Source organism: Vigna angularis, chromosome 6 (assembly GCF_016808095.1).
Source record: "Vigna angularis cultivar LongXiaoDou No.4 chromosome 6, ASM1680809v1, whole genome shotgun sequence".
In the NCBI taxonomy this organism is placed as follows: domain Eukaryota; kingdom Viridiplantae; phylum Streptophyta; class Magnoliopsida; order Fabales; family Fabaceae; genus Vigna; species Vigna angularis.
The window spans coordinates 28,234,406-28,303,892 of NC_068975.1; the positions used below are offsets into that span (position 1 = coordinate 28,234,406).

Below are 69,487 nucleotides of genomic sequence, written 5' to 3' on the forward strand. Positions count from 1 at the left end.
GTATAGGTCATGGGGATAGGAGTGAAATTGGCGACCCTCTCATCACGATTGTAATTTCTTCGTTCAGTGGCTCGACTAGACCCATAGGAATGTGACATTTGAGGATAGGCAGTAAAATGGGAATTAGCTCTTCGCTTCTTACCTTTCTCATGTCTAAGACCATACCCGTTTAGACTGGCTACTAGCTCTGGGCCGAGTGCAATTTTTCCACTTCTTATGCCACTCTCAACCCTCTCTCCAATTACTACTATGTCAGTAAAACTTAAGGAAACGCTGCCTATCATGTGTTCATAAAATGGGGTTTGCAAAGTATTCAAAAATATGATAGTCATCTCCTTGTCGCTCAGAGGCGGTTCTACTTGAGCAGCACTTTCTCTCCACCTTTGGGCATATTCTCTGAATGATTCAGACTCTTTCTTCACTACGTTTTGCAGTTGTAATCTGTCAAGTGTTAGATATTTATTATATTCATACTGCTTTAGAAATGCGTTAACCAGATCTTTCCATGAGTAGATGTGAGTCGATTCCAAACGCATGTACCAAGTTAGAGCCATGCCAGTTAAACTTTCTTGAAAGAAATGAATCAAAAGTTTTTCATCGTGGACATAAGCTGCCATTTTCCTGCAGTACATAGTTATATGGCCCCTCGGGCAAGTATTTCCCCGATATTTCTCAAATTCTGGCATCCTGAACCTTGGAGGTATCACCACATCATGAACTAAACACAGTTTTTTAGCATCTTCAAATTCAAAACTTCCTTCACCCTCTATGGCTCTCAACCTCTTCTCAAGGACTTCTAATCTGCTCCTATCATCTTTAAAATCTCCTGGTGTAATGACACAAGATGGAGACTTCGTCTTAGGTTGTTTTTTCATCATCATGCTTTCAATACCTGGTTGGATAATCTGCCTAGGAATTGTGAAAGTGGTTGCCCCAGGCTCGTCTTCTACCTCAACTGTATTATCTTCGACCTTTTGAGTGTCAAGATGGCCCGAGTCCATTCCTGAGGGTGGAGTATAATTCGGGGGAAGACCATAGGAAGGGAAAGTTTGTGCTTCTGGAACTTCTTGTTGTAGTCTTTGTGCGGATGGATCTCCGGGGATTTGTAAGGCATTCAGGGCTTCTAAGATTCGACTGATTTGTCCTTTCAGCTGTTGGATATCGGCTTCTATTCCTTCTTGAACTTCTACTTGGTTCTCCATGATTTTGCCACCGGTTCGTGTCCTTTAGGGTGTCTTAGACGTTTTAGCTGTATATTTTTTTTTGTGAAACAAATTAAGAAAAAAGAAAAATAAAATAAAAAAAAAATAAAAATAAAAAAGAAAGGAAAAGAAAAGAAAACAAAGTTCAAATTCTCTAGTCAGAAACTATAAAGCTGTGAAAATATTTGCCCCGGTATAATTTTGGAAATTAACACGAAACAGAGTCAATAAGGTGGTTCATCATTCTGAAATCCCCAAAATGCTAGACATAAGAATTCTTGGTCAACCATCGCAGGCTTTAGTCATCACTTTCTTCATTTGTCTGATCAGTTTCTCGCAGCAATCGAGGAATGTTTCAATCCCCTCAAGCGGGTTGATAATTGACATTACAAACTCAATATCAGCTAAGAACTTAGGGACGTCTTTAATGGCCTCATTGGCAAGGGAAGCTAGCTGTGAGAGACTTCTCTTCCAATTCTTTTAGCTTGTCCTTATTCAACGACATATTCTTTCTTTATCTGACTCACCAATCTTTTATGTCCCCTTTTAGCTGAACGGCAACGTTCCTTCTCTAGTTTTGTCATTGCTGCTTCTATCCACTGCTCATCATTTTGAAATTTCTTCTCACAGATTGGGTAGGGGAAATTAATGTGAATTACAACCTGATTGTCTTAACCCTTTCTGCGATCACATTGGCTAAGGGAAACTTCCATTAATAGTCCCTAATCTTGGGTCTCCCTTGAAGCGAACAACATTGCCCCCAAGTGTCTTTAACTTGATGAAACATTTCACCCAAAAGTTCATTCCTCACAAGATAAAATGGCCATGGAAGAAGATGAAGAATCCAATAGGAAGAAGGGAGTGTTCCCACGAGCCCTAGCAGCCCTCCAAACTTTCCTCTAAGTGAGATGCACCTCCAACGAACCGAAGACAGTAACCCCTTCGAATTTCTGGACTAAAGCGCCCATAGAAAAATCAAGAGTGGACGAGCGTCCACTGAAATCTGGACGAGCGTCCTATTCTCTGGCCTGGACGAGCGTCCTAAATCTTGGACGAGCGCCCTCTTATCCACTGGACGAGCGTCCTCTTAACTCTCTGGACGAGCGTTCTCTACTGCCTGGACGATCGTCTTCTCTAAACGTCCTGGCCGAGCGTCCCAAATATTGGACGAACGCCCTATTATCCCACTGGACGAACGCCCTCTTCTATCCTGGCCGAGCGTCCATTTCTGCCTGGGCGATCGTCCTGAGCGTCATGGACAAACGTCCTCTTCCCACATCATTTGGACGAGCGTCCCTTTTAAAACAAGCGTCCTCTTAATTCTCTGGACGAGCGTCGTCTTCAGAGAGCTGGACGAACGTCCACTTGGCGCTGCATGTGTGACGAGCGTTTCTGCGGGCCTTGTGGTTGGTTCATCTCTATAATTTGTTGGAGACTCTTCCAAGCTCATTTTTAGCTCCTGCAAATGATATACAATGTGCGATCTATGCTGCCAAGGGACACACCATTTATGTTGTTCTTCGTTTAAAATTTGCACAAAGTTGCGCTCATTCATTTGCTCTTTTCACATGTGGTTCACAAGGAACAGCCTAAGACAAGTGCGAAAGTTCCTAAAAATCACTTCTTTTTCCAATGGTGACCCATGTTCACCTGACTGAGTACCTGTGATGAACTTTTTGTACAAAATCCAACTTTCTCTTGGGTAATCGTTTACAATGTCCTTGTAATCGATTACATACTACGATAATTCGTCCATGGGGTACAGGGAATTTAAGGCGTCTCCAGTCTCACGGGAAATGAACCACAAATACACCACTGATAGACAACATAACATCTTTCCCTCTTTAAGTTCGTAACAACGATTAAGGGTCCCATAAACTTCAGCCAGGATGGCACTGACTAGATTCTCACAGCGCTCTTTGTCTCCCACAAATGCATTCATAGCGGCATAATCGACGAGGTTTTTTTGACATTTAAGAGAAATCATGACACCATAGAGGAGAAGAGCTAATACATCCGTAAACATTTCCCAATTTTCCTCTTAAGCCAAACGACGTAGGTATTCCTATAAGTATCTTTGAGGAAGGCCCCTCACTTTGCCCTTGATTGTGAACTCGCTTTCCAACTTCATTGGGTGTACTTTCCTGATCCTCGCCAACTACAAGACAAGGATATACTGCTCAAGGTAGCTGTATGGAGTCTTTTCCATATTTAAGACTTGCTCGAATTCTTCCACTGGTGGTACTAGTTGGAAATCTTGGAAAGTGAAGCACTTTAGTGGTGGATCATAGTACTGGGCTAAAGTAGTAATTGCTGATGTTTGGACCTCCACCTCTAACAGACTCAACAAATTCTTATACCCCACCAATATTATCCTCCTTTACTCGACGTGCATCTTTTCGTCAAAATGTATGAACTCGAATACCTCTTGACTCAAAATTCCATGTTAATTTCGATCTTTAGGTTAAGGGCCCTAATCACAACTTTATAATTTTTGACTAGAATCAACAAAATGTGACAAGAGTATGAAGAAAAACAAATGAGCGAAAAAAAAAGGAAAAAGCAAAAGAAAGAAAAGAAGAAAAGCAAAAGAGATATGATGATATGTACGCGGTGCATGATTTTTATTAAGCGAACATGAGGGTTATAAGAAAACACATTTCTCCCTTTTGTGCCTTATCAAAGGTTGGATGACTGAAGTTCTAAGGCCAAATATATGCACTCACAAGGATAGCTTCCTAATGCTTAAATCAGGCCACCAGAGCTATGGCTCTTTTCACTGCTTCTCCACAACAGTTAGAGTAATCAACTAGGTGTGGAGACACAAATGAAAAGAACAGACTCTGGCTGGGGTTCTCACGATAGCCAAACAGGAAGTACATCCCAGAGTGACACCGCTACACAACCCCTTTATTTCTAAGTTGCGCTCAGACCCGGGTATAGGGCCTCACTCATGATATGCATATGATGTGTGTGTGTGAAGGGAGAATGCAATTATACACCCCAAACCCTCACCTGCAAAACAACCAGAAAATTCCCAGGCAGATATAACATGTTTTCTACCCTAGGGTTCAATATAATCAAAACAAACACACATACAATTATGAAAAATATCAAACAAAGATAAAGAAAAAGAAAGGGAAGAAAAACACAAAGAAAAACCACATTGAAATCGCACATCTAATTAAATGGCCTGACTCTCTATAATCCCCAGCGGAGTCGCCATCTGTCGCAACCGGAATCGCGACGGGACGACGATCCAATAAAAAGAATAAATATATTTGAAAAGAGATTTTGGAGTCGCCACCATAGTTTATTCTGGAAAACTACGGAAAAACCATAAAATGATAAGGCATGGTCAAATTGAACCAGATTCTTGGTTCGGGAGTCGGTTACGTGTAGGGAAGGTATTAGCACCCTACAACGCCTGCCTTAAGGCAGTACCTTTAACTAAATGTGCGAATGTGGATGTGGTTTTCAAAGTATTTAACTTCCCCTTAAAATAAAACGCTAAAGAAAACAAACAATATTTTAGCTTTTTGGGCCCGACAAGGATTGACCTTGCTCCTACGTATTCTCATGCAGAATGAGAAATCAGGGTTACGTAGTTCTTTTGAAAACTGTTTGAGAAATTTGTTTGGAAAATTGTTTGAGAATTTGTTTGGAAAATGATTTGGATTTTTGGGAGAATGAGCCTGACAAGGATTGGCCTTGCTCCTACGTATCTCCACTTTTGACGGAGAATCAAGGATCACGTAGTTCTGGCGGCGATATTGATCGTTGTTTTGAAAAGTAGACGTTTTTGGTTTTTGAGGATTTTTATATTTTTTGGTATTTTTGTTGTAATATTTATATTTTTTGCGTAATGAGTACTAGGCTGATGCGTACGATCGCACGAGCACTCACACGGCTTTCTCTTTTTATTGTTTTGCGTAATGAGCACTAGGCTGATGCGTACGATCGCACGAGCACTCACACGGCTTTCTCCTTTATTGTTTTGCGTAATGAGTACTAGGCTGATGCGTACGATCGCACGAGCACTCACACGGCTTTTTATTTATTTTATATTTGGGCAATAAGTACTAGGCTGATGCATACGATCGCACGAGTACTCATACCGATTTATTACATTAAATGTTTTTTAAAGTTTTATATATATTTTTAATATTTTTTTTTATTTACAAATTTTTTATAATTTTTATACTTGTTATGCAAAACAGCACAAATAAGTTTACTATATACATAAAAAAAAAACAAAGAGATGAAGGTTACTATACAAGAGGTTACAAAGAGAAAATTTTTGTTTTTTATCATTTTTTTTTTTGACAGGGGGGCGTGAGTGAAATATGGGGTGCGTGTGAAATATGGGGGTGCGTGTGAAATATGGGGGTGCGGCCCGAAACCTTCTGGATCTGGGTATAAGAATGAAAATGGAGGTGTAATCTGAAATGCGTGTGGGATCCAGTTCTTTTCTTTTTACTGGTATTTTGTTGGCAGAAGAACCACACCACAGTCTCTCTGATTCCAACGTTGACAGCCACCTCCCACTTCGTATTCTTGCCGCCGGCGGTGCGGGTTGGCGGACGGACGTCGCGGTAGCAGGCGAGGCAGAGCGAGGCGGCGTCAGCCTTGCAGGTGACATTCGCGGGCGCTCGCTCGCAGACCTCACAGAGTGTAATGCGTGGATGGCGCGAGGCGAAGGTAATGAGGTGGATGATGGTAGCTCGGCGATTGCGGAAAATAGTAACAGAGGGCGTCAGCGTCCCCAGGCGGTGGGCATGAGGTGCTGGCCGCGTGTAAGAATGATGATGTTGGGTGAGGTAAAAAGGAAGAAGATGATGAAGTTGGTCGTGAGGTTCCAGATGAAGGTGATAGTGGGTGCTCGAGGGTGGCTAGGACAGTGTTTCAACTACCGAGAAGCTCCCGGACAGCTTGCATGCATGAGAGTTGCTGCACCGGTTTCTGGAAGTTGCAAGAGTGGTGGGTTTCTTCCAGGTCGTGAGTCTTCTTTCAAGCTTGGAGGGGAGCTACTTGCTGGGACCCTTTCTCGGTGGTTGATGGATTATGGTTGAAGCTGGATGAAGGGATAATGATGTTGGAGATAGTATATGGATGAAGATGAGCGTGATGAATATGGTGGGCTGAAAATGGGTCTCCGTCAGTGTGCGTTGGTGATGGTGAGTGGAAATTGTGGATGCTGAATCTTGAAAGTGGGATTGTCGTGAGTTGTTAATGAATGAAGAGTTTTAGGTTCAGAGATGAATGATGGATGATGGGTTGGAGGCAATGGGCGTTAGAGATGAAAATAGGGAAGATGAAGGGGTTGGCCGAATGGTAACAACGAAGATGGTGTGCTGGAGTGGTGAATATGGGAGTTTGGCCGTGCGCGTTAGTAGTGGAAGGCATGTACAAGTATTCCAGGTGATTGGGTTGCCTCCTGTATTTCTTGTAGGTTTGGTGTGATTCACGGTGGTTCCCTGGTAACGGGTGAATGTTGAGGTATGGATGAAGATGGGGATGATGGAGGATAAAGTTCGGGATTAGGCCGTGGTCATCGGTTGTTGGAGATGAGTGAAAAAAGGGTCAGAGGTGTAGGCCATGATCTCTGGTTGTGGTCATGAAGTGTCGGCTGTGAGGTGTAAGGATGGCCGTGAGGTATTGGATATGAAAGTGATGAAGTTGGCTGTGCATGAGTATAGGAGATAATGGAGAAAGAGAATGCGATGAAAATGATAGGTGCAGGCCGCGGGTGTCAATATGGCTTGTGGCATTGGGTGAATATGGATGATTGATATTGGACGTTCAGTGTCATGGAGGGATGAAGGTTGATTTTCGGTAACAACAGACGTGCACAAATATTTACAACACTAGCCATTCATTAAACAACAACATATGCAAACTTAACATACGTAAGCTGAACACATGCAAACTTAGCAACAACATAACAGAGGCATGCTCAAAGGCAACTTAACAGAGGCATATTCAAGATCAATCAATCAAATTCAGAAAAACATGGAGTGGAAGGCATTACTTACCTCTTGAAGCTTGGTTCACTCTTTGCTAGCCTCCTGCGTCCGATCTCCTCCTCCTCTCGGTTGGCTTTCCTTTGCAATCAGGTGCTCCTTCCCCAGTTCCTTTTTTTTATGGCTGGAGTGGATGAAGGTTGTTGCTGGAAGTGAGGGCGAAAATGGAGGGCTGGGTATGGGCGTTTGGCTGTGTGTGTCGGTGGTTGGAAATGGAAGAAGATGATGGTGTTGGATATGAAAATGGATGAAGATTAAAGTACAGCCATGAAATGGTATAAGGATGAAGAAAAATGGTCGTGAGGGGTATCGGAGATGAAAGCGATGAGGTTGGCTATGACAGTGGGTGAATATGGATGGGGACGATACTGTATAAGAGTTATAGGTCCAGTGGTGGAACAATGTTGGAGATGAAAGTGATGGCCGAAGGGTAGGGATGTATATGACGGGCTGAATATGGACCTTTGGCAGTGTGTTGGTAAAAAAAAAAAAATGAAGATGAGGTGAGGTGGTTACGGGCGAGAGGAGTCAAAGTTTGGGATTGGTGAGGCTACAGTGGAAGGGAGTTTTCGGGTGTTGGAGATGAAGGTGATGGAGACGGTTTTGTTAGGGGATTCGTTTTCTGAGTGATGGTCGTGAGGGGAAATAGGCCAGGGTTGAAAATCCAAGCATGGTGGCTTACAAGTAGGACCAGAGTTGGAGTGGACAGAGGCTCGAAAAAATGTGTGAATGATGATAAAGGTTGGGGAAATGGCGGGTTCTTATGATGTACATGATGGAGGGAATGTGAATCAAATCTGTCTCAGGCAAGCCATTCAGAGTGATGCTCAAGCGATGTTGGAGTTGAAGATCCTGGTGCTCAGTACCGTGGTAAATGAATATGGATGAAGGTGGTGATAATCTCGGCTGTGTGCAAAAAAATGGAGGATCAAAGAATCAGGATCATGGTGTTGGCCCTCTCTATTGGTTATTGGGAATAGGTGAAGATGAGGTGATTAACCGTGAGCCCCAAAACCAAGGTTGGTGTCCCCTCCCTGTCTCAATGATGATGAAAGAATCCCAGATCATGGTGTTGGCCGTGTGTGAATGTCATAGTGGCGTAGCAGGCTTTACAGATGCCATACAGAATCTGTACAGAGATTCCAGATGGGCGCTCGTGGAAGACCAACTCAGGTGGAAGTGTCAGCTAGGAATATTCTCTTCTTTTTTTTTAATTTGTGAAAACCCTACTGCGAGTGGCTTTCACTTTGGCCGCGTGCTTGCTTTCACCACGTGCCTCCAACAATTTCTCTGCCGTCTGGGTGTTGAGTGGAAGCCAGGGTGCTGAAGGTAAGCGGGAGCAAGATGAATGGGAGGCAGACTCAGGTGCCAGCAAAATGATTCTCTAGTTTCCCCTTTTTTTAATTTAAAACGCTGCCAGAAAACCCCTACCGTGAGTGGCTCTTCAGACGGCTAATGGCGGACAGTGGCAGCAGCTGAAGGTGGGAATCTTTGCTGTGACGCTCAGACAAATTTAAAACGCAGCCACCAACTATTTGGACGCTCGGTCAAACAGAAAACGAACGTCCGTTCATATTAAATGAACGAACGCTCAAACCAAACGCGTAAAATCTGATACAGGCCGAACGCAAACAGTAACAAAGAACGAACGTTCAAATAGCCAATGAACGAAAACCGAACGTTCACTAACACAAAACAAGACCGAACGTTCATTAACACAAAACACGACCGAACGGGTACGCAGTGAAAAGGACGAACAGTCACTGTTTGGACGAGCGGCCACAGTAACAGTAGGTAAATGACGAACGGCAGAGGACGAACGCTATGATCAAAGAGGACGAACGCTCACAAGCTGAAATACCGGACGAACGGTTGAATAGTGAAAAGGACGAACGGTTGCAGCGACAAAGGGGAGGACGAACGCGCTTTCAGCAACAAGGAAGAAGGACGAACGCTCACTATTCGGATGAGCGCCCACAGCAACTGTTTGGACGAACGGCCTCATAGAGGACGAACGTTTGATCCCCTTTTTTTTTTTTTTTTTTATTATTTATTATTATTATTTTTTTATTTTTTATTTTTTAATTTTTATTATTATTATTTTTTTATTTTATTTTTTTTTGTTATTATATACCCCTTTTTTTTTGTATTTTATATATTTATTCCCTTTGTTGGTGAAAATAAATTTTATTTAAACAACCCGGACGAAATTGAGTGTTGACATATATATATATATAATCTTTTATAAGAACCTCTAAACATTGTTTAGAATGAACTCCGAAACCACTATACATTTTAGAAACAAAAAGAAGAAAATCCCAAAGTGCATCGATTGGTGAGAAATGAAAGCAGAGGAATTTACTATAAAGAAACCTACTTTTATTTAATCTAAGGGAAATCCAAATGCTGAAACTTGCAGAGATGAACATCGGCAAAGACCAACCCTTTTGTTTAGACTTACATAACCTTCTTTGCATTCTTCTCTTTACACTTGATAATTTTTATTTTTTTTTAAGTTTTCACAGTCTTCTTCCACCTGCATCTTCATGCACCAAAGTCAGAGAGACGATGAAGGATGCAGAGCGAAGGAAGGGAGGAAGGAGAAGTTGGGGATGACAATGGAGGTGTTCGAGTGCGTAGCGGTGGTGGAGTTTTTCAAACCCAATTTTTAAAATGTTTCTTTTATCAAATGCCACTTAAAATGGTCTCTCAATGTCACGTTCAATAAATTGTCCTCGTCAATTTGACATGTCATCAGAAACTGTTAAGTCAATTTAACGATAGAGACTCAATTAAATCAATTTTTTAATATAAAAAATTAAATTGATCAAACTTATAAGACGAGGATCTAAGTGAGAAAATCCAACATAAATAGGGACAACAGGATAATAATAAAAAATTTTACTTTAGTCTCAGCTTTAAAGCCTTAAAAGTCTTTCTTCTACCAAATTAGAGTTGACGAAGATGTCAAACGTTTAATTAACATTACAATTAAATATAGCATAAACTTTTATAACGTAATACAGCCAAATTTTCACGACAAAAAGGTGGGTTGTCTTATGATGAAAAAAACTAAAAAACATTAGAATTTTATACATATATTTCCATTATTTCATTTTATTTTATTTTATACATTAAGATGACAAACTGTTTAAAATTATTTAAATAATGGGGGGTTATCTTAATTTTATGCACTTGACTACATTCACTGTAAGCCTTTATTAAGAGAAATTCTTAAAACACTTTTTTATTGCATTAAAGAAACTCTTGTTATCGGGATAAATGAACAATAATAGCTCATAATGTTAATGCCAGCTGTCGGTAACAGGTCATCTAACCGGTGGGTATGGAAGCACTGTGCTGTGCCTGTGATGATGGTACTGTCTTAATTACTGCCCATTAATTTCTGAATTAAATCCAATTTCACAATTTTGGTCCCTAAATTTATTACTTCAAATTTAGTTTCTTAATTTTTATTTATTTTTTATTTTAGTTTTTATTCTTTTATACAATTTTAATTTCTTGATTTTAAATATCTCTAATTCTATTCAATTTTCAATTTTAAACAATATTTACCATTTTTGTTTGGTTTTATACAAAAATAAGGCAGGCACACAGTGCAGCTTCATCACTGCTTCCAGCTGGCCTGATGTTGAAAATTGCTTCCATTGAAATAAATAGTGTGACCTCATCACTGCAGAGAGGGCAAAATTGTTGTGCATGCCATTGCCATGATAAAAATTAAAGAACTGAAAGCTTCTTCCATTTGTTAATGTCACTTTGCATTATTAGACTGCAGCTCAGCTTTCATTAATTCATTTTGAAGGAAAATATTGATTACCATTTACCCAACCCTACATTCCAGAGGCAATACAGAATGTAAGATCACAAGTGAAATTTTATTACAACTTTCTTTTTCTTTCCCTTTCATTTAAGTGAGTTATTGTCCTATCACCACTTAATACTCTGCTATAAGATCAGAATCTAACTCAATAACATTCAGTAAGTCACTTTATTAAATTAAATGGGAGAAAATTAAACTTTTTACTTCACTCAAGTATATTAAGAATGAGCACAAGAACAAAATTCCACGCCAAAAAAAAAGATTTTTATACTCTTTTTAACAAATTTAGTTATTTTTTAAGAGATAGCATAGACTAGTAACAATCGCTTGACTTATTATCTCTATATTAATTTAAAACAAGTCAATGGGCAAGGTTTTTTTATGGGATATTTTTATATTCAAGTAAAATCTTTATAATAGAAAAAGAAAAACATACGTGTAAAAAATAATTTGAAATTTAAATTTAGGAAAAATTAAAGTTAGCGCATCACTCCTTATGACAAAGTAAAATGAAAAGATTAAACACGACCAAAATAAGTAGTCCAAATTATTATATGAAAAAAATTAGTAATAGTAAAGTATCGAATTGATAAAAAAATAGTGAGGTTATGCGCGGGGACGCACACAATATCTCTTATTCCGTCATAAAACTACAATAATTGAGTTTGGCGGGGAATAAAGAAAGGAATACGCAACCAAATGACATAAATAATAAAGATTCAAAATTATATACTATATACTTGGCTAGTAATTAATTTGCTTTATTCATCAAAGATGCTTGCTAGTTGGATCCATGGTTAGAGGGTTGGAATATAAAATGGGAATATGGAACGAAGAACCATACACATGTGACTCTTCATAATAAGGACTACATGTCATTAAACAGTGTAAACACTGTTTAACACTATATAACTTTTGGTCACTGATAGGCTCCGGAAAATAACCACAACTGAGATTTTCTGATGGTTTTTGTCAGCTATTTAACACTGTCTACTCGTGTATGCATGAGTTTGTGTTTACTTCGTGATAGTGAACCCAGTCCTTGTTATATGCGTTGAAATAGATATGCATTAAATTGACTACTATATTCGCCGATGACTTTGTTTTTTTCCTTTCAATTGTATACCAACTTCACTCACAACAACAGCAAACATTACAAAAGCTCTTCTGATATAGTTCACACTTCACACAAAAGACAAAAAACAGAAATTGTGGTGAGGCGTTATTATTGAAACTGTAATCGATCGCTTTAAGTTCTGTTCATCGATCTGCTATATGTAAATGAAAACAGAGACCAGTGCTTCAAAATAAGTGCTAGTTTAGACATGAATTAATTCAAGAAAATTCATTTTCTTTTTCAACGTTTTCACGTAAATATACTGTAAAGGAAAATAACCATTTCGTAATTTGTAACCAATCAAAGCACTTTTACAGACTTTATATTCTAACCCAAACTAGAACGAAATGAATTAACATATCATTCTTATGACGAAACTTTCGGGTCGTGGGGAGAGGAAGAAATATTCGAAGTGTGCATGAAGGATTTTGTTTTCCTAAAAAAATAAATCTATACATTAGATTGGTTTCACAGTTCACCAAAATGAGGAAACAAACTCTAAGGATAACCTTTCTTCTGCCTATGTAAATTATTTTCCTATATGCAATGTATCAATCTAATTATAAAGATTTACAGTTCGACGCTGATGGCTGAAAAATGGACAATAACAATCACCTTGTAAGAGTTGCAATGTTTGCATCCCATGAACAACTGTTGTGTTCAATTTGGCTATGGACAAAAAAGCTTGCCACCAAATTGTTCTTCTTTGAAAGGGTATCTGTAATTATCTGTTTCCGCCGAATGAAGTGCAATTGGGAACATTGCACATATATTTCCAATCAAGTGATGATTAGTGACTATTTATCGCAATGGAGTAGCGGTCAAGGAAGAATTGGAGGATGAAGATTTTCTCGTAACCCTGAATCTGAAAAAACTGTACAGTCTCCGCAAATCCTTAACCGTATGAACACCCTCACTGCAGACAATCCCATCCGGTTCATCCATTTCATCATCCTCCTTTTGCCGTCCGATCAAGCCGCACCCCCTGCCATCACCGTCGGTTTGCAATGCGGTTATGACTGATCTAATGGCCCGACTCGGCGAGTTCCGGTTCGCGATCATCAACTCACCGATTTCAGCGGGACTCAAACTCGCACCGTTTTGGAAAATCTCTTGCACCTGAGGGAACAGCTTATGGTCCTTCACCCCAAGGTAACTATTCGCCAGCGTCTTAAACGCCGAAAAATCACAAAGCGGAAAATGGATATGCACATCGACCCGACCCGGACGAAGCAGGTTCGGGTCAACATGCTCCTTCGTGTTCATCGTGAACACCATCACTCTCTCTTCCGCGCAACACGAGGTTATAAGCCCGTCCATGAAGTTTAGTATCCCCGAAACGCTTATTCTCTCCGTTTTCTCCGCCACAAACCGGTCCAGGTCCTCGATCACCACCACCGATTTCGGCGTCGTATGCAGGAGGAGCAATTTCAGATCCGAATCGCTAGGGATTTTATTCAGGTCGATGTCGAACACGTCGTAGGAGAGGAAATTGGCCATGGCGGCGACGAAGCTCGATTTTCCGGTGCCGGAGGGACCATAGAGGAGGAAGCTCCGTTTCCAGACGCGGCCGAGGCGGTGGTAGTACTGTTTCGCTCTGAGGAAGGATTCGAGATCGGATTTGACCTTGCTTTTGAGATCCGGTTCCATGGCGATGGTGTCGAACGTGGAAGGATGAGTAAACGGAACGGATCTCCACTGCCCAAACTCATCGGCGCTGTTGGTGAAGAGGCGCAAGTCGCGCTTCCCTTGCAGCTCGATTTCGTCGGCTACGGCGTGAATGTGCTGAAGATAAGGACGGAGGATTCGGCGCTTGTCCACCTTCCTGATCTTGAGCACGTAGGTTCCGGTTCCTTCTGGGTTGGGATGAGCGGGTTGGTTGAACCAGTAGACTGTGGCTCCGAGAAAATGGTCCTGGATGGTTTGGTTGGGGGCAAGGCAGAGGACGACATCGTTTTGGTTCTTCCCAGTGACGAGGTTGGCTAAGTGGGAGTCTTGAATGGAAGGCAGGGAATGTAAGTATAGGGAGAGCTTGGTGTAGAGGTGGTTGTGGTGTTTGGTTTGGTTGAGTTCAGGTACTGTGAGGAATTGATACACGTGGAACCAATCTTCCATTCTTCTCCATACCCTCTTGCCACACCCAGTTTGGAACAGCACGGCCCCAACCACCGCGAAAAGGAAGGTGGCGGTGGCCGCGGCGGCGAGGGTTAACAGAAATATGGGAGTGAGAAGAATCATGGCAAAGACGCTCATCCCCCTCAAAACACCATGTTTGGATTGTTGAGAGAGAGAAAAAGGCTTGTTTTATTTCACAACTTTTCAATTTATTTGTTTACCGCTCTTCTCATTCCATAGACTAATTTTTGTTTCCATTTATTCTTATTCCCCTTATGCTATCTCTTCTTTTTGGATCTGTTTTCACACAATCCATTCCGATAATTACAATCTACATTATCATCTAAATAAATAAATTAACCTCTTTATTATTATTATTCTTGGCAGGTGTTTTTTCTTTTCCCATTTACGTTTGTATTCCAAAATAATGTTTGCTCCATTGGTGTACCATCCCACACGTGTTTACGGATCAAATATTTATAATTTTCAAACAATATCTTATCATATTATACCTATTTCGTTGAAGTATTTCTATAGCGTGTGATTCACATTCTAGATAATAATTCCTGTCAAGGGTCTGATTCAAAGTAATAATATAAAAACGTAAATATACTTTTAATTTCTTTAAATATGATTTTCTTTGATACATAAATATTTCCTACTTTTAAATCCTCAAATAGTTTAATAGTTCCTTTTTAATCATAGTCAATAACTATAATTAATTTCATGCTGAAATAAAAAATAATAAAAAATAAACCAAATTACGATATTTAAATTACTTTAAATATGCAATTCGATTAAGTAATACATTTATCATTCAATTAAAAAGATATTGCATATATTATTATTAATTTTGAATTTAATACTTTAATTTTTTTATTAATATTTGTAAAAAAATTATCATAACTTACTTAGATACTTACATTTGTATTTAATATAATAGTTTTGATATCATCATTTTAAATTATTGTAATATATTCTTTTTCATAATCACAAACTATGATTTTGTTTCCTAAGATCAAAATAACCATCGAATAAAATCTGTTTTTTATTTTGAGTACTTTTTTTTGTAACGTATTAAAAACTTACATGTAATGGGAAAATAATTATTAGTTGTTTTTTTATTCTTAAGTGGTTTAAAGTTAATATAAAATAATTAAAATACTAAAATGATAAGTAATTATTAGTATTTTTTTTCTTTAATCAGATATATGTGAAAACGGGTAATAATTATTCAAGAAAAACAATATCAAAGTTATTAATCATAACATATTAAAAAATAAAGAATACATAATTATCTTTTTTACAAATAAAATAATCATAACTAATGATAATAATTAAAATCACTAATAAAATGTGTCAAATATTTAAATAAAAATATTTTGAGAAGAATTGAAAAATAGTTATTGTAAAGACCTGAAAAACTGAAAAATAGGGTGTTATAGAGCAGATAGATGTATTAAAATAATGAGATAGATTATTTTACTTTAAAATAATCTTATAATATAAATTAAATTTTTATAAACACTTCTCATTATTCTAAGAACATTCCATCTTTCTAGAACTCTATTCCTCAGAGTTCTCTGACTTCTCTCTACATTTCCTCTCTGCTGAGTTGTCTGTTCAACGATCAGGAGGTGCCTAGGCGATCCTGGCGTTGAAGGCTTTGTTTTGGACCGATCAATTTTGTGTTCTTCAACTGGTAAGTAGTTTCCATTTCTGTCTGTTCTTCTCTGGACTGTGAGCATGAAATGATTCTGTATTGCATGTGGTTAACAGTTCCTCTTTCCAATTTCTAGCTCAAATTAGGTTTTAAGTGTTGTTATCTATCACCAATTGGTGAGTTATGTTTCCTTGCAGTGCAAGGTACGGTTGGAGCATTTCTGTGTTTGAGGTTGTTTATCCCTGAGGTAAGGGAAGCTAGGTTGTGTTTCAGTTATCAAATTGTACTATATGTGGTAAATTATGTGTTAAAATGTTGTGTAGTTAAAATTTCAGCTTGTGAGTGTATGTTCTTGGAAATGTTAAATTGTGGAAATTTTGGAATGTTGTTGATGAACTGGTTTGGATGAATCTAAGTGCTGTGATTGTGCAATTTAGAAGTGGTTACTATATATAATCTGTTATGGTGTTGATGAAGTAAGTGTGAGGTGATTTGAGTGTGTTTAGGGTGTTTTAGAGGAAGTGAGGTGGTGAATTTGATTAGTAATGGTTAAGGGCTGTTAGGGACTGTTGGGGTAGTGTAGATAGGTCATATGTCGGTTTGAGTCATCAAAATGGTCAAAAACGGGTTTAAAGTGGTATAATTGGTTTTGAGTCTCTAAGTTGATGAATTGGAGGTTTTAGAGTAGAGTTTGGTGCATAAATACTTTAGATTGGAGTTAGGAATGTGTAGAATCATTTAGTCTAGTCCAATTAGGTATATACATCGTATTAGGATTGTTAGCAGTTGGCAAAGTTGAGTAGAATTGGCAAAGATGGGTTGAGTTGCATAATTTTGCAGAATTTCGTTCTGCAGATTATGCAGACTCGTTGTGCGAATGGATTCGCATAGCGAGTTATCTTGGCGAGGTGCTCTCTGCCAAGACACCCGCATAGCGAATGGGTGCGATGTGCGAGTGAAGTGAGAGGGTTGCTCTCTGTTTGTAAATCCGCATAGCGAATCTAATCGCTATGTGACTGGCTGGGGTCTGGAACCATTGATCTTTTTATTCGAACAACGAGTGGGTCTTGCTCTGCGAGTGTTTGGGGAGTCAAGTCTCTGTCTGAGGTTCTTGCATAGCGAGTTGGGACGTTATGCGAGGGGTTGGGGTCTGATACATTTCATAGTTTATTCGCATAATGAGTTTAGTCGTTATGCGAGAGATCAAGAGTAGTTGGTCTCTGTCTAAAGTTTTCGCAAGGCGAGTTAGGTCGCTGTGCGAGAAGCTTACAGTCTCACTATGCGAAGGTGTGCACTGTGCGAGAGGTGCATTTCTAGTTCAAGTTATTATGTGATCTTATGTTGTTTTTATATGAATCAATGAGGGTTGTATGAAGTAAAGTGAAGTTGTAACACGTAATATCTGTGGCTATTGTTATATGTTGTATTTCAAAGAATGTATAATGGACGTAATTCCATGATCCTCAAGGAGAGAAGACATGGTGGTGCACTATGTTATAATTCAAAGTGAAATCTCTAGTTGAGATTCAAGTAAGTTAAGCATGATCTGCATGGTAGTTTAGTCTTGGGGGTTTTCATGACGCTTCAATGGTCTTTCATTCTCAAGTAAAGAGGATTGATCCATGTCGTGAGGAGTAGCAGGAGGTCCTAGTCTTGGGTGCTTCCAGTATGACCCAAGGTGGGTGATAACGGACTAACCTCGTGAGTGTGGTAGGGTGAAACCCATTGGCAACGACTTTGCAAAGCAGTATAAACCACCACGAATGAATAACCCGCCATAGCTCGGCAATCATTCTAAGTCCGGACAGTCAAAGTCAGTGTGGTGTTATGTGTGAAAGATTTAAGTGATTTGAATGAATAATATGCTTGTATGAATTTAATTGATTTCATGTATGATTAATTCTGTTTTAAACTAGCTTACCCTGTTGTATGCTTGTGTTTTGTATGTTTCTGCTGTTTTTCTTCTGCGATGATCATCTTTTGGATGTGAGCAGCGGAAGAAGAGGTTTCCCTGGAGCAAGCTTTGGAGGGAGGTGATGCTCCTGAGTAGTTGCCTTAGTTCAGTAGAACCTTGTGTATAGTTTTGAGTAAACTTTAGTTTGTGTATAAAGTTTTAAATTTATAGTTGTTTTTGGATCACTGTAAAGATATCACTTTATGCTTTAGATGGATACTGTACTACTTTATCGTGCGTGTTGCTTCTCTTTAATATAGTTTACCCTATATATTTTGGAATGTTACAGTTATAACAATATATTCATAAATTACGTTCATTTTAGATGATGGATTTAGAAAAAAAATGAATAAGTTTGAGGAAATTTGATAATGAGTTAGATCGTTATTTAAATCTGTTTTGAGTTGACATGGAATTCTACGGTAAAACACCTTCATAACTCAAATCACCGTAACCAAATAAAGAATAAAGTTTGTCTGACGGTAGTGTATTAAAATAAAAAAATGAAAACAAAGCATGAAAATTTATACTAAGCATAATAAATAAAAATTACACTTGAAATATAGATAAATTATATATATTATGAAAAAATATCATACTAATAAAACATTAAATTATTTATGGAATCGTCAAATGAATAAAAGTCAAATTAATAAAATAATATTTTTGACAGAAGAATATAGAAAATAAAGTTTAAGTGTGATAGGTGTGTATTTTCTTTATATAGTTGGATGTATGCTTACTAATAATTAAGTGGCATGCACAATGGAAATGCCCCACTGATCTTTCTTTATATAGATAGCGTCATGCTTCTCCTTTTCATCTTACTTTCTCTGTCATTAGTTTACTATTTTTAAAAAGCATGATTAAAAGAAAAATACTTGATGCTATAATGCTTATTCTTTTGTTATCTTAAGAGTTAAGTACAAATTCTCAAAGGACCTTCTTCATCTACATTTTAAGCAGTCGAACCAAGACAAAAACTTTTATTAGAATTGTATAAAAAGAAAAGTTTTGAGATTATAATTTTTCTACTTTAGTCATGAATTGATGAAATAAAATCCTGCGGATTTAGGATTATGCACAGCTTCTCTTAAGGATTTTATATTAACTAGTATCATAACTACAATTTTTTTTGTACAAAAATAAATTTCTCAATTATTTAAATTATTAATAAATTTTAAATATTGATAAATTATTTATTAACAAAAGAATTTGCTGATAATATATATTTTATTTATCCGTAAATTTTTCTATTAATAAAATTTGTTGATAAATATAATATGTATAATCGACATAATAATTCATTAATAATTACGTATTTTATTATTAACGATAAATTCATTGCTAATATAATTTTTATTGTATAATTATCATAAATGTAAATAACCTTGCATTAGTAATTGTTTCATTGTTCTAATCAAATATTTAAGTGTATATTTTGCATAATTATATATAGAAAAAATATTTATGTATTTACAAATATCTTAGATAAAAATGTTGTTAAGATAAATGAATAAATATTCAAATGAGTGTTTTGCAGTAATTTAAAAGAAAAAATAATGTAATATATGTTTTTTCACAAAGAGCTTTTAATTGTGCTTTGATTATCACATATTTTCATTTTAGTATTTAGGTCTCTTAGTTTTTTTATTAAATTATGATAAATTATTTTTATATTTTTTTTTAATGAGCAAGAGAATATTAGTTTTAAATTTCAACTCCAAAATTTTGTTATTGATCCTCCTAATCATTTAGTTTAGTTTTGAGGAATTTATTAACCATGCTTCAATTATATCAATATTTGGTAAGAATAATCGGTAAGAATAAGAAAGTGAATGACATTTTACTTGTTAATAGTCTAATTCGTTTAATTTTAAATTTGGTTTAATCATTTTCCAAGTTTTTAATTTTGTTGAAAAGTCTTTTTTAGTTATTTTTGTTCTTAATTAGATCTTTATTTGTGTAAAATTGATTCTGTTGTATCTCTATCGTTAAATTAAGTGATGCAATAACGTAATACATTTACATTGCATATTTGAATGATGTGACAGGGTGTTATTTATGTGGGTTTTATAATTTTTAAAAGAAAAGATTTTGGGATTTCATTGAATCCCTAAATTGCCAAAATCCTTAATTAAAGGATGTTTGGGGTGTTCGAAGTTGCTCTTCTACAACGTGAGTGCGGTTGTGATGTGAAAGTTGATACTTCTTCTTCCCCAGATTTCAATTACTCACTAACAGGTTGGAGTAAGAACTAATGAAAAGTAAAAATACATCATAAAGCAACAATGGTAAGATGGTAAGAATACTCCATGTTTCAATATTTGTGATTATATTTTCAAGTTAATTTTTAAGTAAGGATACCCCACAGAGATAGAAGCAAATGTTTGAAAATACAACTAACTGTTTTATTTTTTTGTGTTTTGACAACCGTGTCCTTTGAGGTGTTCGATTTTGACATACATGTCTCTTAAAATTATTGACCAAAATATTTTATTAATTGAATGTAGTGTGAACTTCCTTATGTATTTTAGATTCAAATTTTAAATGATATTACATATTTTCAGTGAATATTTTCTCAAAAACTCATTATAAGTAAAGTATGGAATAGAAAATGTATATAAGATTATAATACATGAAATATGTGAGATAAATAATTTGTTTGTCTTATTTATTTATGACTATATATCAATTGTTTGACAAATCTATAATATAACCACAGAACCCACGCATACATACTAATGATGTGTAGTTGTATTATGTGTTATGTGAGAAAAACATATACTTTAATTATGTAGTATTTTCATGTGTAAATTGAATTATTTTAGTTTAGGATTGGTTAGATTTTTCAGAGGAAGATTCTTGGGTGTGCTTTTTTGTCTTAAGCAAGCATATTCAGAAAAGGCAGAAAAGAAAAGTTGGATTGGACCTGTAATGGTACGTTGCTGAGTTTGTGTCCGTACAACAGTTGAAGCTAAAAACAAATTGGATTTGGAAACGGGGAAACGCGTGGAATCTTGAAGTTTCAATATTGTTTTTATTTATACGTACCATTCTGGAAATCAATCATGAAATTGGCACCATTGTCGTACAAGAGAGCTGACAAATATATGAAATGGGCCGAGATTTAAAAATACTTATTTGAAAAGTTTTAAGAAATAACTAAAAAAAATATACTTTATTTGGTTTGTATGATAAAAATATTATATATTTTTTGAAAAAAATTGCAAAATAAAATTTTAAAAATAAATTATATACAAATAGTTTAAATTATAAATTAAAGTTAAAATAAAATTTAAAATAAAATAAAAGAATTATTATAAAACTTTAATAAATAAAATGGTTATATTTCAAAATAAAATTATATTAAAATACATTGATTTAAATGAATACATTTTATTGTATTAATTTCTTTAAGTATTTTGTTTAAATAATTTATTGTATTACACTGAAAAACGTAATTTTATTATATTAAAGAAATATTCTATTTTTGTATAATCAATGTTTTATATACTATCAAATATATTTTATATATAAACTTGCCCAAATTCGTAAATTTAGTTTGTTACACGTATACATGTACCGGTTAATAAGAGGCCGACTGGACAGAGTGAAGAAGACGGACGTCTCTAATATTTGTAGTTTTAAGCATAACTTTTAATCAAATTTATTGGTAATCTTATTTATTAAATATTGAGTCATGATTAGGTTTACGTTAATTATAGGTTTATCTTAAATTTATATATATATATATATATATATATATATATATATGTATATATATATATATAAAAGATAAAAAAATACATTATTCTACTTAGATTATATTCTTAAATTCAGCATTGGAGTACGTATCCACGCGTGCAATTTGAAACTTAGATTACATTACTAACTTGAAGGTTGTATATCTACCGGTACGGTTTGAAACTAAAACGTGAAGGACGTAGAGTAGTTTGACATTAATCCTACACCTCAAACATGATGTATAATGCTTTTCATTTTTTATGTTTTTAATATTTTACACTCTATATTTTTCTAACTTCCATCAATTTTAGAATCTTTCTGCCATTTTCTTGCCCAGAAACAAGCCCTACCTTCATCTTTCTAACTTTGTCCATCTGAAATTATAATCTTTATTTTAACATCTCAACTTCTTTGCTCCATTTCATTTGGATTATATCCGTTTACAGAGAAGGAAATTGTAATCTTAATAACCTCACATGTATTTATGTATCGAATACAAAGAATGACCATATTAACCAATAATCAAAATTATTTTCAAAAGTTTATATGATAATTTTAAGAATTTCATAGACCCTATACTTTTTAAAATGATTTTAATTATTTATTTTAAGTAATAATGGTGGCCATAGAATAACATTTTCAATAATTACTATGTTTCTATTTTCTATACTTTGGGTTTGGGTGAGTGTTCCCAATCTTAATTTTTAAAATTTTAAATGATCTTAATATTTTAAAATTTAATTTTGATTAAATGTAAATTAATCTGACCTATAAAACAAGAGTATGAAATCAAGACACCCCAAAGGCATGTTTTTTTTTCTCTCCATTCAATCAGAATTTTCAGACCTAAACTATGGTTTACTTGTAAAAATACTGATTTGAATGGCAATTGGAACATAAATGATTTAAAAGGTTGAACCTTTTCTTTCTTTACATTTATAACAAGGCATAGAGAAGAAAGTGACATTAAAGGACAGTAACATCTTAGGCAAGATCCTTATCTTTTACTGGGTAGGATCTTCATCCAAGCTCAACCCTCTCTGTCTTCAACTCAATTTCTTCTCCTTCGCTCTGCTCATTGCTGCTGTCTCCTTCATAATTCGTATGGCTGCCACACTCACACTGCTAAAGCTTCCAATTCTTCCCAGCAAACCAAAACTGCCACGCCCCTCAGCCACAAAAATTGTTCCATTTCCTACCATCCATTCAAACTCAAACTCATCTTCTTCTAACAGACACAATTCTTCCTTCTTAGATCAGAACATCGAGCCTCTGAAGCCTGCTTTTCTTTCTCTCTCTGCAATCACATTTCCATTCTTATTAGATTCCAAGGCAAGTATGCATTTTGTTGGTTTTTATTTTGACCTGGTGGTTTAGTTTGGTTCTAATAAAGCTATTATTGGCACAGGATGCACTTGCTGTGGGAGGAGAGTTTGGGATATTGGAAGGAAGATCATTTGCTCTGCTACACCCCATTGTGATGGGTGCTTTTTTCTTCTATACATTGTGGGCAGGGTATTTGGGGTGGCAATGGCGGCGAGTAAGGACTATCCAGAATGATATCAATGAACTCAAGAATCAAGTCAAACCTACCCCAGTCACCCCAGATGGATCACCATCACCATCACCATCACCATCACCATCGCCAGTTGAACTCCAAATACAGCAACTCACTGAGGTAGCTAATGAAACAATGCATGTCTCTTACACACCCTTTCTCTGGATTGAAAAAAATGAGATGTAACGAAATAAATTTTTCCTACTGTGTGTTCTGATCCTGAAGAAGTTTATTTAAATAAACCCTATTCATTGTTACATGATGTGATGGTGTGCGGTTGTTTGATCAATTTGTGGATGCTGGATCATAATGGCATCCAATAAGATAGTAAAATGCATGGAACTATTCATGGAATTCTGAATGAGCATCTAATTTATGGATACTCATATTCAGGAAAGGAAAGAGCTGATCAAAGGTTCCTACAAAGATAGACACTTTAACGCAGGATCCATACTTCTAGGATTTGGGGTGCTTGAGGCTATTGGTGGAGGAGTGAACACATGGTTTAGGACAGGAAAGTTGTTTCCCGGTCCACATTTATTTGCAGGAGCAGGTAAATATTGAATTTGTTTGCATTTGATGAAGCAAAAACAAAAGGGTAAAGATAACTACATATACAGTGTTCATTGTTATTATATATGTTGATGTTAAAAACATGATAATTGTTGTGTAATTTTTGGCCAGGTATTACAGTTTTATGGGCACTGGCAGCAGCCCTGGTACCCTCGATGCAAAAAGGAAATGAAACAGCGAGAAATCTTCACATCGCGCTGAATGCTTTAAACGTTCTGCTCTTTGTGTGGCAGATTCCCACTGGAATTGATATTGTGTTTAAGGTGTTTGAGTTCACAACATGGCCTTGAGTGTAAGATTCTGAGGTCTAACTTCTCTGCTATCTTACTTTCAATTTAGCTTTCTGCCATTACAAATAACGCAAATTTTTACATTTTCGACTTTCCTTTAGCCATCTACCATGATCAAGTGTCATACAAGCATTGTATAATTGCTTTATTACACCATTCTTTAGTGTAAATTGACATATGTATAACTTCTTACATTCGCATTATTACTTAATTTATTCAGTAGTGCTTGCACTGTTATATCTCAAAAATTATAGCCTAAAAGACTGATCATGAAGGTACAACTCTTCACTTCTCACATCATTACAGCCTTGCCTGAATTAATATTTGAAAATTTGAATTGATTTTCCGAACCATGAGAGTAAGATTCTTTTTCTTTGCTTTTGTTTACATGCTACATCTCTATTTCAATATTTTCCCAACTTTCTTTTAGGCGGATTTTTTGCGTTTTATGAACCCTGCGTTTGAAAGTTTGTTTCAGTCTTTAGTTTTTCACATGTAAACTCTTTACAGAGGCTAAAGTATTACTGAGAATTGAAATAGAAATCATAACTACAAGCAAGTCGGATCGGATCTGAGCATACTATGGATTGACTCGAGTTAGATATGTCTCACGTTGAGTTCACTGGAACGTACTCTGATTCAATCAAGTCGAGTAGTTAAGTTGAACTTATGTTAAGTCTATTGACTTGGATCCATATTAAAGTTAGAAGAATTGAGTCAAGTTAAATTCATATTGGGCAAAGTTTACATTGAGTCGAGTTGGATGCATATTTTATATTTTAACTCTATTTTATATTTTATATTAAATTAAATATCTTACGTCTATTTAAACATATGGTGATATTATTTTATTTTAAATTTAAATATAAGTTTAGTGAGATATAATATAAGATTAATGATAAATGTACAATATAAAAAATAATACAACAATAAAAAAAATATAATTAATATAATTAAAACGTTTTAGTTATAAAAAATTATAAGAGTTTAGATTTAAGTAAAATTAAAATTAGAAATACCTTAAAACTGTTTTATCAATGAAAGGTTAAATTTTATAAAATATTGTGTCTAACTTTTTACCTTATCTTCTAAATTGAACAAAAAAACCTTATAATTTAACAAGTTAATATACTATCTTCAAAATTTTCAGTTATCAGCTAGTTTTCAACCAGTTCTTTTCTTGCATAACCTTAAACCAAATTTTAAAAAAATTTAAATAAGACAGTGTAACATCCTAAAATATATAGTATAAACTATATAAATAGTAGTCAACATTATAATATGATAGAACAGTTAAAGACTTGCAGATAAAGAGTTAATTTTACAGTCATCCAAAATGACTATAAAATTTAAAACTTTATATACAATAGAGTATTTCAAAACTATACAAAACAACTCAAAGATCCTAACTAAACTAAACAGCAACGTCATCACCCTCCAAGGCTTGCTCCAGAGGCACCTCGTCTACCTCTGCTCACATCAAAATGGATGATCATTACAAAAGAAAACACCACACGAACAACATACAAACACAAGCAGAAGGGTGAGCTAGATATACAAAGAATCCTACAATTATAATAGCATGTAACATACAAAGTTCAATCAAACAAAGTATACTAGATCACACTTCCTAACATATTATATTCTAGACTTGACTTGCATGGACTTAGAATGATTGTCGAGCTATGGTGGGGCGTGCACTCGTAGTGACCTCTACTGCTTTGCAAAGCCATTGCCAATGGGTTTCACCCTACCACACTCACAAGGTTAGTCTGTTCCGGGTCTTGAGGCATACTAGAAGCCCCCAAGACTAAGACCTCCTGCTACTGCTCACGATATGGTTCAATCCTCTCTACTTGAGAATGATTGACCATTGGAGTTTCAGGATAACCCCCAAGACTGAGCTCCTGCATTCATTCTAAACAACCTAGAATCTCACCAAGAGATTCTACAATGAAACTTACATTCACCCCTTTTAATCACATACTTTTATTTGGAATTAAACTCATAATCACACTCAATTATATACAAACATCCACCTTCAAACATAATTCACAATACATACCACAATTAGTTTAATCAAGCTCAATACAAAGTAATTAAAGAGCAACTGATTCAAACCTTTCGCCATGCGCACCCAATTCGCAAGGCGAAACCCGAAGTCCCTCGCATAGCGACTTGTCTCGCTATGCGAATTAACCACAGAGGTACCAGACCTCAACCTTTCGCATAGCGACTCCAAGTCACCATGTGAAAGTCCAGACAGAGACCAACCTTCCTAACCCACTCGCTATGCGACCCTTATCGCTCTTCGAATAAAATCAGGATAACTCCAGACCCTAACCAGGCGCACAACGCCCTGATTCGTCATGCGAATCACTAGGCAGAGAGTAACTCACCCCAACCATTCGCACAACATCCAAACTCGTTGTGCGAATGCCCTTGGGAGAGAGCAACTCGCCATAGCGACTCGCTATGCGAAACTATTCGCACAACGAGTCTGCATAATCTACAAAACGGAATTCTACAGATTTATGCAACTCAACCCCAACATACCTATTCTAACCATCTTTCTCAACTTCTAACCCTCCTAGATTGTATTTTATACTTAATTAAACTTGTCTAAGTGATTATAAACCTTTCTACTATCAATCTAAAACATTTAAGATTCAATTCTTACTTTAAAACTCCAAATTCAATAACTTAAGGACCCAACTTCAACTCTACCACTTTTCACCTATTTATGACCATTTTGATGACTCTAACAAGTCACAATAAACCTACCTAGACTACCCCAAACGACCAAAAGAGCCCCTGACCTCTAATTCTCAAATTCACTATCTCACTTCCTCTAAAATGACCTAAAACACTACCCATTCACTTAACTTTCAACATAATAGCTACTATAACAAAATACATTCATCTAACATACTCAATTACAGTTGCACATCACATCTAAATCAGTTTACAAACAACCTTTCACAGTCTCATCATTAAACATACAAAGAATACATGATTTATCCTACACAGGAACAACAATTCAGCTCAAACAGTAACAAAATGCAGAATTCAATACACACACCTATCAAACTACCAATTCAAACAGAAATATAACTCCCCTTACCTTAGAGATCACAGCACAACTCACCGGATCACCTCTACAGTACCTTGCACCGCATGGAAACTCAACAGGACCCTACAAATCACCAATTGGTGATCAAGAACAGCTCTTAGAGCTAGAATTGGACAGAGAATTGAAGAGAAACAACACAAAGTACATGCAACCAGCAGAATTGCATGATCTAGGTTCCAAAACAGCGGAGAAAAGGAAAGAACAACTTACCCGCTAGAATCGAGAAATTGATCGGTTAATTATGAAGCCCTCTGTGCCGTGGACATTTGGGCACCTCTTGATCGTCAATCCGACAACTCAGTTGAGAGAAATCTTAGAGAGAATACAGAGAAGAATTAAAGAATGAAGGTTTTAGAGAGATGAAGTGTTTTAGATAATGAATTGAGCTTTAGAAAGTTCTATTTATATTATAAGATTATTTTTAAAGTAAAAATCTCTTCTCATTATTTTAATACACCTATCTACTCTAATACTCTATTTTCTAGGTTCTTACATACATTAATAAAGTAAATCGGATAAATCTTAAATATATTGTGTCGTGAATCATTAACAAACTTATTGACATTTTTTCACTTGTATCCATTGTGAAGTCCAAGTGAAAAGCAACAGGCGAATGAATTATCTAAGTATTGATTTTTTTAAATGAACTTGTTTACAAAATTATCAATCTGGATTTCTTTAAAGAAAAATTATCTGTAGAATTAAGTCGTGTTGTCTAAACACAATTTTGTTTTAAAAAAAATTATTATATTTGTAGATGATTTTGAATTAAAGAAGTGAAATTATTTAAATAGAACTTGTCATGTGACAACGTTAATGTAATTGATTTTAAATTGAAATTGTCATCATCTATAATAACTTTAATATAATTGGTTTTAAATTGAAATAAAAAACCGAGTTCAATGTAATTACTTTTTTGAATTCAAGTCGTTATATCTTTTGACGATTTCAGTATAATTGATTTCATTCAAAATCATTTATACTAAACTTTTACATAAAAGTCAGCGTCTGTTTTGACGATTTCATTTATATAGTTTATCCATGGATGTGGGACTTTTTCAAAATAAAATCGTGTTTAGACATCACGACTTATCCTGTAGGTAATTTTTTTAAAAGAAACCCAAATTGGTAATTTTGAAAATTAGTTGATCCCATTCGTTTGAAAACCGTAAGTATTTTAGTGAACATTTGGTAACCTTCACCACGGACAGATTATATATTCATCACTACAAAATTGATGATAGATAGCACTCAATAGATAGCGCTTTTTTAAATACGCGCTTTTTTAAATACGCGCTATCTATTAATGCACGAAACAATAGATAGCGCTTATTTAATAAAACGCTATCTAAACTTATGACCATACATAGCACTTTTAAAAAAAAGCACTATCTATAAATAATTAATATTATTATTTTTATTCATAATTTAAAATAAGCTAAAAGATAGCGTTTGTTTTAAAAAACGCAGTCTATTTCAACACAATAGATAGCGTTGTTCTTTTACATTTCTCTTTGGGAGCTTCTTTCTACCCTCAGCCAAAATTTTCCCTCGTTTTCTAAATTCAGTTTCGCTTCTTTTAGATTCATCAAACCCATTCCCCCAAATTTGACTTCGTATTTGCCCCCAAATTTTAAAAAACCTATCACAATATCTCCTAAATTACATTTTCGCGTTCCCTCTACAACCACATTTTCCCTCTTCACAATTCTAATTTTTCTTCCCTGCATCGCAATCTCGAATCTCTCCAGAAGCTTCTTCTCACCAAAGCCATCTTCATCGACGAAGAGACGTTCTCCAAAGCCTTCCTTACCGCTGACCAAGCCCGCTCCATCAAACTGCTCCAGCAACGAGTTGAGACATTGGAGAGAGAGGTTGACTCTGCTATCACCGTTGCCGCTCGCCTTCGCTCTGAGAAACGACAAGCTGAGGCCGCTCAGAAAGTCGCCGACTTGCACGCATTGGAGAGCTGGAAAGCGTGAAAAAATGAAAGCGCGATGGTGAGACCCACTCACATGGCTTTGGCATTTTCATATTATAAAGCACTCGCTCACTCCATATACAGACATCATCACAGTGACCATAAACGACACTGTTTCGATCCAAGATGTCAGTCACGTCACGCCAAGATATTCTCTTGTTCCACCATGCCAAACCCTAGGCTCCACCAAGCAATGCGGGATTTATCGGGAGAGGGTTAGCGTAAAGGTGCCAAACGAAGAAAATGCTTGTTTTCGTTTTCGTCGTTGTTGTCACCTTCATCTCCCTCTAGGAGTTTTGCTAGTGCCACGACCACGTTTACACGTTCACCATACACCACCGCCACTCCGAACCCGTCAAAAAGTGGTCCCACGCCGCTACCAGAATCCCCCTCCTCCCGATAAGGGCACCGTCGAGTACTACACTGAGTTGGCCGTCCACGATCGCTTCCTCCGTGGCCGCAAACTCTCTCAAATCGACGCCAGTCTCGCTTTCTCCGATGGCAACTCCACCTTCCGCATCAGCTCCCTCGGATTGTACCTTTTCTTCTCTTTGATTCTTCTATTGTCATTATTTAAAGTTTTATTTTTCAAGATTTTAATTTAAATATAATCTCTTCCTACTCTTTTCTAACCATAAAATGATAGGAAGATTAAATTTTGTTAATAATTATGTTGAAACCGTTTTTAATTGTTGATAATGTGAAAATTAGTGTATGAAGAGTTGAAAATTAGATTCTTCTTTTAATTTAAATTGATTAATAATTTCTTTATAATAATTTAGTTATCAGTTTAATGAAGTGACAATGACTTGAGGTTTGAATTTTGAATGAGATTGGCCATGTTTAGAAAGAAGAAATTACTATTTAGATGTGAATAATGTTTGAGTTTGACCATTCTTTGTTAATGATTTCGGTGATGTTACGAATTTGTCAGTAATGTTTTTTCTTGGAGATTGGTTTCATGTTTTCTTTAACCTTTTCTTTTTCTTCTGGAGATTCATACGATAGTTGAAATAGGACATCAGGAGTGAAGTTCATGGTGGCGCTTGATACCGGAAGTGACCTGTTCTGGGTACCCTGTGATTGCACAAGATGTGTTGCTACTGATAGCCCAACCTTTGCTTCGGTATGTTTTATTTTCCTTTTTTTTGTGACCGAAATGAAGTTGTTCCTATAGTATATTGTAGTTGATTATAGGGTTTTTCTCTAATTGTCTTTTTAAGGGCATGTTGCAAGAAGGAAACTTCTTTAAACATTGCATTGAATAAATGATTTTATTATTAGAAGAAATGTATCTAGTTAGATGCGTGTGCGGTGTAGTGGGGTTTTAGTTGATCTATTTGTTTTATTTGATAAAGATTTTATTTGAGTGCCTTGTGTTTACGGTGGGTTGAAATGTTGATTGGAAACTAGAATGTCATTACACATTGGGTGATTGTATGTTTTATTGAAATGTAGTGTAAATGTGAGTAGTTTGAGTCGCACTTGATGAATTGTGTAATTTATGTTAAATTCCATCAAGTTTGGTGTTGATGAAATGGTAAGTAGTTTGTGTTTGGGTTCTAGAAATTTTCATTATATGCTCTGTTTGGCCTGTTCATAAACTGATTTGGGAAAAGGGTATAGTGACGTTGAATCTATCAAGTGAAAGAGAGAGAGAGAGAGTGGGGGAAGTGGTTCTGTGATCTTGTTGGAAGTTTAGACGTCTTAGAATTTACTAGAATTTAAGTGCAATGCTTATTAATGGGTTTGAGTCTTTTTTTTCTTATTTCCTAGATGTTTCACATGACTATATCTTTGGTTGTTTAAGTGCAGCCAGCATATGATGCCTTTATGTTTTCCTTCGGAGGAGTTATCTGTTTGGACTAAAGTATGGTTGAAAACTAGTAATAGGTTGGCGGAAAGTGGTTACAAGTCTAATTCATAGTATGTTGATTTAAAATGAATAATCTTATTATCCGATACATGCTTAATTGAACTAGATTAGGTTGTCTTAATTTATTAAATCTAAGAATAACAGTAATCATCTTATCTTCAATCTGTTTAATAACCATAACCTCAATGTGTTTTGATATGTGTTAACTGATTTAGATTTCATAAGTTAAGTAATGGGTTAATGAATTAGGTGCATTATTTTAAAAAGTTCAGACTGTATCTCTCGGTGCATGGGGAATACAATATTTTAGTACAAAATTGGTCACAATATCTCTGCATCTTTACTATGACCGTGCATATAGGCCATGCTTCTTAGTACTGCAGATCCTTTATGTTTTTCCCTTGAATCTTTATACCAAATCATACAACTAGCTTCGAGGTGCATCATTGTTCCACTTTAACTTTTCGCTTTTTCTTTTCCTTAAAACAAAAATTCGAATTGTGGCAGAAGTGGGACAATCCTCTTCTCTTTGTTTACAATCATCTTCTCTTTGTTTATTCATTACAAGACTTTATTCTGACCAAGGCTTGGTCTTAGTCTAGTTACGATAATAACTTTGTCCTAGTTCTAGCACCATTTCAATCAATTAAATATCTTCATTTAGTAGACAATCATTACTAATTTTAAATTACAGAAATTTTATTTTCGTTATATTTAAACCTTTTATTCTTATTATTACTGGTAAAAGTTTATTGTCCTTTAACATTTTTATATTTGTAACATACTGAATAATTACTACTGTTATACTAATAAAAGAACAGTATAAAATTATTTGTTTTGATGGGGTTAAATACATTAATTAAATTTATTGAATAACTATACAAATTGGAAATTATATGATAAATTCAATTATTTATAAATATCAATGTTAATTGTGCTTACTTGTATAGTTATCCTCGAGTGAAAAACATTTTTAAGTGCTAGCTTTCTAATATGTGGAAGGTCAAAAACATTCTTACATTCTAGATATGCAAGTTTTGTGTCTTGTCCCCTGGTTTGTTTCTCAATTAAAAACGTTGTATTTGCAAGGATATATGTATAATTGTTACAGTTATTAGTTAATGGAGTTGGACTGAAAATTCACGTGCGGGTATGGTCTTTAATTTAAAAAAAAATTGAATGTGTTATGATGTTAAATGCTTGATGGATGGATGTGGGGTGCTATTGTTTAGTTAATTTTAAAGATTTTGGCATACTTTATATGTTATGTTCAAGTATTCCAGTTGTTCATATAGTTGTTGTGCATTCATTTCTAATATGTTAAAAAAACCATTGATTGTATTTAAGTGGTTTAAGGCTTTTTGAGTATTGGTTGTTGATACATACATATATCCATTACCATGGGTAATGTGCTTAACTTTATATTAAACGCTGTTGTATACTGGAATAGAGCTATTTGGATTTTCATGTGTCGGTTAAACTGATTTGGTGTATTAAGTCCAAATACTTATACATTTAATTTAGCAATTGAATGTCACGGTCTTGAATTTGATGCTTATATTTTTCAAAGGTTCTACTTTTGTTCTTTGTTGACAGCTTTTGTAATGTTATGCTTTCTGATGGGATGCCTTTACTCATTGTTACATTTTTTGTCAGGATCAAAATCAATGATAATGATTGTGGATATTATGTGTGTCAATGTATAAAATAAATTATTACATACTGTGAAGGAGGAATAATTCCAACTGATGTAAGTTATCTTTATTATCATAATTAATTTGTAGTAAAAAATTAATTGACTAATTTTATGTTATCTTTTTTGTTGCAGTATTTTCATAATTGCATATATCAACCATATCGTGACAACAAATTATTGAAGTTAGGGAAGGTTAATGTTTACATGTAATCAGTACATGCTTATAGGTTGTTATGGTGATGTAAATGTTTATAGGTACAAGGATATATATGTTATGATTGTATATATTGTCTTATAAAGCAATGTCATGTCATGACACTTAGTTGACACTCAAAGATTATATTTTGAAATATTATTATATCAATAGTTTTTATTTATATATTGAAGTATTGCATACTCTTTTTGAGACCTTTGTTTTCATCACATTTGTTTTAATACTTTATATATTTTTTTTTTGAATAATAGAACTAATAAATAACACAGGTTTGTATATAATAAAACAAATATTTTATATTTTCTTTTAAAAGATAATTTCATATTTTTTAAAATATTTTATTAAAAATTATTTTTTTTATAAAATTTAGACCAATAGATAGCGTTTTTTTAAATAAGCGCTATCTATTGTCGGACACCAATAGATAGCGCTTTTTTTAGAAGCGCTATCTATTAATAGATAGCGCTCGCATAGATAGCGCTTAAAAAGCGCTATCTATGCTAAAAAAAAGCGCTATCTATGCAGTTTTTTGTAGTAGTGATTGGTATGTATTTTATTGGGAAAATAGTTTTTTATACATTGCACCACTTGACAATTTAAGAGTATTTTGGTCATTAGAAAAATTTAACTTTTGTATTTGTAAAAAAAAAAGATTAAAAAGTAAAAATTAAATGTAAAGTATATATAAAAATTTGTTGGTTGTAAAAATAATAAGACTCACTTTATTGACATCTCTTACCATTTATGCTTAACTGATAATGTTCATTAAAAAGAAGCATAAAATCCTTCACAAGGAGGTAGAGTAGGTGGAATCTAAACAATTCCATTTAATCATCCTGTAAACTGGCCCAATTCAAGTTACTATTTTAAATGAATAATTAACATAATAATGACCAAATCAACATACTAACAAACATAATCAACAAATTAATAAATGAAAACTCAATTTATATTTACTTATAATTATAATTATGAGAAAAGAAGCTTATTATAGATAAAAGACTTCAAAATTAATGTTTTAAGTTAGAAGGTGTAGTGTATGACCGCATAGTTAGATTCATATGAGAAATGAAATTATCATGATGTGTTAAACTGTTCAACTTTCATGACATTAACACTAACACTAATTAGCTTAAACTAAAGTATGATTATGAGCAATTATGATAAGACTGTTATTAATTCAAAGCTCATTCCAAAAACCATATGTAAAGAGATAAATTATTGCATTTAATATGCATTAAAATGCTATAAATATCAAACATTAATTGAGTTTGACATTGAATTACCTTGTGTATATAATCTTTCAGTTTGACCGGACATGCATTATAGAATAAAATAGATAACTTCGACCCAATATATGAAACAAAAGGTATAATGAAAAGGGATATTCATATATTTTGGATGCTATTACAATATCAACAGTAATAATATATGTACTAAACTCTCAATATTGGTTTGAAGTAAAAAACGTGTTTTTCTATCAATCAGAATGGTCGTGCACGTGAACACTTGCTAGTAGAGTCCATAAATATGGGAGAGGAAGGGAATGTTAGTGTTTTCTGCCATGATGAAGACACATACATATTGCTAAGTGCATAGTCTACAAGATTTTGATACAATTGACAATGGTTTGGGACATAAGGAAGGCCTCCTCCACATAGAGAAAAGTGATGTAATGGAGAATTCCAATTTGACTTTTTTTTATTACACGTACCATTTAAAGATAGGAAGTGTCCAAATATTCTATATCTATTGGTTTCTATTTAAAACAAAGCAATGTCACTGTCTACATTTACAAAAACATTTATCTGAATGAGTTTTAAAAGGCATCAAAATTACCCATGACTATAAGTATATATGCAAGCATAATATATGAACAAATTCTTGGTTCTCCACTCCTAATTTAAGAAATTTAAACCTACACCGCTCATCGGTGATTTTCATATGTATAACGAATATAATAGTATGCTATTGGTCGAGCTTTATTTCTTCAAATATATGCATTCTTCTTTTTTTAATTAAATACGAAGATTGGTCACCGCAAGTTTAAAATGGAATAATAACCTTCATTTCAAAGTTTTTTGTTAAGGTATGAATAAAACAACACGAAAATGATATTCGTCCTACCCTAAAAATAATTTTCCTTCTTTACATTTTTTCACTTTAGTCTCTCTCATTCCTTAACTTTCTAAATCCAAGAATGGGTTGTACAATAACAAAATAAGCACCACTAACACTTTTATTCTAAACGTATTTTACAATTAATAAAAAATTATCAAAGAAAAATCGAGTGAAATTCATATTTTTTATGATTTTAATAAACTACGCAATGTGTTTTTAAGATTTCTATGTTGAAGAATAAAACTAGTATGTCTTATATACGAGGGATGATGATTAACTTTCTCTTTTGTATTAATATGATGTGATTTTGATTTAAACATTATATTGTTCTAAATAATAAAGCATTGTGAAGAAAGGGTAATTAAAGAAAGAAAAAGCATATGACAATGGACATTTACGGATCAAGAAACAGATTGACTTGAAAGAGACGAATGAAACATGTTGCACATATATAAATGTAAATACATAGGTTCTTTTCTTGTGGATGGCTGAAATAAGGTAGTTAGTTTTCAGACGTACGGAAAAGGAAGCCGCTTGAAGCATCTTGAAAAAAGAAGGAAAAGGATGGAAGCAAAGGCAGAGAAAACAGAGAAAGCAGAGAAGAGAAGAGAGCATCGCTCCCTCACTCTCCTTCCAAGCAAAGTCACCTCATTTCCAAAATAGAAGTAGCATAGTAAATGAAGCTGTATCACATCAACGGATATACCAATATTAACACTTCCGCCGTAATTCTTTGTTCCTCCAAACATGAATATATAACATCATTCCAGTAGAAAAATGTGCATGTATTTTATTGTAATTGTTGCATTACAACTCAACTAAATTCTAAATAACTCCAGCAGATACCAACCTCACTTTGCGAGCTTTCTGTCAGCTGGAAGTGCCAGTTGAATCAGATGCTTGCTTTTCTCTCTTTTTTTCCCTTTTAATGTTCTTTGCTGCTGCTACCAGTAATGTCTCTCACCGCACGGCGTAATCACAATTCCCTTTTTGTTTCTTTCTACATGAAACTTGGGACAAGTTGAACTATTCCTTTTTCACATTTCCCTTTCTCTCTGTCTACACACCAAAACCAGAAGATGGTTCTATAAATAACACGGCCTCCATCGTGTTACCCTCATCCTTATTTTTCTACACGGTTTCAGCAGTTCCTAAACGTCATGGCTAACCCTCCCCCAGTTCGTCCCTGGTTCCGCTTAGCCTCCATTCGCTCCACCCCTGCTGCCCCTGCCCCTGCCCCTGCCCCTACCCCTACCCAAGAGCCTCGCATTACGTTGGGCCTGCCCGCATTTAGAACTGCTTCGGCACCTTCATCACCACAATCTCACCCTACCCAACCTCAACCTCAATCTCAACCTCATCCTGCTCCAGAACCTTCATCTCAACCTAACAGATTTTCTTCTTCTTCACTCCCAAATTCTCCTGTCCACAAGGCCATACTTACAACATCTTCCCCCCCACGTTCCTCCCCTGAAAAGAATTCGCGTGTGCATGTCTCCAGTCCCACTCACTCTCCTAAAACAATTAAGCAATCTGATCGTAGCCCAATGCGCTCGCCAAACAATAGCAGAACCATCACTCCTCCACCTTCTCCTCTCACCCTCCCACCTTCCCAGTTGAAGACCGAGCCCAAGATACCTGAACAGCCTGAGCCCAAAACCGTGCTGGTCCAGAAAACCATCGACAGACCCAGGCCCTGGCACAATGGCGCCACTGAAACGCACAAAAACAATGCCCATGCCCATCATGGAAAACACGTCACTGGCAAGGAAAGTGAATCCAAGGAGAAGGGTATTCACAAAAAGCTTTCGGATTCCGAGGACTCTGGCATGAGGGTCATAACCATTGCCGGAGAAAACAGAGGGGCTTTCATGGAACTGATCCAGTCCCCGAAGAAACCCGAATCGAAGTACCTTCACAAGAAGGGGAATTCGAGCATCAGCGTGGATGGGGTGGAGTCGGAGGGTTCGAGTGCTGAGGAAGGGAACAAGAAGGATAAGAATCAGAAAGGTAAAACAACGTCTTCGTTCCCCATGGCTGCGTACATGAACAGCAATGTGCAGTGTGTGAACAACTCGCTCCTGTACAACACTTCTTGCTCCCACCACGACCCCGGAGTGCGCCTTTCTCTTTCAAAGAAACCATTCGGTGAAGGTTTCCATCTGAAGGAACACGCTGATGCTCACCACGCTGATGCTCACCACGCTTGATTCCAGAGATAGTGTTGTTGGAATTGGTGTTAGTTGTTTTGTGCTTCTGGCTTACGTTATGTTATGGTAAGATAATATGGTATATGGCATATATATATATATATATATATATATATATATATATATATATATATATATATATATATATATATATATATATATATATATATATATATATATTGGAGAAAGAAAAAAAAGGTTGAGTGGCCAACTTGGGGCACGCACGAGTTATAATTCTTCTGCTTCGCCCTTGTCTTTTGGAGCAAAGTTGAAGATTCTCCACTGCCCTCAGTGGAAAATAAATATGTTTAATGTTTGTATGGGTGATGCTTACGGCTTTATTCAAACACTTACGGTTTTTGTATGGAAGAGATTCTGAAGCAGTCTATTACATGGGGGAGAGGGTTGTGTATATCGTTCATTTTCCTTTGTTAATTGATCATCTACACTATGTGCTCTTTGCAATAAATTTGTATCACCAATATAATTAATGTATGTTGTATTAAAACATTTTTAGGGTTTTTCAACTTCAATTAACTCACTCAACTATAGCCCTTCCATTCTTGTATACATTTCTTTCGTTTTGACCATTTTGTTTTTTTAAGACACTTTTTATTTTTCTGAATGTAAAGTTTGGTTAATATTTGTTTAGAACTATTTGAATTTGAATTGAATACATTAATTTAGCTGAATCCTATAATAAATTAAATAGTGATCTAAACTATTTTTTTATGGTTGAATTTTCAAATTTGAACTCAAAAAAAATAATTTTGATTTATATTTCATTTTTATACTTTAGTTCAGTTTAATTAGTTATTATTTTTAGTTTAATTTAGGTTTTTTTATCACTCATACATTTATCTATTTAATAACACGAACCTATCATGCATCCAGTAATATATTACTCTAAACCCCATCGCGTGGAACGCATGAAATGAGAACACAATTTTTTATTAACAATGAAAGGCAAAATTAAATATTAATTTGTTTTAGACGTTGGATCGAGATCAACTATTAAGTGTAATGTGTAACCGTCAAACTTCGGTAAAGTGGTTTGTTTGTCCATTCCGTTACATTGAGAAGTTATATATATTCCGATGAGAAAGTGAGTAAAAATTAAATTCGGTTATTAAAGTATTAGTGCTGTAATAAATTCAATTAGTTACTCTTTAATTTTTATTTATATTTATAAATTTCAAAATAATTTTTTGATTAATAATGATCTAATTACAACCTAATTAATAATAATCGCTTTATCTTAAGTCGGATAAAATTAATCTAATATTTTTATTTGCTAGCCATTCAGTCCATCTCCTAATCATGTGTCAGGAAGGAGACTCCTGTGGAAAAGTAGACGGACTACTTTCCTTAAATATAAAATTTCATTATTATTTATTTTATTACAGAAATATAGAATAAATTTTACTGCCACTCTTTAAATAATGTACTATATTAAATTTTAAATGTTAGAAAAGACTGAAATAAAAAAAGTCGGGTACAAAATTGAAATGTGCTGGCAATGTAATTTCATAAAAAAGAAAAATAGATAGGTAGACAAATGAAGGTTTGAAGTTGAAGGGCAAAAAGTTGCGCCGTACTCCTTCTCCATGTAAGAATTTTTCTTGTGCTCTTTTTCTTTTTAATTTGGGATTTCCCTTAGTACTCAGATTAGCTTCAGTTTGTGAGTATTCTGTTCTGGATTGAGCTTTCTTTTCCTATTAATATATCGCTACTTTTTCTCTGAAGAATAATGTTGGAGTTGGTGTGTGCTTGATTTTGTGTGGCAGAGTCGACAATGGCTTCAAATCCCAAAACCTTGACTTTTGAGGAGGTGTCTAAGCACAACCACAAAAAGGATTGCTGGATCATTGTCAATAGAAAGGTCTGCATCTCTTGTCTTTCTTCTTCATCTTTTTCTTAGTTTATTATCCGTTTCAGTTATCGGGATCACCATTATGCGTGCTGAAGAGGGCTGACGAATTAATTGTAAAGGGTTTGAAGGGGTTCAAGATTCTCTTGTTAATCTCCTATAGAGTATTTTTCTAGCAGCAATCTCCTTTAGAGTATTTTTTTTATCACCAATCTCCTTTTAGAGTATTTTAAGTGCATCAAGTTTTATTCAGACTAACCATTCATGAATCCAGTGCAGTCTTGAATTTAACATTTAATAAATCAGCGAAATTAGCGTTAACAAGTAATGAAGTGAATTGCTTTTTTTTTGTTAAGGATAATAATCAAAGCGTAGTAACCAGATAACTTTGTATCAGACAAACCAGATTGGAATGCCTATTCTGAAATTGACACTATAATAAAATTTATGAATTGAATTTTATAGTAGCATTTTAGCCTATGGTATACAGGTTCATTTTATATAATTAAAATTCAAAATATATAAACATTTTTCTAATTTATAATTTATAGCCTGATTGTTGCAGTCTCCTTTTGCACATTAGGCCTTATGCTTGGAGTGTTACTGATACTGTTATTGTTGCAGTTTTTGGTTGAGTTCTTTTTGCTATGTTAGAAACATGATAAAGGATATATTAGTGGTATTCGATAGAGTTATTTTATTTATCACAGCTTCTTCTTTATTTTTGGTTTAGTAAAAACTATTGCCTCATTATTATTGGAAAGAATATGTTATATCCCGAGAAACTTGCGCGTCACGTTGATAAGTTCTCAAGAGCAGTGTAGTTCGTGTAAATTTTGCTTTGGAATATATTGAAGTGTGTATTTGAGATAAAAGTGGCCAACACCAAATGCCAAAGCTTCAGATTGAATTATTCTGTATTACCTTTCTCAATTGGTATTTAAGACTTTAGCTTGTAGTATTTCCATCAAATTTGTTATACTTTTATGCATTCCACTTTGGCAGGTGTATGATATCACCCCATTTTTGGATGACCATCCAGGAGGTGATGAAGTTTTGGTGACGTCAACAGGTAATTGATTTATCTTCGTTGGCTGGCTCATATGAATAGTCTGTAAATAGAAAACTATTATCTTATCAATGGGCTGGCCAGCCGGAGGTAGGAATTGGTAAGGATTGGACTAAGAATCCCAAACTTTGTCATTTTTACAGCGAAGGACGCCACCATTGATTTTGAAGATGTGGGCCACAGTGATTCTGCCATAGAAATAATGGAAAAATACTATATTGGGAACTTTGACACTTCCACTCTTCCTGCCAACGTTAACCATAGACAGCCACCACCTACACAAGCTCACGGCGGTGGCAATCAATCTTCTGAATTTGTTGTAAAGATCTTGCAATTCCTGTTGCCTTTGGTGATATTGGGCCTTGCCTTTGCTCTGCGGTCGTATGGCAAAGAGAAGCAGGCAGCACCACATGAAAGCTGAACTTAGGCTAGAGCCGAAGTTTCAGTAGGTTTACTAATTCATTGCCGATAACTGGTTATACTTTGATCAATGTTGTTTCTCTGTACTTAAAATTCGTCACCCCACCCAACACTATGTAGGGCCCTTGATGCACTCTGGTCTCTTGACTCAGTCATACTTGTTCCTTTAAACAATTGGTTTAAACTCTCATTTGTCAGCTTTTGATTGACATTGGCGCAGGGATGGATTTGAATTCAAATTGAATGCCTTTTGAAATCAAATTAGCGCTTCCAAACTGCTGCAACTATTCCCCCAACTTCAATCTCTGTCCCCTTTTAATATTTTCAGATTTTGTTTTGAAAATGTATATATATTTGTCAAGTGACATTTTTAAAGTATGTGTAAGACAACACAAATCTAATCAAAAGTTTCTGAAAGGAAATCGGGTGGTTTGGTCCCAAGCTATAGATATCAAAGCTCAAATTAAGATCTGGTCCCTGGTTTATACATATCCATGAGAACATGACCCATTTAGCTGCTAAAATCATTGGACCCCCTCTTTATTTTGGAGCTAGAGGATAATTTTAAGCAGGGTTACTTCCTACCCCACATTTTTTTTTAAATTCTAAAATTATCTTTTATATTTTAAAATATCCTATACCTCTATCTCTTTTTTTTTAAACGAATATCAACATTTGTTGAAGAAATTTTTTTTCAACGGATGTGACGATATCTGTTGAATTTTTTTTTAGTTTTTAGTTTTTTAATTTATTGTATTTTAAATTAATATATAAATATTATTTAAATTTTTTAAAATTATTACTTAATTATTTATAAATTAATTTTATTTTATTTAATAAAATAATAATTATTAATTTAATTTATATATTATTATTTAAATAATAATTAAAATATTTTTTAAAAGTTTATTAAAACTGATGTGTCATCCGCGACATCGGTTGAAGTTTTTCTTTTTTTTTCAATTTTTCTTTTCTTTTTAGTTTTTAGTTTTTTAATTTATTTATTTTAAATTAATATATAAATATTATTTAATTTTTTAAAAATTATTAATTAATTATTTATAAATTAATTTTATTTTATTTAATAAAATAATTATTATTAAATTAATTTATGTATTATTATTTAAATACTAATTAAAATATTTTTTAAAAGTTTATTAAAATGGATGTGTCAAGTTGAAGTTTGTTTTTTTTTTCTTTTTAGTTTTAAAATTTTTTAATTTATTGTTTTTTAATTTAATATATAAATATTATTTAATTTTTTTTAAATTATTACTTAATTATTTATAAATTAATTTTATTTTATTTAATAAAATAATTATTATTAATTTAATTTATGTATTATTATTTAAATAATAATTAAAATATTTTAAAAAATTTATTAAACGGATGTATCATATCCGTTAAATTTTCTTTTTAAATAAAAACAATAAAATAAAATATAAAATATGTAAATGGATGTCAACATTCGTTTATAAATGTCAACATTTGTTGAAGGTGAAACGGATTTTGACTTCCATTTTATAACAAGAACAAATTAAAAATAAGATGATGTAAGAAATATCGGAGGTTGAAGTGATGGAAGGAGCAACACTCTTTTAACCACACCCAAATTCCTTTTGGCCTAAATAGACGAATTGAAAAACCGTTGCAAGTCACTACAAACGAATGAATTCATTCCCTGTCTTCATTCAATTAATCAAGTAAAGTTTCTGGTCACGTTATTGTCCCACTTTATACACTTGAATATTAATACGAAAATAGAAAAATAACTTTTAAGAGGGCCAAAATAGTAATAAAAATATAATTTTATAGATATTATAAAATTATTCCAGGATTTAACTTTTATATTTTTAACATTTTTTTATTGACAAGTATTAGTTATAAGTGGAAGAGTTGAATTCACAACCTCTCACTCTCTTTTTCAAAATTTTCAAACCAATTTTATATCTTTCAAATTTTAGTGGAAGAAGTTAAATTCACAATCTCTCAAATTCTCTTTTTCAACTTTTATAGATCTTTATATTGTTAATACATTTTTTTAAATATAATTTATTGTTATTAAGTTCATGTCAACTGTACTCTTTTTCAGCTGTTAATCTAGTTCTTGCAAAAACCTAATGAAGGTGTAGATGAAATATCATGAGACAAATTTATGTTTGACTAGAACAATATTTGTTATAATATAACTTTATTGATGCCAGAATTTTGTTCAAACAATTCCTCGAATATATGATTATACCTTCTTAATGAAATTGGTACTAGTAAGTTTTCAATAGTGGATTGTCATGGTGGGAAAACGATAGTGCTTGCTTGCTTAGTAAATTTTCAGATGATTGATATTGCTGTGGAGTGTTGTTGAGCGATCAATGGTCATGGATCCAAAAAGAAAGAAAGAATCAAATAGTCACAGATATCTCCATGCTCTTTTTCTTCTGAAATATCCTTACTTCAAAAGTATTTGAATCATTTTAATGTTTTGAAAAAATTAGGAATTAGTAATGTTACATCGGCGTGGTTACTTCTGAAACATTCATAAAATTATAAACTTAAAATATTAAGTTTTATTGTTCTTGTCAGTCTAGCAAGATATGTCCTAATCAGTATATTTAATTCAGATAATTGTAAGATCCTTTCATAAACATGCAAGTTAAACTATGTTTAACTTCACTGATTGGAATAAATTAACTGTGAACAAATTGAATTTTTGACTTATAGAATTAGAAAAGTGCATAGAAGCCGCTTCCCCCACTAAAAACCAAAGTGCAATCAACTGCATAAATAACAGAAGCATTATTATCTATAGCTCATAATATTTTTGTTACCAAAGATTTGATTCGAGATGTTAATGTATATTTTAAATCAGTGCATTACACCTCCTGAATATTAACCACCAATTCATACATAATCCTATGATGGACATTCTTTATCAATTATATTTAATCCTGCAGTTACTTTAATTGGTTGGTTTCAGCAGCCATTAAACACAAAAAATCTTTAAGCACAGCAAATGTTACTTCTGCAATCATGTTTTATAGATTGTGTGATCTAATCAACAACTTCAGTAGTTTACACTCTTTTTCTTTGTTCTGTTTCACTTATAAGCCTGCGAGTAAATCTCCTTTTAGCAGTGTTTCTATAATGGACGATTTGTAAATCGTCCAGTTAGAGTTAATTAGTATATTAGAAAGCAGAATGTGTAATCACTTAACCAAGATTAATGTGTAAGCTACTTATTTCGATATTATTTTTCTCTTTATGTACGACGATTACACTGAGATTATAACCTATTATGTTATTCATAACAAGACAAGAGCATGGAATGAAATGCGAAGGAAGGAGACCAGGTCTTCTTTAAAATATTGAATCATATACTATAACGTGATTTGCTGATTCGGTCTTTATCATACGGCAACCAGCAACACTTTGTTTCGCTTCAGATATGTCATGCACATGCATAAAATGATTCGGTTGTTCTGTTTCATTCAGGACCAGAAGTCCCACCATTGGTAATCACAGCCCATGATATCATCTGATTCCAACAAACCCCAATGTTGTGGTGTTGTCAAAGAACCATCAGTGTTCTCGACAAAGTTCAGAAGAGAAGCTTCATCTTCCACACCAAAGTATTGTTTTGCCTTTATGCTGCTGTCACAGTCCGAGATAACACTACGAACAATGCCTTCTGATCTTCCTGCTGTCCAACAAGGCCGCTTTATCTCCTGTTCTCTTTTGACTGTTTCTCCATTTCCCGCTTCACTCTCCATGCTGTTTGCTGCTTTGTATCGCGTACTACAACTCTCAGTTTGTTCTAGGGGCTTCTGTAATCGATTTTTCAGATCCTGCAACTGTTGAAAACTTAATTCGTTAGAGCGTATCCTACACAAACTGTCTATGCAGTTTTAAGCTAATTCTAACGTTGTTCTATTATTGGACCCATTGATGTAACACAGAATCACCCACTCAACTGCAATGGATGTCACTACCACAGCACAGTAATTTTAAAAAAATTAAGAAATAATTACATGACCCATTTAAAAAAAAAAATTGAAAGTCAGAAACTTTATGCATGAAATGTTTGTTTATCTCAAGCATAGAATCAACAGTGTATCGCAAGTATTTCTCACCTGTGTTAACATTGATTGATACTCTTTGTTGAGAGCATCAAACCTTGAATCCAACGTCTTATAATTGGCTCGAAGCGTGGTGTAGTCTCGCTGAAGCTGCTTTAGCTTCCATCGAGCTCTCTTGTTCTGAAACCATATGGCAACTTGTCTTGGTTGCAAGCCAAGCTCTCTTGCCACCTCCAATTTCTTTGCCGGTTCCAGTCTGGAGTCTGTCTCAAACATGGATTCCAGTGATTTAACTTGTCCATCGCTGAACCTTTTTTTGTTTATGCTCCTCTTCTTTCTCGTGCCTGCATTCGATGAATGAGAATATTCCGAAATATCTGACATATTTGGTGATTGATGATCAACAGACGAATAAGGTGACATGTGATGTTTTGGCTACTCAAGTTATGGGAATTGCTATTTATACAATATGGTATTATGATGAGAGAATGTGTGAACTTCCGAATCGAGTATTGAAATTGTGCATGGATCATGATTGTTGAGAATGGAAAATTTGTTAGTTTAAATAAAGATGATTTTTATCTGTAACGATGGGATAAGTTCAGGAGGGACACCGAATGACATGTAGCCACAAAACATGGTTACTCGGTTACGTTCTTCTTTTGTCCTTCTGTGAAAGGAACCAAGGGTTATACGTTCAAAGCACTATAAAAAATTTGGCAACACGTGGCGTTGTTTAAGATTAGTGTCGTACTTTATTCAGAGACTGACGATTCTGGGACAAGCATTTCGGTACAGCTGTCGATCGCTTTTCCATTTTAGACTGAATTCGGTCCACGTAATCTGTTCTTGCCTAAGAAATTTCTTTCATTAATTTTTAATATATCTTATTAAATAGTTTAACTTTGTAGCATATTTTTTAAATAAAATATATATGGCTTTTTATGTTAATTATTAGTAATATTGATTTTGTAAACATGATTTATATACTTATTTATTTATTTTTGTAATTTTTGTTTAATTTTTGACTGAAATAATTATAAAAAAGGGGCAATGCTATTAGTTGCATCCATCATAATACCATATTAGAGAAATTTATTTATTTTTAATATTTTTCTATTATGAGCATAAAATTCTTTATGTATTTGAGATATTTTTAGTTTTAAAATATAAAACTTTTTTTATGTTTTTAAAATGATTCGGAAGACTAAAAGTAGAAAGTATATTTAAATTGTTTTTAATTTTAATTTTATTGTGAAACTGCAGCGAAATAAATGTTTTTATATATAATAGAGATATTAATGAAATAAACATAGATTCTTTTTTTCACGTGTATGGAAAATGAATGGACATCATTCTTTCTTGATAGCTTGACTTTCCAACCATATCATGAAATTCAAAGAGGCTTGTTGTTCACTTTTCTCGTCCTCTGTTTTGCACTTTCTCTATATGAAGTGAACAGAGTGTTAGCTAAGAAAAAAAAACATTAGAGTTGGATAGTTGTATTTGTTATCCAATTGGTCCAATAAGAGACAGTTAACAAATCGTAGGAAGTATTTGTATTAGGATTAAAGTCATCTTAACGACTAAAAAACTTCAAGAGGCTTTGGATAATGTGTTATTCAATTTTGACACTTCTATACGAACATATGCAAGAAGGATTGAGACTAGTTGTTGAGAGATACAGACCCAAAGAACATTGGTCTAATAGTAAAATGTTTGTCAACATGATTTGAAAGACATTTACCTAGTTCCCTTTCGAATTAGAGTATACATATTTTGAATATTTAACTGTAGAAGAAAATACCTAAATTGATTTTTAAATTGTGTAGTTTAAGATACTATATTGACTTCCAAATTAATGTTCTGGATTGTGTAATTAGGTATAAGTTTTTGAGTTCAAAATTGCATAATCTAAAAAGTTTCAAAATTGCATAATCCAGACAAAACTTTATACCGAAGGGTAAAATAGAGATGTTAATGTTTTGGGGAGTGTAGAAGAAAACTGAGGTGCAAAACCAATGGCCTGCCCCCATTATTGTTTTGGGCCCATCATAAAGAGACAGATGAAAACCAATTAGGTATAAACACAAGTTCTGAGTTTTTTTTCCTGTCCTCTACTAAGCATTATCAATACACTGATGCTATAATATATTTTATTAAAAAATATTTTAAAATTTTAATAAAATTAAATAGACTTTAAAATATTGTTTTGGGCCAATCATCAAGAGGCACACGAAAACCAATTGGGCCCAAACACCGACACTACAATGAATGACAATATATATTGTTCATAAAAGTTATCCTTACAAGTTTACTACATGTCCTGGAAAACTCGTTTAATAAAATGACATAAAATTTCTCGTACAGAGAAAAAGGAATTTAAAATTTTGAAACAATTATAATACAATTACATAAAGTTTTGAAACAATTTCTCATTAGACGTGATAAATAGTTAAATTTAAAAATAAGAAATTATATAATAAATATTCGTATTTGTAAATATCAATAAAAAATAATAACTATACAGTTTAACCTAAAAGAAATCGGCCACCATCTAATAAAAATATCCACGATGACAAATTACAAATTATATATACAATTGAAAACACACAAAGAATTACAATTGAAATTTGGAAGCAAAGTTTAGATTTAAGTAATCGAATCACTCACTTAAATTCTTACTATTTCAATTTCTTTAAAAAAAATATATTTAAATAATATATTTAATTATAAAATAGTTTAATTTTTGTATAAAAATAAATACAGTTTAAAATTTGTCATCCAATCATATTTACAAGAATCTTAGGTTACAAGATCAAACACGAAGCGTATAGGTGAGAGATCCACTCTTAAACGAGTTGAATCAGTGTTCCCAAGTTTGAAGTCAAGACAGAATTAACACATTCTTATTTATAACATTTTGACAAAGTATATGTATAATTTTTTTTTATTAAATTTGAAATACATCAACATAAAAATAAATAAATAAAAAAATATTATGTGTTGAATTAAAATATTACGAAAAAATGTGTAAAAAAAAAATATTTTTCCTTAATTTATTCCCAGGTGACCAAGTCATCCTCTATTTACTCATTTTCCCACTTACTACCTTTTCAAGCCGCCACTTTCCCATTACGATTTTCTCGATTGCTTCCTTCTTCGTTGCCATAAATATCCATTCATTCCTTAATACCTTCTCCATCCTCAACCTTATCCCTCTACAAAATTTTACATATATCTCACAAATTTAGGGCTTTTGCATCAGAAATGTTGGGCATAAGCTTGAAACAAACGTACGAGGGAGGTGAGCAGGAGGTAAGGGAAGTGGTGATGGTGAGGAAAGAGATACGAAAAGGGTGCATGAAAATAAAGGTTGGTGGTGAAGGCGAAGAGCAGCAGAAAATAACGGTGCCGGTGAATTACCTGAAGCACCCACTGTTTGTTCAGCTTCTGAAGGAGGCGGAGGAAGAGTACGGCTTTACACACAAGGGAACCATAACTATCCCTTGTCAACTCGCCCAGTTTAAGCACGTTCAGCACTTGATCGATGCCGACACCTCCCTCCACCACCATCATCTCCACCTCGTTCCCTGCTTCTGGGTTTAATTCATCCATCTCACCCACCAACCTTCAAACTTAATTACCTTCCAGATCCAGGGATCTTTGTGCTCTGTAAATTTCTATATACATATATATCGTCATTTTAACTCTCGTAAAAATTCATGTATATGAGTTTTCTTCCCTGCAACTCTGTCTTTTTCCCTCCCAATCATTTTGCGTTTATTGTTAGTAACTCGTAGTTGATTTTTACTTTTCAAAACTGTCTTGCTTACAAAACGTAGGTAAATAACGTTGGCGGTAACGGTAAAAAATGATACAGGACACGTAATTTAATGTCGAATTGAAGGAGAAGACAACCCCCACGAAAAACGAGTTTGGATTCTCTCTTGAGTTACGTGTTGTTTCTCTTTTCTGCTTTCAGAATACACTGATATAATGATACTGATGTTGAAGTTTTAAAATATATTAAAAACATTTTTAAAGTAAATATTAATGTATTTTTAATGGTCAAGACTTTGACAAAAATAAAATATCATAACGAAATTACCACTCAGTTCATTGTATCTGTTTCTTTTTTTAGAATACTTGTTTATAAATAATTGTCAACACGTAATTGGCTTTAGGTTATTTTACCATGAACAACATGTGGGTGTTTGTAAAACTGTGATCGAAATAATTCATCTACAGATAAAATATTTGAAGAGTCAAAAAATAATTTTAAAAGGAATTAAATAATAAAATCCTCAAAATGTATTTTTACCATGAAATAAAAAACAAATTTAAATAAAAATATCATATAAACATTTGTATGTTTTTTTTTTTACATTTTTACCAAATATTTATGATTTAATAAGTTGGCTTGACAACTTTTAACTACCAGCTACCAACTTTTACCTTTAAGCAGATTTTTCATTTTTAATTATTTTTTAATATTTATGTATTTGCAACTAATTTTGTCCAAGCCTTCGAATGTATATTTTTACATGAAATAGAGAAAAAGAAACGACAAAAGTCTAAAATAAAATAAATCCTTTCATTTTTGCATATTTTTTTTGTGTTAGTGTTTTTTTTCCTATCCTTGACGAGGTGAATGTCACTGTTTGATGTGGGGAAACGAATGAATACACAGTATCAACTTGGTCCAAGAAGACAAGCGATTATTTGCAAGTTGATACATAACTAAAAATATATCACTGACCCACCAATGCAAAATATCTTTTGCTTCGTATAAACCCAACTACAAATTTAGGTATACTCCTCTTACACATTTATTCACTATTATATTTACATTATTTTTTTAAAATGATAACTTCCTTAGCTCCATTTTCGATATTTTTTCTAGATTTTGATTACTCTTTTTACAATCGAGCATCCTTATGGATTTATTATTTTTATGCTAAAACTAAATCCATATTCCTAATTTTTTTGTTACGCACTTATCTTTATTTTATTAATTGGTGATTGTGTGATTTTACTCAATTGTATAAGGATTTGTTATTGTTATATTATTTTGACAGTCTTATTGCATAATAGGATTTTGATATATCTTCAAGAAGTATTATACTTCATCATTGAGAGATTATCTAGTAATAGATTTTATCTTAAACAAGTTTTGTCGATCAAAATAATAAGTAATATAGTAATTCCGAGCTATCATGAATAAGTTGTATAATAATTAAAAATAATAAAATATGAACTTCAACCGATAAATTTATCCCGTATAATATTTTATTATAAGAAAACTAGATTAAATATATCATCTAAAACAAATATAAATAGTATTATAATAAATTTTAATAAAATTAATTAAAACAAAATAATTGTTAAATAAATAAAAAAATGCAAACCGGTAAAAGAAGACATAAATATCCTTTTTGTTAAAACATTTATTATATTAGTTTACATATTTTTTAAAAATATATATGCGTTAAATTTATTTATATTGCTAACCAGAAAAAAAGAAGAGAATAATAGTGAGTTTGAATTAAAAAAGGTATATTTATTTTTGATGAACCTAGAAACGCTATTTAGTTGACCGTATATAATACATGAATCAGAAACTATACGGCATCTCTATCAATCCCCACCCGAAATTTTAATTCCTACCATTACTTTGACGTTTGAAATGAAAATGATTCTGTACTCTTTATTTTGATCAGAAAGAAATACATACATTGTTCGCGTCTTTTATTATGATATTATTTAATTTTAATGAATTAAAAAGTTAAGTGGCATATTAATTGAAATATATTGTCTTAAAAAGAATATTTATGATATAAATGGAACAAGTAGGTAGAAGTTTAGTTTTTTCGCGGATGGTTTCCTTCCCTCCAGATTGGACGGTATTTAACTTTTTCAATCCCACTTTCCTCACTTTGCATCTGTGCTCATTCCTCCCCATTTTCTTCTGTCTGCTATTGCCATTGCCTAACGCAACGCAAACATACATTAATCATCAAGCACCACCACCAGCTACTGTTTCTAGATTAATATTATTCATTTCACATATATTATAAAAGTAAAATAATTATAAAACAATAAATTTCTATTTAAAAAGAATAAAAAATTAAGAAAGAGTAATATAAAATCAATGTAAAAAATTTTCTATGGAAAAATATGATTTCTTACTATAATATATTTTAAGGAGTGAATTTTAAATCTAACTCAATTTCATAAAACTAACTTGTAGATAAGGCTATATTTACGTATATAGTCTAACAATAACTTTGATATTCTTTCGGGTATGAGATTAGGAATCACAATCAAAAACTTCTTTACACTTTTTTGAACCTTGTAATTTCATCTTTAATTTTAGTTACACAATTTTTCCAAGTTCTTAATGCTTTGATGTTCAAGTCAGTATTACGATGGTTCGGTTAGCACAATAAAATCTTAAATTCATAATAAATACAATCAATTATCTCTTTACGTCATAATCATATTTAAAGGTTTTGAGATAGATTATAATTACTATAATCGTAATCATGATCCAATACGTGATAAATATATTTTACCTGTAAATCTAATTATAGGTAACACTTAAGATTTTTAAGTGTTTATGACTATTGGGTCATCTTCGATATATGACCGAATGGTTGCTTGATGCAAACCCTAATGCATTGGTCTTAAATCACTCAGTCAGACCAGATGACCATACAATACACTTTATAACCTTGTTTCTCATGTGACTTCTAACATAATAAATTAATAATTTTCTAACTCTCTTTCATCATTATTTAATTAACTCAACACTCAAAACTAACCACCTGTCTACAATTCAGATAAAAAAAATCAAACAATCAAACTGTCATCTCGAATTCAAAATGAGAGTGAGTAATTTTCTCTTAGAGGATGAGCCTCACTTCACGAATATGTATTTCTTTTTTATAAAAAAGATGGGTAGAGGGAGGTCGAATCCTTGTTCCTTTGACCAATGTCTATGACTTATAATTAGATAGATTCTTAATGAACTAATATTAATCATTCGTTATATTTTATTCCAAAAGTGTTACCATCTTCTAATGGATTATATCTATCCAGAATTTCCTTTTCAATTCATATATATCATGTGGCTGGGACGAATAATTATTACAAAAGTAATTCAGTATGGATACATATGTCCACAAATCACTACTTTAATTTTAATTTATAGTAGTTACTGGTTTAACTAACTATTGTCTTTAAATTACATTCTTACACATAATTTAATTAATTCAACTTTTTTCAACTGATTCATTATATTTTGTAAAAATTTAAAGCCATCTATTAATGTTGCAACTTACATATGGGACCGTGCTTTTTAATCCTTCCAAAATAAATTATTATTATTTTTATCTCCTTTACGAAAATAGTACAGTTCAATTTTTTTAATAAATAAAGAATTCCGAGGGGACAGTTTTCTTTGAACGGAATTAACTACATTTAATTTGTTTTCATAAATGAAGGTGCAAGTGGCGAAAAAATTAAGACTACAAATGAATGCTGTTCATTTACGATATATAATAAAAACATATTTAACCTAATGTTACTAAAATTTAATCTTCATTTCTTATTGGTAAAAAATATACACATCTACGTTTAATGGTAATACATATTCATTTTTTAAATTTGATGTCTTACATGATTGCAAACATAGTTTTCTCTCTTAAAAAATATACATTTTTTAAATGTATTCCAATAAAAATTCAACAAATTAGACGAGATATGAAGTTTAAGATTTTTATTTGGAAATGAATAAATGTGTAGAATCCAACTTCATCAGAAAGGTTTTTAAATATGACAAGTGGTGGCACCTATGCATACAAGTGGCAAACATTGAAACTGTATCCAAACCAGAGAAAAAGAATCCAAATTTGAGTTTAAAATTAATTAAAAAAGGTGGAACCAACATTTGTTTATAGCACGTATCATTAGATAAAATAAAATGAAATATTTAATTAATCAGATTCTTCTCTCTTTTTACTTAAAATTATGTCGAATATTTTTTTCTGAAAGTGGAATATTAATTAAATTCAGTTATCGATTCAATTTATTACATGTTTAAATGTTCATTATTAAATTCTTATTATTAAATCTTCCTTTTAGTCTTCTTTGTACAGTTAGGTAAGTACTTCTCACATAAATTATATAAAAATGCATCATCACATTTTAAAAAGTCAAACGTGAAATAAAACAATGGATATATAAAATACAATATAAATTATATTTACATTTTTCAAAATTAAAGTTAAACAAATAATACATGTTAAATAGAGATAATAAATGTAATTTTGAATTATAACCTTCAATTAAAATTCAATTTACTTTGAATATTAAATAATTTAAACCATAAATAATCATTTAGACATAAATAATCACTTAGAGTAAGAAATACTAATAATAGTCTATATTTATTTAAGTGAGATCTATCGCGATAAAAAATATATATATAAAAGTGTTAATATATATATTATTTATTTGACAAGACGCGATAAAGAACATGGTTGAACAAGACTCATTAAGTCTTTTTATCTTATAATAATCTAAAATAGATTTATTAAAAAAATATTCATATATTAATGACAATAATAATTCATCTTGTCAGTTTTGTATAGATCAATTGTTCATAATCATATAAATATAATTAGTATTTCTTAGTAAATACCCAATCACCTTAATAATCACTCAATCTCATATACACACTTTCTCATATTCATATTGATTCTAAAACTCTTTAACTAACTTGAGCGTCATAGAATCTTTTGCAAAATCTTTTGCAGAACTAAAAATAACTCCAATAATTGAGCATAGATCTTGAAGGTGGACTTAAAGATAGAATTAGGATATTTGTAAATCGTGTGTGTTAGTATTTATACGAGAGTGAACTTTAAAAACTCTTTATCACCTCATAAATCAAAATTTAACCATCAATCACCCTAAAACTAAAATATATCATTTTAATATTAATTTTGGTCTTTTGATGAGAATATCGAAATTTTTTTGTACCAACTAATTTATGAATTTTATTATTTATATGTTAGTTAATTTTTATTTATTTATAGTTATAAAAGAACTATGATTTATTTTTTTATTTTTTTTAGAATGAGAATGTACTTAGGAGATTAATGTGATGTGAGCTTAATCTAAACTATTGTCATCATTTTCAATGAAAAAATCTTAAAACAATATATTTATGAATTTCTTTTAGTGCTGTCAAAATGAGTCGTAACCGGTGAACCAACTCGGTCCACCACATATTTGAGCTGGGTTGGGTTTGAAAAAAATATAATTTTTTTATGCGGGTTAGTTTTCAACCCAGCTTACTTAGAACTCGGCTCATCCAGTTTGAAAACCAACCCACATAAAAAAAATTGATCCGTGGTGAGCCGGGTCTGAAAATTATTCTCAGCATCTTTATTATAAGATTATTGCGTAAAGTCACTGACTTGAGCATCAGAATGTCTTTTGCAGGCACCCTCCCCCACGACTAGGACAAAGAGAAGAGAGAACAACGTAACCTGGATGATGGAGCGAACAACTTTGAATACTTTAAGTAAAGAATCTCAACCCTACCGAAACACTTATATTATTTTAACATGACATATTGTTTTCTAACCTATACTAAGAAGAAATTTTGATATGACGATAATGTTATATCATAATTATCAAAACGAATTATAGATTACAGGAGAAATTCAACAATAAATTATAAACAAACTTATATAAAAGACTATGAGACTAACTTTAACTCACTTAAAAATGATAAATTTGTAATTTTTTTTTATATTGTTTAACTTTCTTAATTTTAGTTAAGATAATACACTCATTTTATTAACTAAAAGTTTCATCTAAATATATATGTCACAAAAAGAATGGAACGAACAGTCGTATAAATAATATTTCGAACTTAGCTTTTTATATTCATTAAATTGTCCAATCAATAAGTGAGAGAAAATGTCTGTCAAAACAGGCCACCAAACCCAACCCAGCTCGGTTTAATCCGGTCCGATTCACCATAGTTGACTATTTAGTGAGTTAACCTAACTCAGCTCATTTATTAGTGAGCTGAAAAAATTTGAACCCAGCCCAACCTACCACGGGTTGGTGGATTAAACAGGTTGACTGACTGACTCACCTAATTACAAGTTTTTTTAATAAAAAAAAGTTACAATTTTTTGTAATTCAAATTTAAATAATTTCACTCTAAAACGATGACAAACTCTGACAATTCAAAATAAAAAAATAACATACAATTCAAATATAATCCAAAAGCAAATCCAAAAAACGAATAAATAAGTTTATAATATTAATAACTTTTGTGTTAGTTATTCATTTATAAGATTAGAGTCTTGAATAGATAAATTTATAATATTTTGCTCTCTTGAAATAATTTTTGTGTCACTTATTCCCATTTATAATATAATATAAAAATGTTAATTAATAATATTAAAACATAAAATAATAAATAATTAAATTAAACTACGTGGGTTGATGAGTCAACCTGGCTCGTCATATATTCAACCCGAATAAACCAAATTTTAAGTGAACTAGATTAAAAATTTATCCATATAAAAAAATTTATCTTTTTCAAAGAACACGAATCGGATTGACCCTCAAATTCTAACCATCTTGAGAGTACTAGTTCTAACCATGCATCATGGATGATATAAAACACATTCTCTTTTTCTACTTTGAAAAGGTAAAAAGTTTACTAATTCTATTGAGGTTTAACTTTTGAAAAAAAAATGTAAACTGGTCTTCCCTCGGGAAATAAAGTGTAACGTTAGTTTGTATTATCTAGAAAAATATTGTTTTGTAAGATTCTAGGCATAGTTCAAGAAGTCAGGGGCAGGTCCGAGATGGGCACAACTGTCCTTGATCGTACGTACGTAAAGCCACATGGAAAGGTTAGCGTTGCATCCTATTCTTAACTTCTTTTCTACTCTGTGTAGGTCCACAAAAGATCCGTTGATCACAGTAATGAAAAAGATCGGACGGAGCAGAGTTAAAGTGAGTGGTGAAGCACGTGACACAGTCACACTTGTACACTTCTCTCTGGATGGCGTATATATATGAGTATAGTCTTTGTTTGTGTTGGGGAATGCGTTTCTCTCCCGTTTGTTGTGTTGTGTTGTGTGTCTGAGTCATGACTAACGTCCCAACCTCTCTCAGATGTTACTCCCTTACCTGCTTCCACAAAGCAGCAATCACACTCTCACACCCTTGGCGCTTTTCCCTTGTTTCCTTTTGAGCTTTTTCCAGAAACTCTCACAAACATTCAGACCTCCTTTCTGTATTGTTTTTGCAGTGATGGGTGGCAGTGGGGAGAAGAGAGTGAAGGGTTTTCAGGGGAAGAAGGAAGGGTTCCGAGGAGGAGTGCCGAAAGGGTGTTTGGCCATAAAGGTGGGTCAAGGAGAAGACCAACAACGGTTTGTGGTGCCAGTCATGTACTTCAATCACCCACTCTTCATGCAGCTTCTCAAGGAAGCAGAGGAAGAGTACGGCTTCGATCAAAAGGGAACCATAACCATCCCTTGTCACGTCGAGCAGTTCAGGAACGTTCGAGGCATCATCGACAGCGAAAAGTCTCTCCTTCATAACAATCACGTTCGCTGCTTCGGCTTCTGACCAACCAACACAGACCTTCTTCACCCTCACTTTATAATTTCTTGCAGGTACCGATGATTTCGCCTTGTAAATTCTCCGTTTTGTTTTACTTTCGTTAGTTGAGTGGTGATGACAGTGTGATAGAAACGAGACGAGGACGACAACATAATGTTACATCTTGCTGTTGTAGTTACCTTGTTATAGTTTTGTTAGCAATCTCAATGGAAAAGAGATGCTTTTTCTTTTTCTTAATTTCTAGAAGGATTTGTGGCCGTTAATGACAGAAGAAAGAGTTGAAAAGAACGCACGTGGGGGCCCAATTTAACGACTTCTATTATACTTCTTTCATTTCGGTCCTTAATAGTTTCTTATTTACCGTACATTATCGTTAAGTGGGTTTTTGTTAGAGGGAACTAATTACAGTGCGAATATACAAGTTTCTCTGTTGTTCCGTTCTTTTCAGAAGGCTACAATTTGTTGTCGATAGCCTGAATTCTTTCTTCTCTTTTTGTCTTATTTTCTGAATGGTAATTATTAATTACATGGATATTCCTTCTGATTAATGTAACTGTTAAATTTTATTTTACTTAGGAAAGAATGTCGAAATATTATTCCAAAAGCATAAATAATAATTACTTTGGAAGTGCTTTATCCCATAAACTCTTGCACGTGCCTGTGAACAGTTGAAACTTGAACAGGAATATGAAGAATAAAGTGAAATTAAAATGGGGTGTGCACGAAGGAGAAAGATAGGGATAGGGCGTGGACCATTACTGAATGAAGCTGAACCCTGTGATTTCTTTCGATGGTAGGAAAAAAAGTTGTACATCCTGCCTCCTTTTGGTACTACTACCCTACTACAACCATTTCGTGATTTATTATTTAAACTTGGTTAATTTAGTTATTAATAGTAGAAACAAATATGATTATAGTTTTAAAATTAAATACTTCAATTTTCAATCTACAGAAAAAGAAAATAGTCATTTTTCTATGACACAATTTTTAATATAATATCATCAGCGATTTAAAAGTAAAAAGCAGGTTTGATAAAAAAATTGATCGTTGGAGGTAAAACCAATGTTTATGATATATTAAAAAAAATGTATTACAATTATTCAAAATTATTGTTTAATCTTTTGGTATATAATTCAAATTGAGCCTGAGCTTTGTCTTCTTCCTAATAATTATTTGAATTATTAGAGGAAACTGAAAACTCATTGAAATATACTTTTGAAGACGAGAAGGATCTAGAAGCCTTTCTTTTGTTTACTTATTTTCATTTTTCATGTATACTATGGGATTATCCAATTCCCCTTTTAGAGAGTGTTGCATGGATGATTTGTTTTATGAATTTGTTGCGATTTTTAGGTAAATTGAATGGATATAATGGTAAAATAAGAAAAAAACTTAAAAGAAAGAAAAAACAAATTTCTATGACATAAATGACGTTATTTGTCATAGTAGATTGAATGTAAACAGTCACATAATGTTGGATATATTATAACGGGTAAAGAAAAAACGTCATAAAAAACTATATATTATGAGAGGTAAACAAAAGTATGTCATAATAACATATAGATATTATGATAAGTAACCGAAAATACATTATGGTAATTAAGGTGGACTTTATATGACATATAACTCAAAGTTCGTCATAGTAAATTGAATTTATGACAAAAATTTTCAATATCATAGAAAACACGAACAATGACTACTAGAACACCATAACACCTATCATATCCATTTTACTTGTCATAAAATATCATTTATGCAGTACTGTATAACATGTTTCTACATAACATGTTTCTAAATAAATTATAAAATCTAAAAAGAAATACAATGCTAAAAGTAAAATAATGGACAAAAGAAATTAAAATGGTATTAGAAATAGCAAATCATTGTATATTATAATTTAAATGACGCATAATTATATTATTTATAGAAAAAAATATAAATATATGTTTAATTAAATATTGATCAAATTTAGAGTAAAGGAATATCCTTCTCTTTCATTAACATCAATCAACAATTCAAATATTGTTCCTACTAAATCTGATAATGGACTTAGTTCAGAAACACTCAATGTTTCTTTCCTTTAGTGATAGTTTAGTGGATTTTTATAAAAGCAAAAGCAATTATTTTTCACTTTGTAGCTTAAGAGTAGTAAGATAATGGTATTGTCATCAGGGTTCATTGTTCTAAATGAACTTAAAGTTCAATATTTAAATCCAAGTATTATATTTTATTCATCTAAAGATCGAGATTTATACTATCATGGAGGGACCATAGCCTCCAAGCTCAAGCTTGGAAGGTGTAGAGTATAAATGTCTTGTACTTGTATAAATACTGAGATTCACTATCTCATACAAATCATATATAGTCCTCCATACTCAAGCTTGCAAGGTGAAGAGCCTAAATACTCGAATTAGCATTAGTACAAAAAGCATTTTTTGAAATTGTCTAATAGGCTTCGGTTCCAAGTAAAACAAAGTTTTTTAAAATATAGTGACATTTTTTAAATTTTTTGTACAACTATAGGTTTCAAATCTAAAATAATCGAAGTGTAAACTAGTATAGCATTTGGTTTTTTAAAGAATTGAAGCCTATAGTTTTGCAAATAATTTCAAAAATGACATTGATGATATTTTTGAAAATATTTACAGAGTTATATGGTTCAATTCTAAAATAACCAAACTTTAAAGAATCGAAATCTAAAGTCATCCCAAAATTTCAAAAATAGTATTATTTTTTAATTTTATCTTTGTGACAAAGAATAAACTTCGGTTTTATAAGAACTGAAGCCGATTCTTTTGTTAGAGTTAATTTCTTAGATATTTAGAACTCGATTCTCGATTATAAGCATTTGTTTCATTGTGCCCTTCAGAACTCTTTTGTTTTGCCCTATAACTCGAAGACGTGAATGCCACTGTCATTTCTCCATTGTCGTTACGAATGTGAATGTCACTCTATTTCTCCATCGTTGTTGTACTCGTGAGGTGTCATTTTCAACTACCATTGTGCAATCCTCTCCATTCTTCCTCACCTTGCTTCATTTCCATTATTGGCTCACTCATTTGTTCTCTATTCTCTCTTTTTTCTCTCTTTTTTTCTCCTTAAGGTTTGTTATGTTCTTCCTAACTCATGAATTTTGTGTTGTCATTCGTGTCCATGTTTTGCATTAAATTGACATTGTTGTAACTCGTGTTTCCTTACCTTCAAAATGTGTTTTGCATTGTTGTAATTAGAGTTGTCAAAATGGGTCACAACCCGCGGGCCAACTTGGCCTACCACGGGTTCGAGCCGTGTTGGGCTTGAAAAAATTGTATTTTTTTATGCGGGTCAGATTTCAACCTGACTCATTTAAACCCGTGGGTTGAACCCGTGGTGGGCCGGGTTGGCCCCACATACCTAATTTTATTTTATTAAAATTTAATTTTAATTTTACAAAAAAATATTTATTGTTTAAGTTCCCTATTTTCAAAATTAATTAAAGACCAATGTTTGGAGTGAAATTTGTTTAGATTTGAATTATAGAAAGTTTATAATTTTTTTTATTTAAAAAATTTGTAATTAAGTGAGCCAACCTGTTTGGGTTGAGCCGGATTCGAATTTTTTTGGCTTGCTAATTAATGAGCCGCGTTGGATTGGCTCACTTAGTGACCAACCCGTGGTGGGTCAGGCCAGATGACCCGTTTTGACAGCACTAGTTGTAATACCTAGGTTCTTAAAAAATTATATATTTATATATGTTGTGAATATATATTTTTATATGTTTGATGTATTTGGTTTGATATATTAAAAATTTATTTAATAAGGTGTTCATAACTATTTTTTTATTTAATTTATATTTAGTGAGGTGTTTATAATCTATTTTTATTTATTATTTTATTTATGTAATTTCTTTAGTGAGGTGTTCGTAACTTTATTTGTATTTTTATTTATTATTTTTGTTTATTTATTTTATTTAGTATTCATATTCTCATTTTATTTATATTTATTATTTTGTTTATTTAGTGAATTTTCATAATCTCCTTTTAATTTATATTTATTATTATATTTATTTAATTTATTTAGTAAGGTGTTAATAACCTTATTTTTATTTATATTTATTATTTTGTTTATTTAATTTATTTAGTGATGTGTTCATAATTTTAATTTTATTTATATTTATCATACTCTTTATTTAATATATTAATGAGGTGTTTATATCCTCATTTTTATTTATTATTTTGATATTTAATTTTTTTAAATGAGGTGTTTATAACCTAATTTTTATACATTATTTTGATTTAATTAATTTAGGAAGATAATCCTAACCTTATTTTTTTTATACATTGTTCTAACTATATATCTATATTGTTTGGTTTTAATATTTAATAATTTTTGTATATATATATATATATATATATATATATTATGAAATATACCGGTTGGTGTTACAATGAGAATCAATTTACCGATAGGGGTAGCCGATCGGTCGAGGCAACCACTTTAGGTAATTAAAGATTAATTAATAGTGCAACGGTCATTTATGAGTAGTTAGTATGTATATTAACCGGCATTAATGGTTTGATTGTCGTATCAAATATGAATATACGACATTAATGATTTGATTACCATATCAAATATGAATATACAATATTAATGGTTAATTAATGAGCTTGATTGCTATACAACCTATAAATATATTATCATTATCAATGTCCAGGTAAAGACACATTTTACCAATTCTAACAAAATAGAGACCTTCTTGAGCGTCGGAGTGTATTCTACAGGTCAACAACCGGTTGGTGTGAATTGCGTTATTGAAGAGGATTGGACGATTGGAGCATAGAGCAGAGCCAAAAAGGAGGACCGACCCTCATACCCTTTCAACCGAAACAATATATATATATATATACATATATATGTACATATATATATATATACATATATATGTATATATATATACATATATATGTATATATATATATATATTGATAAATAAAGATTTCATTTATTGTAGTTGGAGGTATAATTTTGGGATTTAAATGAGTAGATATTAGCTCATTTATCCTTACTAGCCACTACTAAATAGATTGACTTATTGAAGTTGGAGGTATAACTTTAGGGATTTTAATGAGTAGACTATTAACTCATTTTTTGTGATTGTGGTTTTCATCTATGATGGTTGCATATGTGCATGGGAATAGACATTTCACATGCAGTAGTGATGATCGACAACGAGTTTGTAAAATTATAAATAGAAATGAATGCATGCATACATTGATATGATTACGTATTCAAGAGTGTGTCTTCGTTAATAAAAAAATGTTTTCACTAATATAAAGTTATTTAAAATTTTGGAAAACTATAAATATGTAGTATGTATATTTACATTTTTTTACTAAATATTATTATTTAGTAATGATCTGAATAGTTACAATTTATATATTTATAAATTAAAAAGAAAAAAAAACAATTTTTATGTACCGATTAACTATAAAAAAGATTATTTTTTTTTTCACTAGTGTTTGTCACAGGACAACTACTTATTAATTCTCCATTGGAAATTAAACTGATCCCGACTCTAATACTAATAGTTAAATTGAACATGTATAATTCTGTCAAATGTTATAGCAGTTACTTATTAATTGTCCATTGGAAATTAAATTCAGGACTCTGAGTCTAATACTAATTTATTAAATTGAACAATTATAATTATGTCAAATGTTATAGCAGTTACTTATTAATTGTCCATTGGAAATTAAATTTAGGACCCTGACTCTAATACGAATTCTTAAATTGAACATTTATAATTATGTCAAATGTTATAGCAGTTACTTATTAACTGTCCATTGGAAATAAAACTCAGGATCCTGACTCTAGTACTAATTGTTAAATTGAACATTTATAATTATGTCAAATGTTATAACAATTAGTTAAGATCCAATTCTTTCCACTTAAGTGCCTCGGAGTTTGATTCTAATTTGGTCCTCAACTTCTGTGAACAATTAATGGCACGTGCAATATTAATTATATTAAATTTTATTAAAAGTCTAATATTCTTTCTAAAATGTCATTATTACTAGTCTCCTAAAATAAATAAAATATACAATAGATAATGGTTAGAGTTATTAAAACCGGTATGATATTGCTACATTAGTGAGGTGTACGTTACTTTAGGAAAGCTAAAGAGATAATCAGAAATCTAAACGTTATTACTTTGATTTGATATTTTCTTTTGCCCAAAAAGAAAAAAAAGGAAGAAAAATAGCGATGAATTTTTAACTTCATATCTGGCCAATGACAATAACAAAATAGTAAAACTTTATTAATATTAGTATAAAAGAAAATCATCACTATACATCTATACCAAGCTCTATGATAAAATTTTTACTTTCTATTTAATTATACAACTAAATATAGAGACAACATTAGTAAACTAAGTAATACCATGAAACTCAAAGCATAAAACTATTAATTACAATACATGCGTTTTGATATATAATATAATAGTCGAAAATATTGAAATAGTCTCAGCTATCACGAATAGCGTTATGAATGAGTTAAATATATGAAAAATTTTGTTCACTAAATTTTAACTCAACAAGTTAAAGTATATGCGATTTAATAAATGATAAAGTTATGAAACAGAAAATTAAGATATATGAAAATGTAACTGAAAATATATATGAAAAAAGTTATGAAAATTTAAGATTGAATTAAAAGAATTAGTTTAAACTAAAAAAACTTGTATGACTGTTTGACTGACTATAAACAAAAATTTTCCAAGTAAATTAAAGATGCAATATAAAATAAATGTAGTTGACGAAAGAAAATAATATAAAATTGATATATTGTGATAGTTTTGTTTATTTGATATAAAATATAATTGAAAAAAGATTAATCACCACAACTACCACCAGGCCCTCCAAACTCAATATAGTAGCCAAAGTGACGTCCTTTATCTCCGTAGTTTTTAATATCATAACAAGTAGGTTTGTCAAGTATAGGATAAATTTGACTTGGTTCAGGTCCACGAGGAAGATCACCTCCATCTCTAAACCACATTTCTCTAAAGTAACAACCACCGTTTTCAGGAAAATGTCCAGACCCCATTTGAGGACTATCAGTACCAGGACGAGTTTTTGTTCTTCCACCCCATCCTACATGATCAGCTGAACTCATGTTCGTGAACAATTTTGCTGGAAAATATCCAATAAACTTATTGTTTATAATTATCCACCAATTTTTGGTTTTTGAATCCTGAAAATATATACACACATTTATCATATCCAATGTTAATTACGTCAATCATACTGTATTAATTTTTATCATTATATTCACTTACAGAATTTATTCAACAAATTAAAATATTTATTAATCTCAAATAAATTAAAATAATAATTACCTGAGAAATAGCAATGAAACTGTCAATAGTTGGTCCACCATAGATAGATACATTGGTTATGCGTTGACCAAGATGAAATAATTTGTTTGTTTGAACAAAACCTGCACATCGAAGATTATAACATCCTGTCTTCTTGAAGTTATCTACCTGCAAATTTATAACACATCAAGTTTTGAATAATAATATTAATATGATAAACTAATTAATTAAAATTTATTTAGGATCTAGCTTAATTATATCTTTATACACAAATTGAAACGAAAAAAGATAAATCATTTACCGTCCACGAGGTATAAATATGAGATGAATAATCACCATATAGTTCTGGAGCCACCTGATAATAATACATTGGATTAATTAAAATATTTTTTATTTTCTTAAAATTAATACTAATAGTGATATATATATATATATATATAATTAAATGCAATAAGAGTTCAATGTGAAAATTATAACTTACATGCCATCCTAATGAGATTTTATTAGTAGATTCTACTGTTCCGCTTTCAACCCATATATGAGACATAGAGATTTGAAACTTTGAATCAATATGTGGATTATAAATACTATTTGTTCCTGCCACTCCGTAATAAGGAGCATAACGTGGTCTAAGAAAAAATTCTGCAAACTAAAAAGTTTGATATATACAAATAAATAGTTAGATTAAAAAAAATGTAAAATACAATTTATAAAAGAAAGTATCAACATTTAAAAGTATTTTTATGAAACATCTTACATGAACACCAGGAAGGTCTTTAATCAATATATGATCGTTTAACATTGATTGTTCTCGAATAAGGTCCTCCTTTGTTGTTCTAAGTATAGGAACAGTCCCTTTCAGACATTCATCTTTACTCAATTCAAACATGAATTTAGTTTCTAAATTTTTCTTACTTGATTGTCCAAACCCAGTATGAAAGTTGGGTTTTCTCTAAAATTAGATATAAAAAAAAAACAAGCAGATGTTATAACATGGAAAACATTATAAAAGAAGGGTTGAAAACTAATCCTAAATATTGAAAACGAAATGAAATTCAAATTTTAATGTAATTAAATGATTTGAGTATATACCTGTAATTTATGGTCCTTTAATAAAGGATGATCCATTGATGGTTGTTTGTAAATGTCAATGCAATCAATAATGTCTCCAAACTCCGTCTATAAAATCCAAAATAAAACACATACCCATAAAACTAGTAAACCATGTAGTGCGATAACAACTAAAGAGCTTACGATGAAACATACGAAAGTCAAGACATACATGGATACTTTTTGATGGAGGCTTATTAATAAGTCGAAGTTGTCTCTCCAACTCCAAATCTTCCTTTAGTATAGTTTGAGTTCCTTCAACTTTATGGCAAATATGAGTACTCAAAAAATGCAGGACAAAAAATAATACATGGATCATCATTTTTGCAACTCAACACAATCTCTCTCTCACACACACACACACACATATATATATATATATATATATATATATATATATATATATAAAATTAAAATATCAAATGTTTTTATGTAAAATTATATAGTCGTAAATTTGTTATATAATGTTCATTTGGTTCTTCTCATTTCATTTACTATTTTAATTGTTTTAATATATTTGTTGTATAGTAACGGGTATACGTTACTAATTATATAGTAATTAATGCATAGCATTTAATATTGATATTTAGTATTTATTATTTAACATTTATTAGTATGAATAATAATAGGTTAATAACTTTTTTTAACAACTTTTTGATAATATATTGTGTGTCACTATTTTATTGGTTCGTATATTTGAAACGAAGAAATCACAAACTAACACATTCGTTGTTTTTGTAAAAAAATTATCAAAAAAAGTTATTAAAAAACATTTTCCTATTAGTATTTATGATATATCTTTTATTAATATTTTAATAAATATTTTGAAAATTAAATATGTTTTTAGTTACTACATTATTATAATAAATATATTTGTTTCTAAACTAAATTATAAAGTATTTTAACCGTACACTTTATGAAAATAATGTAAAACATTTTTCTCAACAAATATATTATAGTATACTTTGAAATTCTATTAGTTACCTGACAAACATTAAGTATCTTTTGTTCATGATGATATTTTACATTACTTTCATAAAGTTCATAGCACTAACACAACGAAAGCCTTCTATGTAAGATATTTTATGTTTATTACATTAGCAATATATTTAATATTGCAGGACACAGAAACTTGAGTTACGTGAAAAATGCATGATGTAAATTTATGTCACGTAAAAAACACACTATGTACATTTACGTTGGACGCTAGAATAGATCCAACATAAATGCAGTAATTTACGTTGGACAATACTAGGTTTAACATAACATTGATCAACTTGTACAACTGAATCTTGTTTCTATGTAAATCAACATCTGTCCTAAGTTTTCATAACATTGATTTTACGTACTTTTATATATGTATATTTTTATAAATAAATCAACTCCTTCATAGGTTTTATCTTGTTTTGTTCTTAAGTTTAGCATGTTTTCTTGTGCTTTAGTTAATAAATTATTTTTAGACAAATATACACCTAACACTACAAACATAAAGAAAAAACACACCAGTAGAGTTATACTACCTTGCACCACACTCAGACGATTAGAAAATCACTATTGAGCGAATCGTTGGCAAAAAATATGGCTCGCCTAATGAGTTACATGTTAGAGAACATCAATTTTAGGTCTCAATGGCCAAGAATGGAGTCTCTAGGTAAGTTTGTCAATTCTAATATGCGAAAGTGAGTATTTAATCACTTTTTCGCGATAGTTTTGGGATTCTCTCTTCCCCACTTTATTATTCACTTGAAGTGACTGGGAGAGGCCCTTGGGGGCTGTTTTAGGGGAAGTTTTCCCTTCTCCTCCTTGGGCTTCAATATTCATCAATTGTGATTTTTCCTGTTTTGGGTTGAGGAAGAAGATGAGTTGCAAATTGAAGATGGAAATTCGAAGAGGAAGCACGAGCATGAAGTAGAGACAAATAACCTTTGGGAAATGCATGCATCTCTTTTTGGTTTCAATTTCTTCTTATTTTTAAACCCTAGGTTCTTCACTGTGGATAGCTAACCCTATTTGTTGATATTAAATATAATAAATTGAATATTGTGTATTTTGTGACGTTAATACATAAGTTTTCCCATTTCAAAGTTAATATTTGATTTTTATGCTTAATGTTTGTTGTGACTTGATCATCCATGGCTTGATTGTTGTTCTTGAGGTGTTTGAAAATTTCCTTTGACCTAAAACTTAAATTGAATACCTAATTTAGCTTGTATCTATGGATAAAACATCATTAGTAATCCTAAGATTGGTGAACTTAATGAATGATTGTTTGTTGAAGATTCAAGGAATTAAAACTTAATGAGTTATCATAAACTAAAAGTCATTAGTGATATGATTTAAGTATTTTGTGAGTTGATTTTGACTCAAATATGAAATTGAGATGTTTATGTATTTATGGGAATAAGTAACTGAAATTTAGTCTTGACAAATTGTAAATACTCTATGTTAAGTTTCTTATTGCACACCAATTGTTTGATAAAAATAAAAAATGAGTTTCTTTGTGTTTTTGTTATCTTTGTGTCTAATTAAGTTGTGAATTGTTAGGATTGTCATGTGTTTTACAAGTTTATGTAGAGAGAACGATATTTATTACTTGTTACGTACAATTGATACACTTATCATTTTTTATTATCACTGTTCTACTCTATCAAAATCCTTATTTGTTATATAATAGGCTAAATTGAAACAAGATTAAAAATACTCATTATTCATTGAGGGGGCAGAAAATGAAGACTTTGTTTTTAACATAATAATAAGCTTAAATAACTTTTTGTTAGATACAATATAAACTTAGTTTGTATTTATCATTTGATGAATATTTCAATAATAAGACAATAAAAACTATAAAGTATTATATAATCTATTAAATCGCTTGTACTTTATGTAATTGAAAGAAGATTAATCGCCACAACTACCGCCAGGTCCTCCAAACTCAAAATAGTAGCCATTGTGACCTCCTTTATCTCCATAGTTTTTAATATCATAACAAGTGGGTTTGTCAACCAAAGGATACACTTGATTCGATTTAGGTCCACGAGCTACAGCAGATGGATCTTTAAACCACATTTGTCTAAAGTAACAAGCAGTATCATTAGGAAGATGTCCAGATCCCATTTGAGGACTATCAGTACTAGGACGAGTTTTTGTTCTTCCACCCCATCCTACATGATCAGCTGTGCTCATGTTCGAGAATAATTTTGCTGGAAAATATCCAATGAACTTGTTGTTTATAATTATCCACCAATTTTTGCTCTTTGTATCCTGAAAATAGATACACACATTTAATCATACCCAATGTTAATTACGTCGATCATACAATATTAATTTTTTTATCATTATATTCACTTAAAAAATGCATTCAAGAAATTAAAATATATATTAATCTCAAATGAATTAAATCTAGCTCTACTACCGTTTTATTATACTGAAAGTTATATAAAATGATTACTACCTGAGAAATAGCAAGGAAACTGTCAATAGTTTGTCCACCACAAATAGATGTGTTGGTTATGCGTTGACCAAGATAAATTTTTTTACTCGTTTGAACAAAACCTGGACATCGAATATTGTAACATCCTGTTTTATTGTAGTTATCTGTCTACAACAATTTATAATACAACATCAAATTTTGAATAATGATATTAATATGATAAATTAATTAATGAAATTTTATTTAGGATCTAATGATAGCTTAATTATATATTTATACATAAAAAATTGAAACGAGAAAAGAAAAATCCTTTACCGTCCATGAGGTGTAAAAATGAGAGTCATAATCACCATATATTCCTGGAGCCACCTGATAATAGTGCATTGAATTAATTAAAATATTTTTATTTTCTTAAAGTATACATATATAAATGTAAGAAAAGTTAAATGTGAAAATTATAACTTACATGCCATCCTAATGAAATTTTATTATTGGATTCTACTGTTCCTTTTTCAACCCATACATGAGTCATAGATATTTGAAACTTTGAATCAACTCGTGGATTATAAATACTATTTATTCCTGCCACTCCGTAAAAAGGAGCATAACTTGGTCTAAGAGAAATTTCTGCTAGCTAAAAAATTTGATATATACAAATAAATAGTTAGATTGATAAAAATATATGAAATACAAGCAAAATATCAACATTTTAAACTATTTTTATGAAAGATCTTACATGAACGCCAGGTAGGTCTTTAATCAATATATGATCATTTAACATTGATTGTTCTCGAATCAGGTCATCTTTTGTTGTTCTGAATATAGGAACAGTTCCCTTCGGACATTCATCTTTACTCAATTCAAACATGGATTTAATTCCTAAATTTTTCTCACTTGATTCTCCAATCACATTATGAAAATTAGGTTTCCTCTAAAATTAAAAAGAAAAAAAAGCAAATATCAAACCATGGAAAGCATTATAAAAGAAGGTTGAAAACTAATCTTAAATATTAAAAATAAAATGAAATTCAAATTTCAATGTAATTAAAGGATTTGGGTATATACCTGCAACTTATGGTCCTTTAATAAAGGATGATCCAATGATGGTTGTTTGTAAATGTCAATACAATCAATAATATCTCCAAACTTTGTCTATTAAATCCAAAATAAAACACAT

At 32.2% G+C, this 69,487-nt stretch overlaps 9 protein-coding genes and 1 long non-coding RNA gene across 12 annotated transcripts in view; 5 read left to right on the forward strand and 5 right to left on the reverse strand.

The window, feature by feature from the left end:
* Nucleotides 1–1,202, reverse strand: part of LOC128197556 (uncharacterized) — a 1,413-nt gene extending 211 nt beyond the window's left edge. Inside the window, exon 1 of the mRNA XM_052879615.1 lies at nucleotides 1–1,202. This exon is cut by the window's left edge and continues 211 nt beyond it. Within this exon, the coding sequence (XP_052735575.1) occupies nucleotides 1–1,202 (1,202 nt within the window).
* Nucleotides 1,203–12,482: 11,280 nt separating this feature from the next.
* LOC108341776 (AAA-ATPase At2g46620) lies at nucleotides 12,483–14,544 on the reverse strand. The gene has a single exon (XM_017579424.2). The coding sequence runs from the start codon at nucleotides 14,437–14,439 to the stop codon at nucleotides 12,988–12,990; it is 1,452 nt and encodes a 483-aa protein (XP_017434913.1). The 5' UTR covers nucleotides 14,440–14,544; the 3' UTR covers nucleotides 12,483–12,987.
* Nucleotides 14,545–22,631: 8,087 nt separating this feature from the next.
* Nucleotides 22,632–24,305, forward strand: LOC108342250 (uncharacterized). The gene is made up of 4 exons (XM_017579996.2): nucleotides 22,632–22,997; nucleotides 23,074–23,343; nucleotides 23,617–23,776; nucleotides 23,908–24,305. Exons 1-4 carry the CDS (start codon nucleotides 22,770–22,772, stop codon nucleotides 24,084–24,086), a joined length of 837 nt encoding a protein of 278 aa, XP_017435485.1. The 5' UTR covers nucleotides 22,632–22,769; the 3' UTR covers nucleotides 24,087–24,305.
* Nucleotides 24,306–28,714: 4,409 nt separating this feature from the next.
* Nucleotides 28,715–33,149, forward strand: LOC108341099 (uncharacterized). Of its 2 annotated transcripts, XR_001833283.2 has the most exons (4): nucleotides 28,715–29,735; nucleotides 30,196–30,326; nucleotides 32,733–32,826; nucleotides 32,905–33,149. It is a non-coding gene; the product is annotated as an uncharacterized LOC108341099 (long non-coding RNA). The 2 variants fall into 2 exon arrangements; XR_008249803.1 differs by having other exon boundaries at nucleotides 28,715–30,326.
* Nucleotides 33,150–36,267: 3,118 nt separating this feature from the next.
* LOC108342099 (uncharacterized) lies at nucleotides 36,268–37,317 on the forward strand. The gene has a single exon (XM_017579805.2). It carries the CDS (start codon nucleotides 36,268–36,270, stop codon nucleotides 37,315–37,317), a length of 1,050 nt encoding a protein of 349 aa, XP_017435294.1.
* Nucleotides 37,318–38,801: 1,484 nt separating this feature from the next.
* On the forward strand, nucleotides 38,802–40,885 carry LOC108342230 (cytochrome b5). The gene is made up of 4 exons (XM_017579973.2): nucleotides 38,802–38,926; nucleotides 39,105–39,199; nucleotides 40,193–40,259; nucleotides 40,400–40,885. Exons 2-4 carry the CDS (start codon nucleotides 39,113–39,115, stop codon nucleotides 40,675–40,677), a joined length of 432 nt encoding a protein of 143 aa, XP_017435462.1. The 5' UTR covers nucleotides 38,802–38,926; nucleotides 39,105–39,112; the 3' UTR covers nucleotides 40,678–40,885.
* A 3,141-nt stretch (nucleotides 40,886–44,026) lies between these two features.
* LOC108342637 (homeobox-leucine zipper protein ATHB-12) lies at nucleotides 44,027–45,267 on the reverse strand. Its single transcript, XM_017580433.2, has 2 exons — nucleotides 44,804–45,267; nucleotides 44,027–44,524 (listed from the first exon to the last, which is right to left on the reverse strand). Exons 1-2 carry the CDS (start codon nucleotides 45,170–45,172, stop codon nucleotides 44,162–44,164), a joined length of 732 nt encoding a protein of 243 aa, XP_017435922.1. The 5' UTR covers nucleotides 45,173–45,267; the 3' UTR covers nucleotides 44,027–44,161.
* Nucleotides 45,268–55,887: 10,620 nt separating this feature from the next.
* Nucleotides 55,888–56,650, forward strand: LOC108342322 (auxin-responsive protein SAUR32). The gene has a single exon (XM_017580081.2). It carries the CDS (start codon nucleotides 55,964–55,966, stop codon nucleotides 56,417–56,419), a length of 456 nt encoding a protein of 151 aa, XP_017435570.1. The 5' UTR covers nucleotides 55,888–55,963; the 3' UTR covers nucleotides 56,420–56,650.
* A 6,564-nt stretch (nucleotides 56,651–63,214) lies between these two features.
* On the reverse strand, nucleotides 63,215–65,232 carry LOC108342500 (uncharacterized). Its single transcript, XM_017580284.2, has 7 exons — nucleotides 65,053–65,232; nucleotides 64,863–64,949; nucleotides 64,528–64,722; nucleotides 64,252–64,419; nucleotides 64,072–64,125; nucleotides 63,792–63,938; nucleotides 63,215–63,646 (listed from the first exon to the last, which is right to left on the reverse strand). Exons 1-7 carry the CDS (start codon nucleotides 65,200–65,202, stop codon nucleotides 63,284–63,286), a joined length of 1,164 nt encoding a protein of 387 aa, XP_017435773.1. The 5' UTR covers nucleotides 65,203–65,232; the 3' UTR covers nucleotides 63,215–63,283.
* Nucleotides 65,233–67,704: 2,472 nt separating this feature from the next.
* LOC108342362 (uncharacterized) overlaps nucleotides 67,705–69,487 on the reverse strand; it is a 2,025-nt gene continuing 242 nt past the window's right edge. Inside the window, exons 2-7 of one of the 2 annotated variants that reach the window (XM_052878808.1) lie at nucleotides 69,376–69,462; nucleotides 69,047–69,241; nucleotides 68,777–68,944; nucleotides 68,626–68,679; nucleotides 68,332–68,478; nucleotides 67,705–68,141 (exon numbers count right to left, since the gene is read on the reverse strand). In XM_052878808.1, coding sequence (XP_052734768.1) covers nucleotides 67,779–68,141; nucleotides 68,332–68,478; nucleotides 68,626–68,679; nucleotides 68,777–68,944; nucleotides 69,047–69,241; nucleotides 69,376–69,462 — 1,014 coding nt within the window. In that variant the 3' untranslated portion in view covers nucleotides 67,705–67,778. The remainder of the gene's footprint in view (nucleotides 68,142–68,331; nucleotides 68,479–68,625; nucleotides 68,680–68,776; nucleotides 68,945–69,046; nucleotides 69,242–69,375; nucleotides 69,463–69,487) is intronic. The other variant, XM_052878809.1, reaches the window with a different exon arrangement.

Bases quoted from the DNA above. Each gene is read 5' to 3' on its own strand.
- LOC108342322 (XM_017580081.2), top strand. From the start codon at position 55,964: ATGTTACTCCCTTACCTGCTTCCACAAAGCAGCAATCACACTCTCACA.
- LOC108341776 (XM_017579424.2), bottom strand. From the start codon at position 14,439: ATGAGCGTCTTTGCCATGATTCTTCTCACTCCCATATTTCTGTTAACC.
- LOC108342637 (XM_017580433.2), bottom strand. From the start codon at position 45,172: ATGTCACCTTATTCGTCTGTTGATCATCAATCACCAAATATGTCAGAT. The intron at 44,525-44,803 runs GTGAGAAATACT...AGTTTTCAACAG, and splicing joins ATCAATCAATGTTAACACAG to TTGCAGGATCTGAAAAATCG.
- LOC108342099 (XM_017579805.2), top strand. From the start codon at position 36,268: ATGGCTAACCCTCCCCCAGTTCGTCCCTGGTTCCGCTTAGCCTCCATT.
- LOC108342230 (XM_017579973.2), top strand. From the start codon at position 39,113: ATGGCTTCAAATCCCAAAACCTTGACTTTTGAGGAGGTGTCTAAGCAC. The intron at 39,200-40,192 runs GTCTGCATCTCT...CCACTTTGGCAG, and splicing joins GGATCATTGTCAATAGAAAG to GTGTATGATATCACCCCATT. The intron at 40,260-40,399 runs GTAATTGATTTA...TCATTTTTACAG, and splicing joins AGTTTTGGTGACGTCAACAG to CGAAGGACGCCACCATTGAT.
- LOC108342500 (XM_017580284.2), bottom strand. From the start codon at position 65,202: ATGATGATCCATGTATTATTTTTTGTCCTGCATTTTTTGAGTACTCAT. The intron at 64,723-64,862 runs GTATATACTCAA...ATCTAATTTTAG, and splicing joins TAAAGGACCATAAATTACAG to AGAAAACCCAACTTTCATAC. The intron at 64,420-64,527 runs GTAAGATGTTTC...CAAACTTTTTAG, and splicing joins AAGACCTTCCTGGTGTTCAT to TTTGCAGAATTTTTTCTTAG.
- LOC108342250 (XM_017579996.2), top strand. From the start codon at position 22,770: ATGGCTGCCACACTCACACTGCTAAAGCTTCCAATTCTTCCCAGCAAA. The intron at 22,998-23,073 runs GCAAGTATGCAT...TTATTGGCACAG, and splicing joins CATTCTTATTAGATTCCAAG to GATGCACTTGCTGTGGGAGG. The intron at 23,344-23,616 runs GTAGCTAATGAA...ACTCATATTCAG, and splicing joins AAATACAGCAACTCACTGAG to GAAAGGAAAGAGCTGATCAA.